General features: G+C 48.0%; 6 protein-coding genes across 6 annotated transcripts; 2 read left to right on the top strand and 4 right to left on the bottom strand.

Moving 5' to 3' along the window:
• Positions 1-975: 975 nt before the first annotated feature.
• On the bottom strand, positions 976-1,699 carry LOC128729108 (BTB/POZ domain-containing protein KCTD5). The gene is made up of 2 exons (XM_053822758.1): positions 1,484-1,699; positions 976-1,425 (listed from the first exon to the last, which is right to left on the bottom strand). Exons 1-2 carry the CDS (start codon positions 1,697-1,699, stop codon positions 976-978), a joined length of 666 nt encoding a protein of 221 aa, XP_053678733.1.
• A 2,792-nt stretch (positions 1,700-4,491) lies between these two features.
• Positions 4,492-5,386, top strand: LOC128729059 (glucose-induced degradation protein 4 homolog). The gene is made up of 5 exons (XM_053822708.1): positions 4,492-4,650; positions 4,728-4,895; positions 4,960-5,073; positions 5,137-5,255; positions 5,323-5,386. Exons 1-5 carry the CDS (start codon positions 4,504-4,506, stop codon positions 5,384-5,386), a joined length of 612 nt encoding a protein of 203 aa, XP_053678683.1. The 5' UTR covers positions 4,492-4,503.
• A 3,914-nt stretch (positions 5,387-9,300) lies between these two features.
• LOC128728667 (alanine--glyoxylate aminotransferase 2-like) lies at positions 9,301-13,624 on the bottom strand. Its single transcript, XM_053822300.1, has 7 exons — positions 13,515-13,624; positions 12,171-12,289; positions 11,403-11,637; positions 11,246-11,339; positions 10,970-11,172; positions 10,664-10,883; positions 9,301-10,312 (listed from the first exon to the last, which is right to left on the bottom strand). Exons 1-7 carry the CDS (start codon positions 13,574-13,576, stop codon positions 9,767-9,769), a joined length of 1,479 nt encoding a protein of 492 aa, XP_053678275.1. The 5' UTR covers positions 13,577-13,624; the 3' UTR covers positions 9,301-9,766.
• Positions 13,625-19,826: 6,202 nt separating this feature from the next.
• Positions 19,827-22,259, bottom strand: LOC128728902 (histone-lysine N-methyltransferase 2D-like). Its single transcript, XM_053822552.1, has 3 exons — positions 21,259-22,259; positions 20,439-21,060; positions 19,827-20,144 (listed from the first exon to the last, which is right to left on the bottom strand). The coding sequence occupies exons 1-3, from the start codon at positions 22,257-22,259 to the stop codon at positions 19,827-19,829; spliced, it is 1,941 nt and encodes a 646-aa protein (XP_053678527.1).
• Positions 22,260-22,292: 33 nt separating this feature from the next.
• Positions 22,293-30,607, bottom strand: LOC128728901 (zinc finger SWIM domain-containing protein 8 homolog). Its single transcript, XM_053822551.1, has 7 exons — positions 30,031-30,607; positions 29,028-29,434; positions 27,327-28,932; positions 26,614-27,284; positions 23,030-26,574; positions 22,435-22,584; positions 22,293-22,353 (listed from the first exon to the last, which is right to left on the bottom strand). The coding sequence occupies exons 1-7, from the start codon at positions 30,605-30,607 to the stop codon at positions 22,293-22,295; spliced, it is 7,017 nt and encodes a 2,338-aa protein (XP_053678526.1).
• A 15,687-nt stretch (positions 30,608-46,294) lies between these two features.
• On the top strand, positions 46,295-47,362 carry LOC128729191 (uncharacterized). The gene is made up of 2 exons (XM_053822847.1): positions 46,295-46,415; positions 46,594-47,362. The coding sequence occupies exon 2, from the start codon at positions 46,653-46,655 to the stop codon at positions 47,334-47,336; it is 684 nt and encodes a 227-aa protein (XP_053678822.1). The 5' UTR covers positions 46,295-46,415; positions 46,594-46,652; the 3' UTR covers positions 47,337-47,362.
• The last annotated feature ends 13,586 nt before the right edge of the window (positions 47,363-60,948 follow it).

Here is a 60,948-nt window from a genome sequence, read left to right as displayed (position 1 = left end):
CGCACCAAAATCGGTCTTCCAATCTCTCCTCACCTTTCCACGTTCAACGAAGCGCTATTTTCGTCATTGTCTTTGCGTCGGTTTCAATCTTGCAGATGAAAAAAAAATACGTTAGTTCTACGGGAGGAGTGTCGGTTGCACGTGGAACCAGTTGTACTGGCCACATGGCAGGAACACCTATGACTATTATGCTGTTCGAACGAGGAGCGTTGTGCGGCATGCTTATCGGGCTAGATTCTATGCTAACGAGGCGCAATAACTCACCCTACGCGAGGGCACCGACCCTTTTTTTGTCTTTTTTGTGCGTTAGTTCTGCGACCGCCCGACGGTGGGATCGGTGTTCGCCTAAGCCTGCTAAATAGCGTAGAAGGCGCTACTCTGTGCCAAATTCCCCCCTCGAGTGGTGCGTACAAAATTTATTGCCTTGGTATAAAATCTATCAAGTTCTCGTGAGATCAAACATGGGCAAAAGTTTGATACGTTCGGTGTTCTTTTTGCGCGCGGTTTTGCGACGTAGCGGTGACGCATCGGAGACAGGATCGGGACGGGGATCGTTCTTAAGGGCTACGAACTTAAAGCTAAATTCGACTGCTAGCCGGGAACCGCGTGATAAGGTTCCACGCAAAAGGCGCCACTTTGGGACCAGGGTAGCCTGATGCAGCCGGCATGGGAAAAGCGGTACGAGTGCCAGTAAGCTAAATCGAATTCCATACCCCAGTCCGATTCCCAGGGTCTGTCGCATCTACTTCCGCGTTCGAGGATCGCTACGGTGCGATTGATACTGTTGCTCCTACTGGGTGCATAAATTCTATCTATCTCCTGTCCGAAAGCCTGGATCGTTAGCCATCGCGAGTCTGGTGGTTTTGGGCAATGGGCGAGAAAAAAAAATTGCCCATTGCACCCATCTTACCAATGGCAGGTGACAGAGAGACCTTCTAACCCCTTTTTCACCTTCCCACCCCACAGAACGGTCTCTTACATGCGCGAGCCCTTCTGTTGTAGCACCTTAGCGCGATCATTCGATTCCACCTCGCGGCCAATGAGCGTATTGGCGCATTCCTTCGACACGACACACAGAAACTCGGCGTTCTCCTCCGTGCCGTAGTTGTACTGCGTGCCAATGTTGATTAACTGCTCAAATCGCCACCCATCGGACATGGTCGAAACCATCTGCGTTAGCTCGTTCTCCTGGCACTGCAACACCCGGTAGACGCGCTTTTTGTCCGCCGCCGGGCGCTGCTCACGCCGCGCAATGTTGTCCTTCAGCAAACCGATCAGGTGCGTGACGTTGTAGAACTCGGCCTCCTCCAGCACGCCCTCCTCAGAGAGGCCATCATCCAGGACGAGCTTGCCGTGGCGCAGGTAGTTCAGAACCGGAGCGAAATAGCGCGGATCTCGATCGATGAGGTACGCGCCCGTTTCGTCCTGCAAAAGGGTGCGGGTTATGAAAACCATTTGTACGCCGGTGGTAAGCCGTACTTACCCGATCGGAAATGAGATCGCTGTCCTCCTGAATGAGTCGGGATAGGAATGAGTTTGGATCGCGGGAAAGCGTGGTTTTGGTCGTCAGAAAACAGGTCCCGCCAACATTTAGTTTAACCCATTGGTCTTTGCCCTGTATCGAGTGGATGGACGCGCTAGATCCGACGACCGTTGCGGGAACTGAGCACCCGTTTGGATTGAGATTGACGGTGGCCATGTTTAAGGATGCAGTTGATTGTTGTCGCGTTCGCTGGGAAGAGCGTTGGGAGCGTGTTATTCGGTACTTTTCACTGACCAACCCGTCGGTGCTCCTTCGACGTCTCCTCCGCGTGCTCTTTCAGCGTGAATGCTATGCGTGAAACACTCCCTCGGTTGCACTTTCGTACAGCTAAAAGCACAATCCCACCGCAAAAGGGCGCAACCACCGCGAGTTAGTGGCGTATTTCCTCGCAAATTGCACTTTTATTATCAGCGGCTAACGGGCAGGTTTGCAACAAACTGACCCAGGCGAATGGGAATCGGTTAGTTTTCTTTTACTTTTGACACAACGCGTACACAATACACACAAGCCCACGCTATTTTCGTGTTACCTTCTGCCGAATGTTGGATTGCGGTTCGGGTTTTCTGCTGAATATCACGCGCTTTGTTTCTTCATCGATCCGTGGTTTTCCGATTTTCTTACGCTTCACGGAGCACCGCTGCGAGTCGCTGATAGGAGCTATTTCAACCCGAGGTCGTTCAGTGGGGTTTTATGGAACGAAATACAAACAATGTTTAACCACTGTACATGCTTTGTCAAGATTGTGATTGACGATGGTGCGGCAAGTTTACAACGTAGCGCTCAAGATTAGAATGCGTGCGACGTTGGGCAAAAGGGAAGGGAAAGGAGCGTCAAACAGTGGAAGAGCTTTGCGATATAAATATATACAAAAATAGCCACACTTCTAGGGTAAACGTTACTGAAGGATCCAAATTTAACAGTTCAAGAACCCATCCAATCCCTGAACCTTGCCGATTCGATTCGAAATCCTTTGAATTGTTTTCTGCGTTTTTGAATAGGTCCAATTAATGAGCTAACCATTTGAAATGATGAGTTTTTTTTACATTCGATAAAGCCCACTTCCTTACACAGTAATATATCGTTTGAACCAGGGCATTCCTGAAGGGACACCTCTAAATCACACAGTATAAACACTTTGCACCGTACAAAATGTAGAGTTTTGTTGCAGGCCCCGCGAACACGGCGCACACGGACAAACCGTTTGACATTTCAGTACCTCGAAACCAAATCACAGTGTGCGCTTCGCTGTGAACGAAAATAGTGGAAAATCGTCTTGAGGAAATCGAAGCTTCGAGTACGACGCACTGCAGTCGCTAATAACGGGCCAGTTTGCAGCTGATTGAATAATTCCACGTGCTGGGCAGCGAAAAGCACCGTGTGAGCGAAAAGGTAATTGGGCGAGTGAATGTTGCGAAAGTGCTGCTATTTCGTCGTGTTGTTTCTCACCATTCCGCTGGTGGCATTTCCTGTCGGATGGTTAAGGGATGGAGGGAGGGGGGAGGGAGCGGGGCATTTCCTGAGATCGGTGCCCCAACTAGCTGGCCAAAGCGTTTAACTGCTTCTCCTTGCGGGTGTCAAAAAGGATTTCGTTATACCGATCGCCCATCGAGAGATGTACGATCAAAGGCCCGTATTACAGCACAGCTGTGCGAACGTTAGCTTATATTTTCACCCACCGCAGGTCGAACGCGGATGAACGAACACTCTGGTACGGTAGCAGTAAAACGGGAAAATCCGTTGCATCGCACATCGCTCATCTGCAAAATTGGTTATTGCCCTGCTTATTGCGTTGCCGAAACGGGTCAGCTCCCGCACGTCGAGGTGGCGTTTGATTTGCATAACCCGCTTATCGCTTGTTCAGGCTGTACCGATTGCAAACCCACCGATTCGTTGTTCGTCTTTCCAGGACGACGCTTGCACGGAACATCCGCGTAGCTAGAAGCTGATGCGAAACGTTGCTGCGTCGTAATCAATTGGCAGCGAGGAGCGAAAAGACGGCCAGAGGTAGCAGATCGTTTTTCTCGTCACCTTCGACGCTGTCGTCCTTGTCACCGGCATCCACTTCCTCCTCAGAGAGACTCACGTTGGACGCTTCATCAATTGATCCTTCGAGCCCTCAACCATCAACTTTGTACGCATCATTCAGCTCAGCAATCGACCATCAGCCTCGAGAAGACACAGCAGCAACCAGTATCAACCAGCTAACGACGCAGCTCTCACCGGTCGCGGCAATCGGAGAGAGCAAAGGTCACGAATCTGGTGAGCAGCGCGATAAAACGACCGCCGACGGTAGGGGTGGCGGTGCGGGTGGTAGCATCGCACTAAACGAAACCAACCAACAAACCCAACCACACCCGACCACAAGCATACCAAGGACCGCCGCCGTGTCGGGGAAAACCAGACGCAACCGAAGCCGCCAGCGCCGGACTGCGACGGACGACCGGTCGGGGACCGGCGGGCGGTCGGCTAGCACGAGTTCGGACGGGACCGAGCAAGGACCGGAGCTGGGGAGTGGAGTGGGAGAGACAACTGCCGGCAGCTCGTCACTTCCGGAGCAACCGCCTGCCGGTGTAGACAGCAGCAACGACGCACCGGTACCATTAGCGAGCGTTCCGGGGAAAGCTGACGATCCGGGTGCCGTTTGTGACCCGCCCAAAGACGCCACCGACGTTGCGGAGGACGAAACGCGGCCGAACAGGGACGCAGCCAGCGATACTAGCCCCGACGGCAACAGCACGTGCGGATCGGATAGCAGTGGTCGGGCGGATTACGAATCCGCCGGTGGCGTTGCAGCTGGTGTAGCGGCAGCAGCAGCGGCGGCAGCGGCAGCGGCTGCAGCAGCTGCAGCAGCGGCGGCAGCTCAGCGACCAGACCGACCCGGACAGGACGAGGAGAACCAACCGGCGGCAGCGGCACAACGGGAGCAGGCGCAGGTTCACACCCAAGACACCGCGGACACGATGCCTGTACGCGTTGATATTGTGCCTCCGCCGCCAAACAACTCGAAGCAGCTGGGTGTCACCAAATCGCTGCTTTACAATGGCTCCAAGTTCCGTGGTTCACAAAAATCGAAAGGGAATGCGTACGAGGTGGAGGTTGTGCTGCAGGTAGGAGGGTTTGGTGCTGGATTTTGCACGCACACACACACACACACACCACGTGACGGGAGAACTCTCTTTTTCAGCACGTGGACGAAGCGAACTCGTACCTTTGCGGGTATCTGAAAATCACCGGCCTCACGTTCGAGTTTCCCACACTGACCACCTTCTTCGATGGGGAAATCATATCGAAAAAGTATCCTTTTCTCACGCGCAAATGGGATGCGGACGAGGATGTAGATAGAAAGCATTTCGTAAGCATCCTGCTCGATGAAAATATACCTCAAATCATGCGCTAATCACTCCCATTTATTGCAGGGAAAATTTGCTGCCTTCAGTGAGTATCAGAAGACGTTCAACTCGGACGATTTTGACTACGACGCGCTAGCCAAAAGCGATTACGTTTTTATGCGCTGGAAGGAACACTTTCTGGTAAGGCAAAGCCATCGCTTTCCCACATGATCCGACTGACTCCTGTTTTTCCATTCTCCGTAGGTACCTGATCACAAGATAAAAAACATTAACGGAGCGTCCTTTGCCGGGTTTTACTACATTTGCTTCCAAAAATCGCAGGCCGTTATGGAGGGTTACTACTACCATCGCTCTTCAGAATGGTTCGTGTCCCTTATTCGCGTTCACGTTCGTTTCGCATCTACTAACCTGTGTGCCGATCCATTACAGGTACCAATCGTTAACCCTCCAGCATGTGGCCGAATCCTGCATTCAAATTTACGAATTTAGATAATTCAGCTGCCAGTCTGGCTTCCCAGTAACGTTGGCGATGGTCATGGAGATTGGCAACGGATTTTCTATTTTCTTTTATTAACACCGACTACAATTGATCGTTTTGACATTATTTTGTTACGCTCGAACGCTCCTGGTACATCTGCAAAGATGTATTTCAAATCAGTTTAACTAACGACAACGAATATCGACGGATGAGGTACGCCAACGGATACGGAACAATTGAGAGAAAAAAAAGCCCTCTCGACTTCGACTGCACAGGAAGCAGGAAGCATATCCTTTTTGCAACGCAGCTTTAGTTGGTAGCTACTCAATCAACGTTACATCACCCGTAACAACGGCGCATCAATCAACCCCATCGGACAATGCGATGTTCTGCTCAGGATCCCGGAATTTGGGGTAAGCTGCGCGTATTAGCGTTGCGAAGCGGCACTGTCCACTATTATTCATAAGTTACTGAATATGAACACGGAAGCAGAAACCGTGTGCTCGCTGGCCGACAGTAGGATTGAAACCATCTTTTAAGTTGGCATATGATACATTATTTACTTTATTTATGGGTGTAGTAGCCATAAATTTGATAACATCTTTTGCCTACTGTCATAAAATCATTTGGTGAATATTTTTGCCTCGAAGAATAAAATTTCTTTACCTTTCTGCAACAATTTATAATTGATTCGGACAGATCTTAGATGGCGCAGCAACAGCTTCAGTCCTTTCATTTTTGCGCATATTTAAAATTCAGATACAACAGCCTTGCTCGATAAACACATTTACCGGCGCTGTAGGTGTATAAAAGTTATATTTTTAATAATATCCCTTTAATACTTCCTTCTTTACGTGCTGCTCTGGCTTGTGCGGTAATTAAACTTTGTGCCAGATAATCGCCTGCTCGGACGAACCTTTGTACAGTTTTAGTTTGTAAAAAGCACGGGTGTATGCTCCGTACGTTCAGACTTTTGCGTACTCATAAATACGTGCAGGGGACGCATCCCTGGCCCATTACAAGTTGCACCAGCAACATCCGCCACGAAAGGTAGCTTGGATAGGTTTGGCTCTCTGCGTTGTAAATTCGGTCGGTAGAAATTACCGCCGCTGGGTGGCGTTTAAAATGGGTATCCAGTTCGTATGGCAGGTTGAGTAATTTAAATTGAACATGAAGCGATTTTAAACACATATGTCACCATATCCGACGTGCCCCACTCTTAGTAGCTTCGTTATCGAAAATAATGTGCAGCATTATGGACACTGACAGGCCCATTTTAACAACCCCTGTTGTTGGTTGGCTCGAGCAGCTCGTAACGCCAGGGCATTAATTGGTCTTTTGCCATGGTTTCTAATTAAAAAAAAATACACACACGCAATAATGATAGTAATTATAAAAGACTGTATTGTGGAGCGAATGCAGGACGTGCTAGAGAACGTGTAGTACCTGGGAAAAGGACAATTTCAACCTGCATGATGCTCACGGTGACATGCGTTCTGCGATGTTGAGTTAGCATTAGACGTACCGCTCAGTAGCAATAACACAAAGCGTGCCGCTCGTAGACACCAACCAAGATAAACGTTAGCTCTCAGCTGTTGTCGAGCAAAATTATCGCGCCGCTTCTGAATGTTCATCTGCGCACCATCTTCAAATGCGGCGGCATCCGTTTTGTCCGTTGGATCGCAAAAGAAACCACTTATCAATAGAATGTCTTTGAAAAAAAAACCATTCGGTTTTATAAGGACGCCTCGTAGTGGCATTAATGACTGAGTAGACATTGGCACAGAACGATTGATAAGTAAGGCATTGGTACAGAACCGTTTACCTAAATGTTATCTTCTAAAGGAACGTAAGCAGAAAAGGAATAGAACGCGAAATCCTCCGCACTGGAAGCTCTACATTCAAAATCGCTTATCACCTAGACCAGGTTTGGCCCTCATGACTTTGATTGCAGGTTGTTCATATTTTTTTTAAACAAATGACTAAGATAGCTTTATGCGTTGAAACAATATTTTTGGAAAAGTAACCTTAGCTGAGCTCGAAAGCCGAAAACGTTACCATGCGACACAATGATGATTTCCGGTTTATTTCTCAATTGAACCTCTCCCCGGAAGCAGGACGCCTTATGCTAGATTGTACAACGGATGTGGCTCCTTTAAAGAAGAAGATAGAGAAGAAACGAATAAGCCAAATGTGTTTATGGCATGGCTCGATCCCAGAATGAATTAACATGGAAGTGAGCGGAAGATTCCTGGAACTAGAATACTTAGGCATAGGAATATTCATCTGATTACAAGAAAAATGCAAGTTAAAGAAAGTGCTAAAAAGGCTGGAAAGAAGAAGTAAAATAGCTGAGATTAATAAGGAATAGCATGGATAAGAGATGTCTTATAAATCGAGACTAGTTTTGAAGAGTAGACCAAGCGAACATCTTACATTTTTGACTGGCGGTCAGTACCATGTGAAAATACTATGTACTATGTGTACTATAGTGCTATGTGAAAATAATACTATAGTACTATACGAAAATTGCTTGTCATAGAAAGCCTTAGGAAGGCCAGGCCGGTTGTTGAGCCATTTAAACAGAAAGGTTCCTCTTGTTCTGTACCAGTTCCATGTTACCAATGTCTACCCAGCCAATCGGCGCAAATTGAACTTACGGGAAAAGGTCAGCCCGTTTAAAAGGTGCCAGAATTTACGAGCGTTACTGATATTACTCAAGAAGCACGCGAGAAGGTCTACGTGCTGTTGGAGGTTGCAATTGCCTCTTTGTGGCTCCTAAAATTCGTTGTGAGGAAGTCGCACCAGCATATCGGTACTAGCAAGCAGTTGCACCATAGCCTGCACAGTAGGACTCGCTCGACTTCATCCTCAAAGTTGAAGGTGTTGCAAGCGTTTGCCAACGGCATCGTCTTCTGTATCGATAAGAAGGGAATTCCCTTCTTAGACTCTGGACCATCAGCGAAGGTTTTTTTTTTAAATTTTTTGTTACCTTGCCATCCTAGCTGATTAATCTATAGTTTGCCTTATTTGCTGTTACATTTAAGAACAACCTCTTCCGGCGTGTATGTGTGTACGAGAGTGAGTGCGTTCCCATCTCCCCCCCCTCCCCCTCTCCCCCTTTTCCCCCTAAATACTAATCAAGGCTATGGGTAGAAATAAGGATAAACCTCCAGAACCCGCGTCGGTTCGTACGTTTGAGCAACTGCTCTACTAACCCCCTTAGCAAAGATGGCAGCTTCGTGCCACAACTCGCGAGCTGGTCGTTGGTAGGGAACGGGTTGCTTACTTCACTAGACAGGCATCTTTGAGGATGCGAGTTACATATTAGAGCGAGAAAAGAACAACACACACACACACACTAATGTTATCACGTAAATTAGTGAGCATACAAGCGAACAGCAAGGGTTACGCGAAAGGAGGCGGAAGGAATGAAATAGTGACCCACAGCGAAGGCGCAGGATGCGGCCAACTTTGGATAAAAAGGCTAATGTAAAACGAACCCAGTAACCCACTATGGTCTTACGGAGTTGCGAACGAACTGTCGAAGGTGATCAATGTGACGAAATATACAGCGATAAGATTGAAGAGCATGACGTGTTTTTTGTGGTTCGTTAAAATATGCTTTACATATAAATAATCTTGTCATGTAATTATCTTTTTAAGCAAGCATGTTTTCAAATTTATCTGAAAAATAAATGACAAATAAATGCAACTATTTTTGTGCCGCTCACCTTTGTGTCCGTGAACGAATTGCAGAGTTTAGGCTGTTGTTTCAAAGCTTTGATTCCTCCTTTTGTTTCGAATATGTGCGTTTTTTTTAATTAAAGGCCTGATTTTCACGGAAATACTAATAAAAAAGGAATCCAATTAAATCCTCCTCACTAGCAGAGGAATGTGCAGTTAAAAAATGAAGAAACCGTTTTTATATGTTTTTGAACAAAACGTTTATTCTAAAGTGTGCTAATTATGGAAACGATAGTAGATTCTTTTTTTTATATAAGACTAAACAAAAAATACACACAAATCAAAGACGTGTGGGTCCTTCGCGCGAGCAGCAGCCCTTTTTAGGGCACTTTCCGCCCGGCTCAGGAGCACCTGCACCGTCCACCTGCTTATACATAAACGCCTCCGACGAGCTTCCTTTACATTATACGTTACAACTAACGCTACAGATTAAAATTCATCCACGTGAAGGGGCGATGGCGATTAGGAAGGAGTCTGATGAGTAGTACTGGAATACCCCGTTTGTGCCAGACAGTAGTAAAATGCTTATTTTTAAAACAAATAAGTGTACGCAGTATGGTTTAAAGAGGGGAAAAGTTTGATGCAGCTTGGGAAGTGGATGAAGAAGGCATTCGAACTGCGTCCGGTGGGTTGAAGCCCTCTGCAGGCTTAGACAGATTTGATGAGTGTTGAAGGATCTCGCTGGCCACAGGACAATGGGCTAGGCGGCAGAATACCACCCGTTGCCAGTGGATGTGTCACTCGAACAGGTGTAATAGCGATCACCTCCGACGAAGCGACCTGCTGCTGCTGTTGCTGCTGTTGCTGCTCCAGGTAGGTGAGACACTCGCGAAACCCGTACAGGAACTCGTCCGCGTTTTCTGCGGTGAACACCATCGGCGGCTTCAGCTTGACGACGTTATCATCCGGTCCGTCACTGCTGACCAGGATGCGGTGGACCGTCTTCATGCGTTCGACGACGGCTTTAGCGGCTCGAGTAGCCGGCAGGCGGCGCTGTCGATCCGTCACTAGCTCAATGCCGACGAAGAGACCTGTCCCGCGGACATCACCCACCAGCTGGTACTCGTACGCGAGGGCTTTTGACTGCTCGAGCAGATAGCGACCTACGCGCAGAGCGTGCTCCTGCAGGTGTTCTTCGTCGATGACACGCATCACTGCATTGGCGATCGCACATGACACTGGATTGCCACCGTACTGTTGGTGTTAGAAGATAGCATGAGTATGTGAGAGTTTGCTCACGGATAGAGTGACAAAAAACATGTTCAGAACTAGGAACTAGGCATTACTACATATACATCTGCTGTCTAAATCATCGGTTCCGATTTAGTGTAGGAATCAATCCCAATAATTGACAATATGATAAGTTATAGAGCAGCCGGATTCGATAGATGTATACGTAGTTATTCAGTTGGTTCTTGCTAGGTTATGACTGTGAATGGCAGAACCCATTGAAACCCAATGTATTTTTGAGTGATAGCACATCGTTTTGCGCAGGTTCCTTATCACCAAGTGATACTCAGCTAAACCGGGAAGTCATCCACTCACCGTGTTGAAGTAGCAGACTCCAGTGGAGGCGAAGCTCTCAGCAATCTCGGGTGTAGTCACGACCGCTCCAACTGGATGTCCATTACCCATCGGTTTCGCCACCGTCACAATATCCGGCACAACCTCATGCGGTTCAAACGCCCAGTAGTGCGTCCCAATCCGTCCAAAGCCAACCTGCACCTCATCAGCGATCGTCACACCACCTGCCTTGCGTACCGCGCTGTAAAAACCGCAGAAGAAAACACACCAACCTCAGTGACGAGTGGCAGAGACACGAGCGGTGCGGAAGAAGAAAAAAAAACTCACTCGTACACCTTCTGGAAGTACCCCGCAGGTGGGATGATCTGCCCACCGCAACTCTGCAGACTCTCAGCGATGAAGGCCGCCACACCGTTCGAGCTGCGCTCGATGATGTGCTGCACCTCATCTGCGTACAGCTGCCCCAAATCGGTACCCTCGGGGTAGTCGCAGTCGCGGTACTTGCCCCGATAGACGTCCGGACAGGGAGCCTACGAACAGGGCGTGGGGAAGACAAGCAACTCAGCAAGAGCTCCCGACGACTACCCATCCATCCCTACCTACCACATGCACAAAGTTCGGCTTGGGGTCACCACCGGGCTGGTTGAACTTGTACGGCGAGATGTCCATCACCGCCGAGACGTGACCGTGGTACGCACTGTCGGGGGTTAGAAGTTGGGGATTCATTGGACGTGCTTGTCAGGTCGACGACTCTACTTACTGATCGAGCGTGATCACCTCGTGACGACCGGTGTGCTGACGTGCAAGGCGTAACGCAAGATCATTCGCTTCCGAGCCAGAGTTAACGAAGTAACAGACGGACAGGTTACCGGGCATCTTCTGTGCGAGTGTCTGAGCACACCGGACCAGCTCATCATGCAGGAAGCGGTTGTTGGTCGACAACGTCGCAAGCTGACGCGTTCCCGCCTCGACCACCTTCGGGTGGCAGTGTCCCACTGTGAAGAGAAGTCACTCGTCAGCATGGGCGCGCAACAACGCGCCAGAAACGAGCCCTTATTATCGGCCCCATCGAGGTCTTCTTTGATAAGACGCCCAAGCGCTCTATCATGCGCGGTTAATCGGGGTCAAGCCACCACCGATGAGGCAATCGCCCAACCAGCGGGGGGGAGGCTAATTTTGGACCCGACTTTACTGAGCAAACCATCACTGACGGCATCTTTCCACGTGACCAGCGAGACTTTGATTAGGTCGCCTCATTAGCCAGCCTCAATCCCGATAACCCACGCGTGGCCTCGATCGACCAGCAGGTGCCGCTTAGTCTGACCGATAAGAAAACCCGCCTCGCTGACGTCAAAGGATCGGCGCTGAAGTAGCAGACGTTCGTTGCCGTTGGTCTCACGCGATTACCCACAGGACGGCATGGGCAGCACGTGCCCAAACCGTGCGGATCCTTGGGATGGGGCACGCGCGCACCATCTAAACCCACATTTCAGCCCTACACATCTGATTCGCGGCGTGTTCCACTCACCATGTGCGACGTTGTTGATGCAATCGAGGTACCGGGCACCCTGCTCATCGAACATGTACTGCGCCTGCCCGCGCACTATCTTCAGCGGGTCGGTGCGGTAGAACAGCTGGCAGGATTTGCTGTCGGGTAGAAACGGAAGCGTCTGTCTGTTAGTGGGGTTTTGAATCAAGCGAATCAATAAATGCAGGTGTTGGTTTGCACGTTGAGCCGCTGCCACACACTCCGTCCTTGATCGCTTGCCAAAAAAACCGCGCGTAAAGTTTCGAGCGGTGAACCCACGAGCAAGAACGCGCAGCAGCGAACGGAGCCAGGAAGGTGACAGGTGACAGGCTTCGGCTAGTAGTTGCTTGTTTTTGTTGTTGCTATCGTCAGGATTAAGGTCGCATATTTGCCACCAACTGATCCCAACCACCATGATGGAGGCGCGTGCCAAACCACCGGTGTTGGCTTGGTTGGGGTTTGCACAGCAAAAAAAAAAAAGCAGTAACAAAAGCTAAACAAAAACAACATAATCTGCCGCATCATCACCGTCATCGTCGCCATTTTGCTCGGTGACGGGACAGAATAATAATCACGCGCCGCCATCGTTATTTATCGTGATCCCTAAAGCGGGAGGGAAGCGTAATGATCCCCCCCCCCTCCCCCCGTCTAGCGCAAACAAACAAATAAATAAAGCCATGCCGCACACACACACGCGCGCGCGCGCGAGTACACACTCATGCAGGGCCGTTGGACGTGTCAGGCGAAATATAAATAAGTTCGGTTGAGGTTCGTTCTCGCGTGCGCGCGTGCAACCAAATCGAAGGATGGTGGCGTTTCTGTTTGGCGGCTTCTTCTCGCGAATGACTCTCACTTGTGACCTTGGCTTTGGCCGCGAAACGCCGCCAATACGACCAATTAAGGGTGGCCTCCTCCCCATCACGAAGGGCGTCGATTTGGCAAAATCAAAACAAACAAAAAAAAACCACGCACGTGCTCGAGCAAGGAAGCGAGAGAACAAAAGGAAAAAAAAGGGTGGCTCCAATCCGGTGGGGGGGGGGGATGACATTTGGGTTTCGGAGGTGCACGATGCAAAATGGGGTTAATTATTGTGCCGTGTCCTTTCGGCTGGTTTTCGTTTTGCGTTGCCTTTTCGCAACACGTGATCGATTGGCGCGCTCGACCGGATTCGACCTCGTTTGACCTTTGCGAAGGGCACTCATCTTGACGTGTGGCAGGCTTTTTGTTTTCTGACAGGTGTGACAGGTGTGGTGGTGGTGGTGGTGGTGGTGGTGGTGGTGGTACCGGCAGGTCCTTCCTTCCCCTCCCCCCCCCCCCCCCCCCCCGCAGACCTACGCTACTCACCCGATGTGCTTGTTGCGGAGTTTGATTGTGTCCGCTTTGGGCATCGCTTCGTGGGCGTCCATCTTGAGACGTTCGTCCTTCCAACGAACCGGCAAGGATACACTGAGGCACAGACACACAGACACACACACACACGCGTCGACACACAAAACAAGGACACTTGCACGTGCACGTTCGGCAGGAACAGCTCCTGACGCACAAAAGTTGCGTGAACTGCTAGTTGACGTTGACACCTGAGCCAAGCAGAATCGGCACACAACCGTCGCAAGGACGCAACGCACGGACGCGTGTGTGGGTGTTTGGTTGTGGTCGGAGATCGGCGGACAGGACACAACACCAAGCACAACGGATGATAACGTCAAACTGAGGCGTCGCAGCCACCGTGCAGCACTATTTGTACTCGCCAAAATGTTCACAACTCACCCCCCTCGCTTCTGGTTTCGGCCTCGCACGGCCCGCTCGGGGTTTTGTTCCCCGCTTCACAATCTCCTCCCGGCCTCTCCCCCCCCCCACACACCCTCATCCCCATGTTATGCCTCTCACTCTCACCTGCGGCCGTGTTTCGATGCTTTCACTCGCTCACACTCATCCCGTGCCACTCCTCTCGTGCCTTATCTCGCTCGCTTCCTACCCCACCGTCCCTTCGCCCTTACACCCCCCTCCCCCTTCGATGTCCCTTTCCCCCTTTTGCATTCCTCATATATCAGGCTCTCCCATTTGCACACCCGAGCCAGGCGGTATAGGGAAGGAGAGTTGGCGGGGGGGTTGCATCTCTTAACCCACGGTGGCCACCGGGTTTAAAAAGGGCCTTGGACGAGCAGGTCCCCCTCAAAGCCCTTCCACTCTTTGACGCTGCAAATCCAGACCAGCAGCAGGAGCACTGCATCGGTGCGAGCATGGCCTAGTCTTGCTTGTTCTAGCCGTTGCTACAGGGAGAAGAGGGAGAAGGGGGGGGGGGGGTGCAAAGGGTGGAGCACAAATGATTGATAGCCGAGTGAGGGGGGTGGTGGTTAGAGGAGAGGGCTGATTATTTGCTCGGTTATCAACATTTACTTGTTGATGTTGTTGTGGTTGCTTGATCAGCGAATGCCCCGAATTCCACCACCAACGGCTGCCACTGTGACCGACCGTTGGTTCCATCCCCTCTTTAGCACCCTCTCATCCACCTCCCTCCCCCCCCCCCCCACCACGCTCATCTCTAGCAGGGGCAAGTGCTGAGCATTGCGCGGGAGACGTCGGCGAACACGTGGCCGAGTCGTAAGTCAGATAAAGCGATGTGATATGGGCAGGTATTTGGAGCGATGTACGCACTGGCATGCACGCAGGATGCTGGGAAAAAAATAACAACAACCCTCTGCCGATGCCGGCCCTGAAGCCTTTTTGCTTGGTGCAGAAGTGTGCGAAAATGTGAGGTTCGCATTTTTGCACGTATTCCACTGCTGGCTAAAATTCCGCGATGCTAGTGATACGAACGGAAGTTTCAAAGGGCATTTCATCGATCTCTGGTTGGTTGATGCATCATTCCCACCGAAGTTTGAGTCAACTGTCTAACTAAAACTACACAGAGTGATTAATGTCGAAGAAGAAATGATCACATTTTGTTTAGCAGCTTTTAAAGTTCTCTATTATTAAGAAGTAACATCCCATAAGCCCTGAGCATCAAATTAGAGAAAGATTTAAAATAACAGAATGCACACGGGATGTTTATTCCGAAGAGTTTCCTTAAAAGACAGCTGAATACCTTTCAAATAGACCGGCATAGAGATGCTCCCCAATAGACTGTTTCTAATCGAAGATCTTCCAAAAACGACACCTTCAGAAGAAAGATGATCAGGTCGCATGACCCCCATAGCTAGACCCCGTCCCATAACGGGCGAAAGTCATCCAAACAAATAAGCTTGTTCCTAGAAACTGACGCACCAAGCAACAGTGCGCATCCAAGCGCCAAGATCTGACCAAAACCGGCCAGATAACTCAGGTGATAAAGTGGCGAGCGAGCGCAAAACACCAAACACCGGAAGCCACCGGCTAAAGCTGCTAAAGATTAAGCGGAATCCACACAAAAAATAAAACAAAAAAAAAGAGCAAACCTTAAAATAGCTCAACCATCCAAGAAACGGCTCAACTGGCCGTCGCTAGCAAAGCGTCAGGTTTCGAGCCAACAAATTCACGCCAAGGCACACAGAGTTTTGCTATCGCCTTCCACTCTGAAATTCCACTATCGCCAAGTCGTCGAACCTCCGCTACGGTGCGATCACGTTGAACACGGTGTTCCGGTTGCAATAAGGGATGAAAAAAGGGGGTTTGCGAGCGCGCGAAAACAAGCCGCACATTCGCAACTCACGGCTCGCCTCACACCGGGAGGTCTAATTTTTCAATCAACACCCATAAATCGTACGATAAATAGGGCAAGTGGTAGAGTACTCACTCGCGTGCCCTGGCCCTAGCTGCATGTTGGTGGGCTAACACGCTTGCGAGGGCGAAACCCGCAAGGAAAGCGAGTAAATATTTTTGCACTTCAAGTGCACCCTTGTCGGGGTTTCCAGCCCGCCAGCTGCAAAGGTTGATCGTGTCCACTTAGTCCTCCGGACTCTGGCAGGTGGTTTTAAATGGTAGATATGCATTTGTGCTACTGGTCCGGTGAGTTCAGTCGTTGGCGAAACTCCAAACGCTAAACGCCAGGTGTGGAGGAGTCGATAAATTGATAACTAATGACTTCCCAATGGCTTGCGCATGTTAATACCGCGCGAAAGGTTTTGCACGTGCGATGGTGACTTGTAACAGCTGTTTTGGATGTTGGAGCAGCATTCGAGCAGCATTGCAGCAGCCGGTTATGTAAAAGAGCTTCTACATGAACAGAATTGCTTCATAACGATGATTTACTTGGCTTACCAGTTGACATTAAATAAGAAATATACGTGATATATACGACTTCCTATACGTGATATAAGATATATACGTCTTCCTATACGTGATATAAATTATACAAGCTGAGAAAGCCAAATGATTACTAACAAGCATAAAGCAATAAATTATTTATATAAGCATAAAGCGAACAAAAGTATGAAAATGAACTACAAAATCTTGCTTAATTTTATACAGTTATAATATTAATTTCGCCTGATTTAGGAATGAAGCGAATAATTTGTGATCTTTCTCTGTGCGATTAAATAGAGTTAAAAAAATGTATACATAAACTTTACTATACCTAAAAAAGGGTTTCGATTAGTATCCATGAAGCTTCATATTAGTGATCATATGTAAAATTTATGCATGGTAAGGATGTGAACGGCATTTCCTTAAAATACCACCTTAAAAACATAGAAAGGCCGTTTTAGAAAGATACCACCTGTATAATCTAGTTCTTTCTCAAATGATCTTTTCTCGGACACCTATAAATGGAAAAGACATACTAATCAATATTATAGTATTAGTGTCAGTTACTGTTAGTATTTGAGCTTTCTCACTAATTTATAAAACAACGCCAACAACAGCACGACATTAAAAAGGCAGTTTCTTGACAGAGGAGTTTAATGTTTGCTTTTTTTTTTGTTGTTCTTCCTATTGCATTAATTTTTATTTGCCTTTCATTACGATTTCTTTGCTTCACATAAGACACATTTCAAATCCACTTTCAACCGGGATACATATGCGCGCGCGCATACACAAACACACACGGGACGCACGGATGCGCCGGCCAGAACCGATGCCGTTAATAGAGGTAGAAAGAAACGTTTATGCGTTCTCAAGAAACCAAACCGAAGCACTAAACCACACACCCGCGTACCCAGCGAAAGGAAGATATTCGAACGGGGATCGCGTCTCCTTGAGGCGATTCCTCAACCTACAGGCTAGAGATATTGGATGTATTGCATTAGCATTAACGTTATGGTTGTATGCGCACGTGTAGTACGTGTGTGTGATGTCTGGCTAAATCGTTTGTGCGCATTAAAATTAGCTTTCTCTCCTGCGTTGAGCTTTCCCGTGGCATAGCATAAAGGATGCGAGTAAATCACCTCCCTCCACGTCGTATCCTTTTAGACGCATACACACGTGCACGCGCGCACACGGACGCACATAGTTGATTTGTTATCATTTCTTCTGTTTTGTCTATTGCTTGTCGCCCTGCAGTTGTGATGCATTCGGAAACCGAAATATGGCCCAAGATCGGGAACGCAAATTATCGCTCTACTGTGTCGCTTCATACTTCTTCCTAACATGTACAGTCGTGCTATAGCTTAAAACGGGCACAAACCGGCACCACTACAACAGCACATCATCCCCGGCACAGCGCCCGCAGCAGACAGGATTCGGAAGCGAGATTGGTAGTACGAGAGGACGTGAAGAGCGGCCCAAACGGAGGTGACACTTTCTTTCGTTTCGCCCTCCAGGATGTGATCCTTGACTGATTCTCTCCTTTCCGCTTCCTGCTACTGATGCCTTCCGCTTCTCGATTCGCTTGCTCCGTTGGTTTAGCTGCAGATTGCTCACATTTCTTCTTTTTTTTCGCTTTCAAGTTAAAAGACACATTTTATTCTGAACGTTTACTCCTTTTCGCTGTTACCTTAATCGCTATCTTTCATCTCCTACTGCGAACGTTTCTTTTCCGTTTAGCTCCCAAGACCCACCCGACCGTCTCACTCCTCTCCACCGGCCGCATGCAAACGAAGAAGGCGGCTGGAGGAGACAGGCAAGAAGGGGATAGTCGTTATAGGCTAAGGATAGAGAGGGAATTCAAGAGTTAAAGGGTGCGCTTTTAATTGGTTTTTATATTTGTTCTTCAGTTCCCGCTTTTCCTAACGTTCTAATATATATTTTTACGCCATCTTTTCATTGAATAGGAGAGCCTATTCTAGTACCTCTACGAAAAAATACATAAGCTTCTTAGCGTGTAAGGACATTTCACAAAGACATATTTCCGGTTTACTAATGATATTAACGCAATTTTTTTTTAACGCAACGCGGTTCTCGCACACAACACTATCACCGATGTTCGTGTGTTTCTTGGCGTGTACGTGTACGGGTGGTGTGTACGTGTACGGGTGATCGTGTGTACGTGTGCTAGCCTGTTGACCCGAACTCGACGTATTTCCATGGTAAATCAAAAATGAGATCTATACATTGTTCGAGTTTGCTTGCACGGCGACGGTTCATCTGCTTTGACGGTTCGCGCTGCTGTTCGCCTTCTGCTCTGCGCACAAACATTGCTAATAATAGTTAATCTTTCGCTCTCAAATACTTTAAAAATTATCCCCACCCACATGGCTTCTCTGTTGTAAAGTCGGAGGTTTAACTCTCAACCATGTTCTCTGGGTAACGTATGCCTGTGCGTGTGGGAGGGCAGAGCGGTGGGAGGAGGGGGGAGTGAAAGGAGGAGAGGTAGGAAGGTTGGAAAAATAGTTAAGATTTTTTTCTCGCCTCCAATGATCTACTATTCCGTTCTACTATTCCGAAATTCTATTATTCCTGCAGCAATGTGCAAAAAAAAGGAAGCTACGCCAGAGCGATGAATCTTTAGGACGCTCAACAGCAGTGGTGTTAATAATGAACGAAGACAGTATTTTTTTGTTGCTTTTTCTAGGAATTAGTGAAGGGACAAGGCGTGTAGAAAATAAGCAGCGTTAAGAAATACTCCGCACCTGCTGCTTGCAACCAACAGCGATAAGTGAGTTGCGTTAGAAAATTAGACTAAACTTATTAAACATGTGAATTAATGCCAGTCCAACGCAACGTTTGCTTAGTGCGTCATATAGGGAGGGAGAGAGAGATAGATAGATAGAAAAGGAGAGAGACAGAGAGAGAGAGAGAGCGCGCATTACGTGCACAGGAGTAAGGGACGATGAAAGGAACGGGACCGCCTATTCCTGCACTCTGGATCACTTTCTTCATGTTAACGACTAAGAGAAAAGGTGAGGAAAACTATAGTACATTTTTACAACGAGGATTTTAAATTTCAAAAATGCGTAACGTATAATTTTTGTTAATGGTAATATAAAAAAAACGTTCCAAATTTCACTGTGGCACATTCGATCCTAATTTGTCTCCACTAGAGTTCGATTGGGTCTTAGCTGTGTTGCGGTTAACACCGCTTTCCCGAGCATTCCCACCACCGCACGTCCGAGGGCAGCAATAGAGTGCAACGATAAATCATGCTAGATCGCTCGGAACGTGCCGGGTTCCAGAAGAAACAGGGAAATGAACATCGAAAAAACGCGTATCCTAAAATCTGCTACATCGCCACACACCTAATCAACCTATGCTTTACATCTGTCCACTTTCGTCAACCTGCGTCGACAACTGCTAGTGCATCAACTACTTAGCCCCCTGGCGGCTGCTGATGGCGGCCGGAACCGAGGCAGCAGCAGCAGCAGCAGCTCCGTATCCTGCCGCCATCGCAGCAGCCGCCGCCGCGATCGGATTGGGATGCTGAGCCTCCTGCAACTGGACGCAGTTGACTGTCATGTTGGAGAAATCCACCACGATCGGTGTCGAGATGACGTGATGGTTCACGTTCAGGTTGATGCTCTGTTGTTGCGCGTGAGCGCTTGCTGCAGGCGCATTCACGGCAACCGTCGCCACCGCAGTCGGTGCGGCTGCTAACGGTTGCTGTTGGGTCGGCTGAGGTTGCAGCTGTGTTGCCGGTGCCACATGTTGCCCCTGATGGTGATGGTACTGCTGCTGCTGGTGCTGGTGGTGTTGCGCCTGCTGCTGCTGTTGCTGCTGGTGTTGCTGTTGCTGCTGCAGCAGATGATGGTGATGGTGCTGGTGCTGATGTTGGTGCTGATGCTGATGCTGATGTTGATGCTGGTGCTGGTGCTGATGCTGGTGCTGATGCTGGTGTTGATGCTGATGATGATGCTGCTGCAGCTGGTGGAACTGGAATATCTGCTGCTGGTGTTGCTGCTGCGCGTGCGGTTGCGTCACCGGTGCCAACTGAGGATGGGGTGGACATGGTGGCGGTGGTTGCTGCTGCTGCTGTTTATGAACGTGATGTGGATGATGCAGATGAGGCAGATGCTGCTGCGGCGGTTGTGCTTGCTGTTGCGTTGAGTGGTGCAGAGCTGTCAACACCGACGCCTGCAACGCACCTGCACCAGGTGGCCCACCAACTGGCAATGTAAGCTGCGATGCGGCATTGGGATGTGGTGGCCCTGGTTGCTGTTGTTGACGCTGCTGCAAGTACTGCTGCTGCCGGTGTTGCTGCAGCTGACCAGCTGTCATTCCGAACCCATTACCAGCCGACAGTGGTACCACGGCATGTTGCTGTGGCTGCTGTTGCTGTTGGTGCGGATGCATGTGTGCGTGTGGATGATGAAGAGCGTGGGGGTGGCTCGGAGGCAGAGCAGCGGCCGAAGCTGCTGCCAGTTGAGTGACAGCCTGTGATGTAACGGCGACAGCAGACGATTGCTGATAATGATGTTGCTGTTGATGCTGCTGCTGTTGCTGCTGGTGGTGTTGCTGAGCTAGCAACGCTGCAGTAGCCACTGCCGCAACTGCTGCTGCCGACGATTGCTGTTGCTGCTGTTGCTGGTGGTTATGAGCTGCACTATTGTGGTGGAACGGTTGTTGCTGTTTCTGTTGGCTTTGCTTTTGCTGCTGCTTTTGCTGTTGTTTAGGTTGATGCTGTTTCTGTTGCTTTTGAGATGGCTGCTGATGTTTCGATCGGTCGGTATGCAACGGTTGCTTCTCTGCTGATTGCTCTGGCGGTTGTTTTGCAGAACGGTTGTGTTGTGCCTGCACCGACAATGACTGTTGCTGCTGCTGCTGCTGTTGGCTCGGTTGCTCCGAATGCTTCGTCTGGCGCTGTTGCTGCTGATGTGGAGGAATATATGCATCATTTGCCACAGCTGCACTACTGCTAGCCGCTGGCGTGTTTGCTTTGCTAGTGTTTGCCATAGCACCACCTGCCACTGGGTTACAAGCGTCGTTTACAGCAGCGGGTTGAGACAAGGTTGCCGGCGATTGCTGATTAGATGACGCTTCCGAGGTCAGAGAAACTGATGCACGCTGATGTTGGGTTGCATTTCGCGACCCGTTCTCCATCTTAGCAGATTCTCTGTAGCTCTGTGACAATGGTGCTCCTTTCCGAGGGCATACGGCGCTAGCTGCACTATCCGTTGTCGGTAAAGCTTTGCCTACTGCTCCCGTTGTTGGTGGAACGGTTTGCGCTGTGTGGAGCTTAACATGCCGCATCTGCTGCTGTTGATGTTGCTGCTGTTTCATAACTTGTGGTGGTGGCAGTGATGGAAGCAAGCTTCCTGCAACAAACGAGGAGGCGGGCGATTGCACCGCCGCAACACCCGGAGATACCGTCGGAGTTTGAACCGTTTCCGGTGTGCTCGGTGCAACCGGTACTGGTGGTTGTGATGGTCCGGCCTCCATAGCACTCCCATTTGCAAGCATACTTGTACCGGGTTTGGGAGCGCCTAAAACGACAGCTTCCGGACCCGCTGGTGGCAGTTGCTTTTCGTCCAGCAATACAACGGAGGATGGTGATGCTATTTGGGGGTTGCAGCTGGTGGTGGCTACCGAACAGGACGACGATGTTGATGCCGGCGGTGAGGCAACAATCGCGCCAACCGACATTGTGTTGTTGGCGGTGAGCGAAACGTCAGCGGAGTAGCCTCCGTTGCAGCTAGTGTTGAGCTTGGTATTGCTGAAGCTTGGTGAGCAATCGTTGCCGATGGTATTGCTGTTGGATGTAGCTGCCGATGCAGCTGCTGCAGCAGCCGCCGCTAGCATCATGTTCAGCTCCGACCCAATCGAATCTAGTCTATGTCATTTAGAGTTGAGCGCGGCGTTTATTTGCGTCCATAGTTCCTTCTTGCAGGACTTCGACCTATGAGCGAGAAGAAACAAAATGTTAGAAGCATGCCAGGCAACGTAAAAATAAATTGACACACTTATCGATTTTGCGTACCTTTTAATAGACTGCAGCCAATCCTTAAACTGAGCATTGCCCTCGGGTGTTATGTGGAACGCATTTCGTGCAGACAGGATAGTGCTGGTAAAATCTTCGTAATCCGACATTGTTAAATGGTATAATTTTTGATGAATACATTGGAAGTACCTGTGGTGAAAAGTAAACCAAACAACAATCAAATGCTTGATTTTGGATTGTATATACCGTAGAATTGACTTTATCAAGAGCAGTTACTTAAAGTGAACATCTAATCCTGTGTAATTCAAGTTTAAGCAATCTAACTTCCTCTTCGATTAGACGCAAAGACGCATAAAAGCACGTTTTTACTGATTGCTTAGTACAGGGGAAGTTCTAGGGCTAGTGGAGATTCGACCGTCAATATCATCTGGACAATTAACGCATTAGTTAACTCACTTAAAACGTTCTATATAGTTAATGAAAAAGCTAAGCCACGTGACTGAAGCTCTTTAACTAGATACACATTACACTAATTCAACAAAACTTCTCTCCAAAAATACTCTCATCATCCTGGAAAAGCCCACTGAAACAAAAGGTTATCGGAAGTGCGCTACAATCGATGTTAAACACTTACATGCTCTGGCATTTGTTCATGAGCGGCGTTAGAGCCGACCGCAGGTGATGCATAACAAGCGCAGGATTATTACGAGCCAGATAGTGGGCCGACTCGATGGCGACCTCATGCAGCACGAACGGGCTAACGATCGAGTTGACGACGCAGATGCAGAACTGGTGCAGATACTGCGTGCCGAGCTTCTTCGAGATACGCAGCAACCACTTCACATCATCTCCGTAAGGCGGATTGCGGGCGTACTTAGCCTGTGGCCGATCGTCGTGCACACGCCGAGCCAACGTCTCGAGAGCCAACATACCGGTGTTGTACGTGGCGAGCAGATAGCGCAGCTGTGTTGGGCTAAACTGATGAGGATGGCGTGCTCGCACCTGCGCACCGGAACTGCCCGAACCGGATTGCGGCGGTGGTGGTGGCAAACCTGTTCCTGAGCCTGCAGTCACAGGTGCTGGCCCGTACACGGAACCATACTGCGGACCACCTCCAACACCTCCGGCATGCTGTGGACGCAAACTGTTGCCACCCGGGCCGATGCCGGGCATGCCACCGGCGGGTCCTTGCTGCGTGGCAGCTAAACCTTGCGGTCCTCCCGGTACCATCGGTGCCCCGACTTGTCCCTGTTGCTGTGCGGCCGCTGCGGCGGCAGCAGCGGCTGCAACACCCGGTGGTAATGGTGGCCCCTGAGGTCCACCGATCTGTACCGGTTGCGCGCCGGACATTTGCTGCTGCTGTTGATGCTGCATTGCGGCGGCTACGGCAGCTTGCGGACCTCCGTAGAACTGCTGCAGGTTTGGCTGCATCTGACCGGGGTTGTTAGGTGGACCGGGAGGTTGCACTGGTACTCCTGGTACGCCCTGGTACTGTGGAGGTGTACCATAGCCCTGTGGAGGAACACCGTGTGGTTGCATGGATTGGTACGCGGCCATGGCTGCCGGATTCATGGGACCAGGTGGTTGTTGTGGCGGTTGTTGCTGCTGCTGTCCATAGCCCACGGCTGGAGGTTGCGGTTGTTGGGGTTGTCCTCCGTGGCTTCCTGGCGGTGGCGGTGGTGGGTATTGGAACTGGGGTGGTGTCGACATATACATCGGGTGTATCGGGTTCGTCGTGTGTCCGTACGGTAGGTTCTGGTGATGATAGATAGATCCGTAGCCATAGCCACCATATGGTGACATTCCGATTGGAGCCAAACCCGACACGGCTTGGTGTTGCAGGGGATAAGGTTGTTGAGGTGTTGCACCACCTCCACCACCACCACCAACTGGAGGTGGTACACCTCCTGCAGGTCCACCAGGGGGTTGTGATGGCACACCACCCGCTCCAGAACCACCAAGCATACCGCCATCACCACCAGGCTCGATCAACTGCATCAAATTGACGACGACGTCGTGCTGTTCATCCGGTTCCATGTCACCACCGAGTGTGTTGCGGAGATACAGCTCATACCAGTAACGCGACACCTGGAACAACACCTCCGGATACACGCCACCACCCTTGGCCGCGGATTCAACGGTGAAGCAGGCCCTCTCCAGCATCCGGTCACTCTGCTCCTTACACTGCAGAATCGCACGCTGTATCTCGTTCGGGTTGAGTGCGGCCGCGTGTGGTAACACCGAAAGTGCGAGCTCAGCAGCCGGGTTTACCATGTTACTGTCCCAACCACGTGATGACGCACGGTCCGCCATACCGGCCGCTTCCGGTGGCGTCAGATGACCCTCCCACGTGTCGATGAGGAACGAAATGGCCGGCGCACCGATGTCCATCGCTTGTCCGATGACCCACGAGACATGTGAGGAGTACGTGCGTGACAACCAGTTCGGACTGACGCAGTTATGGAGACCAAGAGCGTACAGTCCAAGCTGGAAGGCGCACATGTGCAATCCTCGGTGTGGCCCCTGATGGTTCTGTGTGGTTGATGCTTGTGTGAACAACGACGTAGCGGATGTACCGCCTGCCTTTGTTAGGACATTCTTTGCTAGTTCGAACATAAAGTGAGCACTCGCTTCCGACGGTTGATTCGGGATGGATGGATACGCCCGTTTGCCCTTGTATCGGGAGTCTTTCGAGCGGGTTGATGTCACCGAACCCGTCGTTGCTGTGGTGGACGATGTTCCTGCACCACCTGCACCAGTAGTAGCGGTTCCACTGCCACTCGTTGTGGCGTTACTTCCGGTTGTTGTAGTGCTCGTTGAACCCGGCAGCATACCTGGAGTGATGTTAGCCGCTGTGTTGCAGGTGTTCCCAGTTCCACTCGATCCGTTCGCACCGGTATTTGCCGTTCCACTGCCACTACCGAGGTTTAGCGCACCGATACCGAGCTCTATCTCGGCGCTTGTACTGCTCTGTGGTCGACTACCACTAGCCAGCAAGAACTCCGGACCCTGCGTTGTCGTCGGTTGTGCTGCAGAAGCTACGGCACCTGCAGGTGGTTGTGTTTCCGAGTTGCCAGTGCTGCTGCTGCTACGACCTCCACCATATGCTTGCAAATGCTGTTGGTGCTGATTGTGTCCGCCACCGGTGCTGGCAGCTCCATTATTACCACCAGCCTCGTACTCATCCATGCGCATCTGCGACGTCTGGCTGCGTGTGGGCGGATTGTTGGAATAATACGACGGCAACAGGGGTGTCTTGATCAGGACGTGAATCTCGCGATCAAGCAGCTTCTCCATGATCCGGCAGATCTTGCGTGGTTCGTCCTTATAGTACGATAGCAGCGTCTGCGCGAGATCTCCTCGTTGCCGACGTGTGCCTTCGCACAGTAGCGGATGTTCCGCTTCCGACACGTTCGCTTTCAGCCCGAGAGCGGCCACGGCCGCCTCAAATCCAACGTTCTCGTCGGTCGGGAAGCGGAAGCTGCTGCTCATGATCTTGATGCGGTTTTCCCGCCCAACCACGGAAGGCATCACGAGCGCATCGAAGATGAAGCTGGCCAGCATGATCGGCAGCAAGGCCTCACCGCGAGACTTTAGCGTCCCATCGCGTAGTTGTTCCGCTCGATCGCGGATACTCTTCAACTCCTGACTGCCGAGTGGGATGCGCTTTAACAGCGCCAGCAAATCCGACTCCTGGTTGGCGAGCTTCACCTCCAGCGGTTTAGTGCTCGCCGGTGGTCGGGACATCTCCAGCCCGAATAGGCACACCCGGAAGGCCAGATGATAGTGCTCGGAGTTCTCCGCCAACACCGTGCAGAGAAAGGCGCACTTCGACAGTGTGGCAGACGCGAGCACACTCAACTGGTGCGAGATCGGGTTGATGTTGTGCTTTTTGCCCTTCTTCTTCGGCGGTGGTGGCAGATCGATCATCAGATTCGGCGGATTTGCCAGCATTTCGGACGCAAGCCGTACACCCAGCGTGCACGCTTCCCGGCCGTGTCCGTGCGCGTGCAATCCTTCGGCACGCGCGAACAGAATATCCCACGCGTCCTCGGAAGGCTTGATGTTGGAGAACACCTGCTGTTGCTTGGCATCCGCCGACGTCCCACCGGGACCTGTCTGCGATTGTGAACCGGAACCCGACGACTGATGTTGCTGCTTTTGAGCTTTCGTTTGCGGCTGGCCGGATGATGGTGCTGGTTGCTGGGCTGGAGCGACGGTTTGTGACTGCTGCTGTTGCTGCGTGGGAGTCACCTGCGGTTCTTCACGGGTCACCGTCCCAGCTGGAACCGGAGCTGTGAGATTCTCACCTGTGGTCGCAGACTCAACCGCACCAGCCTCGCTCGGTCCGTGTCGTTTGGCACTGTTTTGTTTGGCAGTCTCGGGAACTGGTGCCTGCTGCGGCTTGGGCGTGTCCGGTTCGGTTGTTTTCGCTAGCAGCTGCTCGACGATGTTTAGCACCTCGTACTGCTCGCTGTTATCCGAGATTTCGAAGTTGTTAATATCGTGCAGGATGCTGTTCTCGTAGCTTGATTCACTGGACAACGAACCAGCGCCGCCTTCGGTGACAAGCTTCTTTTTCTGCACCAGATCTGTAGTGGCCGAGCTGGAGGATAGCGACGTCGAGGAGGATGATGAGCTGGAGGAGGAATTGCTCACACTTAGCAGCAGGTTCGGTTCGGCCGTTGTACTGGCAGCGGCACTGTTCCCATCTCCAGCAGTAGCATTCGGCGGTGGTACACTACTTCCGCCGGTGTTCTTCTTCACCACGTCACCCGGAAGAAGGTAGTGCTGATGTTTCTCGTCACCAACACCACCCAGATCGTCCTCATTCTCGCAGAATCCCTCACTACTGACACTCGACCGGTTGCCACCTGCTGCTCGTACTGCTTCACTGCCACCACGAATGCCATCCGATACATCCAGAGAACCGACAGCTACTGCTGTTGCTGCTGAACCTACCGAGCCGTGGCCTTCTTCACCAGCTCCACCAGTGACGCTTTGACCCAAGCGCTCCGGTACGCTATCACTACTGCTGTTGTTGCTAGAGGAACAATACGTTAACCGGTCTCGGTGAGCTCGGCTACGATGGTGGTGGTTTTTATTGCCTACATCTCCTGCTGCCGCTCGTTTACTATTGCTATTGTTCGAGTCATCCCCACGCGCGGGATCGTACTCCGTGCTACCGCTTCCGGTTGCAATCGCTGACGGTTCCGAGGAGCTTTGCGCTCTGTCAGCACTCTGATACAGGCTGCTCGATGTGACCACTATCGCGGTTGTCGTTGCCACCGGTGTATTTGTGCTTCCTGAACTGCTGGCTTCCATCGTTCGCATACCACTCGTCCCGGCGATGACGTTCCGATACGGATCCGTGTTGCTACCGATTCCACCGACGCTCGAGGACACGTTCGTGCTCGAGTGCTGCTGCTGATGCTCGCTGTGGTAACTGTGGTGATGGTGGTGATGATGCGGCATCAGCTGGAACTGCTTCACACCACCCTGCAACACGGTCGAACCGGTCGTCGTGGACGGTCCCGGACCGGTCGCATCCGTGCGGATGTCACTGTTCTGCTTGAAGCACGTAAACGGACAGTGATACATCGGGTTCGTGTCCTGCGTGTGCGTAACACCCTCGATCGGGTAGTCCTCCCAGTCGAGATAGCACGCCTCAATCGCGGGCTTGAACCCAGCGAACAGTTCCGCATCGTTGCGCAGGTTTTGCTGCTGTTTGCTACTGTGCGAGGACGACGCGACCATGTTCTTCGCGACCCGGTCAAGGATTTTCAGGTGCCAAGAGGTGAACTGCGCGTGCAGCATGTCCCGCTCATCCGGCGCTAGGCCCGGATTGAGTGCAGCCAACCGCCAAAGGACGACGATTTCATCACACAGCGAGGCACACGCGTGCTGGGTCGCGTTCATGTTACTGTGCGTGTTGCCGTGCTTTCCACCACCGCCACCACCTCCTCCACCACCGTGCCCGTTCGATCCTACCAGCAAGGCGAGCTTAATGTTAAACCACCACACCAGGATCTGATCGCACGCCATCACCTCCTCCGTGATGATTTCGAGCAACCGAACCGCGTTCCGATCGCACCGGCGGTACATCTCCCGCACGATCGACAGCAGATTCCACATGCCCTCGGGTTCGCGGCCACGCAACGGTCGCAACAGTGAGCTCCACTCGGCGGCCGCTGGTGGTGCCGAGTTGGTCAGATAGTTGACGTCACTGAACACCATCGGGGTGGGCTGGCAGAACTTGAACAGGATCTTCTTGATGTTGTCGTGCAGCGTTTTCTCGTCTAGGTACCAGTTGGTCTGGTCGTTGGCGGACGCACCCGCTGTCGGATCCGGTGCCCCGTACACCGTGTTGATGGTGGTAGGTTGAGCACTCAGCAGCTCGTCCAGCAGCCGCTGTGCGATCGGCAGTATCTGCTGTGATTGCTCGCTGATGAGATATTGGGCGAACTTTTGCAGCTGTTCGCGCTGCAAGCGCGACAGCGACTCCGATACGGGCGCACGAAGGCTTACTTTGGTAGGCTGTAAATGGAAGTGAGCAGAAAAACAACATGAGCACGAGACAATCAGCACACCGAGGAAAGTCAGGAAGGTGTGCCTAGTGACAAGGAACTTACACAGTGAATCCGGTAGAGGCAAACGGCAACAACGTGCGAACACCAGTAGGTGGTCGGGAGACAGGTGCAGCTGCAGGACGAGATTTTCCGACGATCAAACGTCACCGCAACGTTGAACTGATTGCGCGGTTGCGTCTGCGTCACCGTCGCTGACAGGTGGAAGCCGATCTGCAGCGGATCCTTGACGGCGCGGTTCTTAAACAGCTGCTCTCCGCGATGGAACTCGTCGGCGGAGCTGTTCGCTAGGCACGAGTACAGCCGGATGTCTTCCTCGTTGTCGGGAAAGCTCCAGAAGGCGATGCGCAACATGATCGGCTCCGGAACCGGCGGATACATCTGCTCGACCAGCTCGAATGGGATGTAGAACGCGACACAGCGTGCGGACAGTTCGGTCAGCGATGTTGGATCTGTCAAGAGAGCATGATAGGCATGAATTTGTGAAAAGGAAGGCACAGTCTCAGTGAGACCACGAGGATACGATCATCCTTAAGCTCCTTAGACGAAAGAAACATGGCCTCCTACACTGCAATCAGAGGATTAAACTCTCTAGTATTCCAGTAGTAGTTCTAGTAGGTTCAGCTCTGATGTTTGAATCAGACTGATCATGGTTAAGCCATCCTGCTAACACAGTGGGCTGTGAAATATCATTTAAATCTATTTGCATACATCTTTCTACGTTGAACGGCGTCGTCGTAAAATGAAATTGAACTAAAACTCTGTCAGGTATATAAATAGCATTTGGTCGTAAAAAAACAAATTAATTTAATACTTTTTGTTACATTTTCTCTAGCTAGAGACGTATCTTTTCTAAACGTTAGAATTACTTTAAATACCAAAGCAACCTGTTGACCTCTCGCACAGGATAAAAAAGAACGAAGTTATCTAATTTGCTTAATAATAATGAGGAATTGAAGCGCTACTTCAAATAAACTCATATAGCTTCCCCTGAACGATCGATCTCGTCTGGTCCTGTATCCCTATTCCTAAACAATCCACAACTTACCAGCATCCGACGAACGACGGTTAGATCCGCCACCGAAGGAATTGATTATACCAGCCGGTTTCTTCCAGCCTCGCCAGTTGTTGCACACGCTTTCCGGTTCCGAACTCCAGCTACATAGTGAGTCCTCCTCGAACCGGTCCGAATCCTCGAAGCTGAACCGATCGATCTCCTCCTGATTGTTGCCCTGATTCGGCACATTGTTGTTGCCGGCGTTGTTGTTCTCCCGACCTCCCGCGCCCGTTGCTGGCGAATTGTGCTGGTGGTTGTGATTGTTGCCACCACCTCCGCCATTACCACCACCACCGCCGCCTCCTCCTCCTCCTCCACCACTTCCTCCTGTACCTGCTCCACCACCAGAGGGTCCCGCGTGTTCGACCGGATTCCACTCGCCAATACCACCATCCGGTTCGTTATTGCTATTGCCATGGTTCTGTTGCTGCTGTTGATGGGGAAGGTGATGATGGTGGTGTTGCTGGTGGCCTCCTCCCACGTGCTGCTGTTGATTGCTGTTTCCGCTACCAACGGCTGACCCAGACGTGGAGCACGAAGGACCTGCACCACCTGTCGAGGCAACCATCTCGGTCTCTGTGGTTGGCCTAACTCCACTAGCCCCACCTGCAGTCGGTACCACCCCAGAGGGCGCTAGTGACGCATCACGACTTCCGGTGACCACCGCCGGTTCCCCGGCACTCACTACGACACCCCTACTGCCGCTACTACTTCCGGTGGCCGAACCGGCGGGTGAATGCGACGATGATGACGTTGAGGTGTGCTGGCTGCTGGTGATGACGTCAGCAGGTGGGGACGGCCTGTCCGGGCCGCCACCGACACTGTTCGGAGTGTACGCCAGGGCTAGCGGTCGGACGTCTTAGCCGACCGTAAGGAGGACGACAAAACCCCTACCACAGGTGTTCGTAAGCAGGCCGCCTCCGGACGAGATTGCGATCGCACCGGTACCGAGACGCGGTCCTAGTCGTCCGGAGCGCACCGGAAGTTGCCTCCTCTCCCCGCGCAGCACGCGCGCCACAGAGGAGGACACCTGGCTCGAGTCCCGCCGATACGTTCGTCTTTTGTTTTTCTTCTTTTTGTTTTCGCACGTAAACCTAGATCTCCACTGCTGCTGGTTGAGAGCTACACACGACTTTGAACTGCTGGAATGAAGAAAAAGAAACACGCGTAAACCGGGAGATTAGTGAATGGGAGGTGGGTTTGAGATTGCAGTGCTCCTGCTAGACTCTGACAGTCACTGTATCCTGCTGAGCTCTGACGCAGCCAAAATGACAGATCGAGGTTGATCGGCGAAATGGCTGCGTACTTATCGGGAGCAACAAATAACAGCCCGGGCGCTCTTTTAATTCGCGCTGAGGCAATGCTCTATTCAGGTGACATAATGCGTGCCGTTTATAGGTGGTTCACTGCGCTGCAACAATGGTCTATATGTGCTTTTGAGCGTCACTGTCACCGACAAAACTCATCTCCCCTAAAAAGCACTTTGTTCCAGGTAGCTTTGATAGGACAATATATATCTAAACATTTACCCTATGTGTGGGTCACTTCGAGCGCTCGCGTGTGTCCTGTTAAATCCTTGCGAGCTAGCACACTTTTCTGCTACTGTCAAACACACACACACACCACTCTCTAGCAACTGCAGTGTCCCGTCGTTTGTGAGATGTTTTGTTTCGCTCCTTTCGACGGCACTGGCGTTGACCCCTTGGCAAGGCAGGCCAACGCAAAAGGTTACACCTTCTTCGCTTTCTCGCCAGTCACACGGTAAATTAGCGACTGCCTTTTGCCCGTGCGCGCTCGGTGTGAAGCAGTCCGTCGGAAGTCACCAGCTCACCGGAAGTGATTTTTTGTCCCCTCGTGGCCTGTGGGTGGCGGGAATGGGGATTGGGGGAGGAAATTGGGAGGAAAATGCCGCCCACCTACACACTCACCAGCACGCGCACGCGCGCCCACACACACACACACACACTCGCTCGAACACCCGCAAATAGCGCCCCAGGCACTATGTTGCGTGCGCGCGTGTGCGTGTATGGGGCTGTGTGTAGGCAGAGAAAGAGCACTGGAATGCTGCAAGAGAACGGGAGAGAGAGAGAGAGAGAGAGAGAGAAAGAGAGGTGAGAAAGAACAGAAAAGAATCGTTAACGTCAAGAACAAACGGGCAAAATGTCACCACACTCGTCAGCTTCGCACATGTGTCTGTGTGTCTGTGTGTGTGGATGTTTGTGTATATAAGCGATGGTGTGGAGCACTGTTGTTTGTTATGCCGATACATGTGCAGGTTTTTTATGTGCAAACACCATCCGGCATGCTGGGGTTATGCTGAGTACTGGCCGAGCTATGCTCCATGTGTTTGTGCGTGTGTGTGTGTGGATAAAAAAGAACACAAATGCATGGCGGAAAGAAAAGTAAAGGAATAAAATATGGGCACGGAAAGCGAAACCCAACCATATCCGGGGGCCGATGAACGAACATCTTGAATCAACCTTCGTGAAGTTGAGGACAGGGAGGAAGGTTAAAGGCCTCGCTCCCCCTCCCCCCCTGAAGGGGATGAAATCGGTCACAGCACCCCACCGAAAGAGGGTGGCAAACATGTGATCACCAACTCCCCCCGGGGGCGCGAATTAGCCGGAATGGAAAACTCAAAAGAAAACTCGGAAGAAGACGCGACGTGTGGCTTGGGATGGAGTCAACACCCCGCCCCTGAATGCACGATTCAAGACGGAAGAAGAAGCACACAACGTGAAAGAGTACATTGAACCACCCTGTGGTGGAATCGTCGCTCAGAAAAAGGGTACCGGAAGTGGAGAATCGAAGCACTTCCCTTTTTTCGCTGGACCTGCAAGGGAGATAGGGGCTGCTGACCAAAACAATCACCCCCAGAGGTTGGAGTAGTCTTGCTGCGTGTGTGTGTGTGTGTGGGTGCGTAAAAATAGCAGCATGCAAATGACGCACCAACTCGAGAGAGAGAGAGTCAGCTTTTATGACAGGATGGTGATTTCGATGGGCAATCAGCGAGACAGAAAGGGGAAGGGTGAAATGACGGATTGAGCGGAAATGGTCTGCCGAAGGAAGGAACCGAGTGCATCAGCGGAAATGGGGTCTCTTCAAGTGCGGCTAATCGTGTTTTGCTGGAATATAGTACAATGCAATCGTTGCCCTATTCATCCTGTGGATCATCTTCTTCATTTAGCAATGATAAGGCGCTAGTTGTTTTAGTGTACTTTGAATAACAACTGCCACAACTCGGTCGCACCACAAGGTTCGCGAGTGATTGTTGCAAATAGAAAAAGTTGCTTTACTGCTTTAGGTAATATAATACCTCAATATAAACACGTCATCGCAGCACAGTGATAAATGCTAGATTAAAGAAACCCATGATTAATGTACGCCTGACGAAAGCTATGCGTCATATTAGCTAACAAGAATTTCGTGTCCAGAATTCATGACAGCTCCCGATGTTTCACCCGTAATTCCCACAGTCCTTTATCTTTGCGTTTGGCACATTTATCGGGGGGCTTGGCTTCTTGACAGTTGATGTTGGTTGACTATTTAACAGTAGCAATAACAGCAGCAGTTTATCGAACCAAATGTCCTTAATAGGTGTTCGAATTTCTACCAAAGGTGTTCTTCTAAACACTGTCTGCTTTCTCCTGGTCATTGTTAAGCTTTAAAATGTCAGCTCCTATCACCAACACACTCGCAAAAAAAAACTCCTTACACCAGCCGATTGGTTTCGAGCTTGTTATCTTCTCTTCTTCTTCACCCGTTCCCGTTAGACATCGGTCGACGATATCGGAACGGAAGGACACACAACGCATCGTCAACATACTCACCCCTGCTGCTCATCTCGTCCTTGTCGCAGGACGAAGGACAAACACAAAGCCAAACCGCCGTGTCGGGGAGTTCACCATCTTCGAAATAGGGAAAAAGCAACAACAAAAAAAAAAGAAGAAAGACAGCTGAACAAGATGTTGACGTGTGACGAAGCAATGAACTTTTGCCATCTTGGATCCTTGCTACTGCATGTGTTAGTGTGGTGAAATATCAAACGCACGCACAAAAGGGGAGACCTTCTCTGTCTCGCTCCTGCCGAGGGGCACCTGTGCTCTGTTTGCACAATTTACCGCTTTTTTTGCTGTTGTTCTGCTCTCAACACCCCTGTTGTCGACAACATGGCCTTGCGGGACAACCGATCAGACGAGAAGAAGGATGCGAACTGCGACCAAAGAAGCACACGCAGACACGACGGAGACATTGATCATAAAACAAATGTCTGCCACCGTTCGCGCGCGCCACGCCGTGATGTCCTTCGCGAGCGTGAAAGGACACCCGACGCGAAGGATGGCCCAGAAGTACGAGAGAAATGGAGCAAAATAACGAGAGACCGTTAAAAGGGGGGGCCCGTTTGTTTTTATTGCTTCCCCTTTTTTATTTTACTGTTTCCCTTTCCGAGATGCAACCCAACAGTGCAATGTCCTTTTGCACACACCTACCCTTTTCTTTTCCCACCACCACCAGCTCTCTCGCTCTCTTTCGGTCTCTCAAACAGTTTATTGTTTGGGTGCTTTTCTTTGGTCAATTTTCGCCACACTATTCTTCCACGCGAAAGTGACCTTTGCCTGTGCTCACTTGCCCTTCACATGCATGCACAGGCACACACATACACACACACACACACACACACTAACATGCACTAAGAGACGCATCCCACACCAGCGGACGAGAGGCAATCCGGTTTTTCCAGCGAAAAACGTGCAGATATTTTACGATTCCAAGATTTGTTTCGAAAGCCTCCGCGCACGAGCCCCCCCCCCCCCCCAACCCTCGTCCTTCTTCTGCTGTCCTTATCGCTCTCGCATCAAACCGCATCACGCACACACACACTCTCTCTCACTCTCTCGTTCTTCCGCTATCTGTGTCATGCGTACAATGGACTGCTGGGTTCAAATCCATTCCGAAATTGAACGCAAGAATATCAATGATCCCGTCCTTTGTCTTTGATGCACAAACACACTGAGCACACACACACATACCAGTAGACTTCCCACAAAAGACCACACGAATGCTTCTATTATTTTATGAATGTAACAAATCGAACGATCGAATCGAAGAGAGGATTTATACAATTATCAGACACATACACACAAATAAAAATGGTATGCACACAAGATGCATGTGTGAAATGCAACAAACATAACACAGGACCTTTATGCTCGTCGTTTAACACCGTCAGCGGTAACTTTAATGACCTAATGGATTCGATTAACTATCAGCACAATGAAGGGCATTCCATACCTTCGCTCAAAAAAACAAAAAAAAAGGAAATTGAAAACAGAGGAAAACCCGCAACATTTATCGAAGCCGACCGTGTGTGTCGCAAACAAAATTCGCAATAATTAAATTGCACCAATGGCCATGATTTTCACTTTCATGCACTTTATCTCATTAGTAACGCGATATGGCTTCTCTCCTCTCCCCCCCCCCCCTCCCTCTCCCCCAACGAGGCCAGCATCCCGTGGCCTGGGTGTCGTATTTTTTTCCCTTTCGTAAGCGACCATTCCCTGCGTTTTCGCATCGTAACAGTTTTCCCTTTAATCTCATAAATCGATAAAACGCGATAGCCAATCATAGGTGATGTGCGTTCAAAATTATTATTAGGTTTTAATGAATAAACCTGCTGCAGCTGGGAAAATCCCCTCCCAGGATGCAAAGCCGTGGCAAGAAAATTGGTCATCTGTCGCGTGACCAGCTGCCGGGAAATGGAGAGTTTTTTATTCGTGCGTGTGTATTGCGATGGAAGCTTATTGGAAAAGACTGGCGCCATAAACCGGTCCACCCCCCTGACGGAATGTCCTGTGCACGCTACATCTGTGAAGAGGACTGCAACGACTCATTCAACTGCTCATTCCCCTTGGATTCGTTTTTATAGCGCTGGCGCACTTTCGTTTTCGCCAGATGCTGCCATTAATCGGGATCCTTTGGCTTAAAAGCGAATTCTGTGCACTTTTAGCTTGTTTATGTCTTTGGTTTTCGCAAGCTTTTTCGGGTGGGGATATTTAAGTTATCATAAAATGCAGCCTCTACTGGGAAAAGCCAACGGCGATCAAATATTAGAAAAGAGCGTTTTGTGGGGGCAAGCGAAGGTTCGCGAATGCGCGGGAATCAATGACGAAGAGCCCAAAAACGCCAGAGAGAAAGAGAGAGAAAGAGAAAAAGCGATGCTGTGTTTTGGGATGTATTACATGTGCATGCTTTGTGCAGCTTCGTGTGGTAGTGCATTTTCTTTGTTCAATTTCCCGCCTTTCACGGTACGCGAAAAGAAGCCACCTCAAGATAAACGTTTTGTTAAAAAAAACAGTATAAAATAAAGTGCACTTATGAGGCACTTTGGTTTTTTGGACTCTTTCTCAGGTCAGTCGAATGGTGAGTCAAATTAATTTTTGAAAATTATTTACTCAAATCAGTAATTTGTAAAAATCTCAAAACGCCTCAAAATTGACAAAGAGAGCCTCAACAAAAAGATTATGTTTCCAAATATTGCTCGCTTTTTACTAGAATTATAATCTTTTTAAATCCTTTAGATTTCGCAGATCATAAAGATATTCATTTCTGTTTGTATCGTTCTTTAGCCCTTTGTAATTCATGTCAAAAATTATAATATACCACATCCCTTGTTGTTGAGTGCAATAAAAATTAATCTTAACATAAACGAATATATTAGCTAAACCTTAACGAAGACCTAGCTTTCAGCTTTTGTCAAGTAATACTTTGGGGGACTTTAACAGTAGTTAGTCATGAGGTACTTTTAGAATTATATATAAAAAACCCTGGAAGAACCGAAAACTTAAAATAAAAATAATAATCCTTATCCAAGCAAGGGCCATCTTCCTTCTGAAAGAGTACGTCCATTTTTGGAACATCAAAGACCCAACCGTGAAATTAGAGACCGCAAGAGAAGCGCTTTAACCTTCATGTAACGAACATTAGCCCCAAAAATTTGCACCCTTTCGCGGCACTTTTGAGCTTCCATTCATTCTGACAAAGTATCGAACTTTCCTCCACATCAGACACCTGTAGCAGGAGTTACATGCACTCCAAAATTGGCAGGAAATTGGCATCGTGTACGCGAAGTGGAAGCCTGTTCATCTCCAGCACACCCAAACAAATGGCAAAATGAAAAAAAAGGGCCAACAACAGCTTCAAGAGTTTGAAGGAGGCCGAAATGAGGCGACATTCGACGATCGCTTGAGACGTTTTGGAAGGAAAAGCGCAATGGTGTGTGCAATTTGTGTGATCCTTTTGGCAAGCAGAATCAAGTACACACACACACGGCGAATGAGACGAGAATGTGAAGCCACACCGTGGATGAAAATCGCGACACAAAAAGCCAACCGAAAGAGGATGCAAAACAATAAACGACCGAAAACGAGTTGTGCAGCCGCAGGAAGCTGGGAAGAGGCTGAGTTTAAGAAGAACGTTGGGCTTCAGAAGAATACATTGTTGCCGTAAAGGGCTCCCTCATGGGTCAGGTGGGGTTTCTTTTTTTGTTGTTTAAAATATATAAGCACCGAGGTAGCAAAAAAAAGTACCCAACAGCCCCCGAACTCGGTTTGCTCTTTAATGTTTCCGTATTTTTTGTTTTTGTAGTTTATTTCGGTCACATAAAAGGAAGCATTTTCCGGGTGCATTTCCTAAAGGCCCAAAATAACCGCTGCCAAAGCATAATACGCCGATACGCCCCAGATAGCCCGCAGATGAGCGCATCCTGTGAAGGAAAAACAAAAGCATTCGACGCTCTCCTGGCCGCTGCTGTTGATTCTGAGTCATAACCGCCTCACTCGGCTAGAAACATGCGAATACCGTCAGAGGACACGCTTGCTTGGGGTGCATTTTGGAGGGTGCACCACATCTGGATTGGTGCAAAAATAACCGAACGAAAGGCGCGGATATCAAAAGCATGGAAAAAGGCAATGGCCGCGCCGAGCGATGGGAAAAATCAAAATAACAAACACAGCAGCTCGCGGTTTCCGCGCTCCGTGCCCGAGACAACACATCTGGAGTTGTTACAACATGCAGAAATAGGGCAGACACACATGGGGCATTGGGCATGCAAAAAAAAAAGGAAAAAAGGGCGTGCTGGGCCCCCTCGTGTGTGTGTGTCTGTGTTGGTTTGTGTGTTTGACCGGTGTCGGAATGGAATTCTCGGCAACTCGCGGGTTGCGTGTTGCTGAGGCGATGCATCGATTTGGGTTAATAATAGCGAACCCTTCACCCCCCCCCCCCCCACCATCTCCCGGAATGCAACACCCCCCCGTATTATTTGCATTGCTGGCGGTTTCCTGTCGAAGACGTCTCGCGATTCGGTTTTCCCGGGACCGGATGTGGCACACGTTGTAACTTATGGAGCTGGTAACGTTTGGCCCGCCATGAAGAAGAAGAAGAAGAAGAGGACACAAGAAGAAGAGCCAAAAAAAACATGCACCATGTGTGTGAGAGGAGAAAGAACAAGAATGTCCAGCGCAAAGGGCTCGAGGGCAACAGCTCACAAAAGCAGCTCGGAGAAGTCTAGGCAGGTTACAGGCGGGGTAAGGAGGAAGAGGGGGTGTTAGAAGGGTTTTGCTTGCGTGTTTCTTTGTGTGTTCGCGGCATCTTCCTACCTGTTCGCCTTTGGCTCGTAGAACGCTCTTTGTAAAAGGAACGTTCAAAGGAACGAAGGAGAACGAAAGCGATGGGTGAATTTGTTTGAAAGCAGGAGTTGGTGGAGAATGAGGAAAGGGGAAATTTTACGAAATCTCGGTACAAAAACGATACGACAACAATTGACTTTGGGTTCGCGGGAGGGAAAAAAATAGGGAAGAAGACGACACTTGGTTTAATCCTTCGTGCAGTTGAGATGGTTGAGAAAAGGAAAGCAACCACATTTGGCAACCGGAGCACGTACAAGGCACACAAACACACTCTCAGACACACAAGCCCGTATGTGGGTGTCGAGAGAGAGAGAGAGAGAGAGAGAGAGAGAGAGAGAAGGGAAGAAACTTGCATTATCACCGCAAGATAGCGAGCGAAGAACAAGAAGGTGAGAGAGAAAGCAAAGCAAACAACAAAAAAGAACAAGAGCGAGACAGCTGTAGCCAAAGGAAGACAGCCTGACGGGCGCATCGCGCGCACACTTGCACGCACACGTACGCACGAGCGACACGCAGCTCCGCACACACACACACACACACACATGCGCGCGCGCACAGCTGCACGTGCAAAGGGCCCTCCTTCGCTACCTTCCCTCCCCTATCCAGCAACTGACAGCAGCGGGAGAGAGAGAAAAGAAAAAGAAAACAGAAAAGGGCGAACAATTTCACACCCTTTCCCTCGTTTCGTCCTCCTTTGACCCCTTTCCAGGAGGAGCGCACACACAAACACACGCGGGCTAATCGATCGAATCGAAACAAAACCTTCGTGCACACACACATACACACGCACAGGAGCGCGCCTGTTTGTGCACGCACGCACGCGGTGCAATGTTTGTGGTTTGTGTGCGGCACGGGGAATCCTGGAACGGGGCAAGAGCGAAGCGAGCGGGGAAGGAAAAAGTAGAAGACGCAAAGAAACAACAACAACAACAACACCAAGCAAAAAATCGCCCCTTCACCCCTTCGCGCTGGAGCGCCTCCTCACACGGAAGGTGTCCTTTTGTCACGTTGGTACGCCTGCGGGTGTGCGTGCGTGCGTGTGCAATGGACGGCTATGCGTGTGTGTGGTGTCGAGAATTGTCTCCCGAGCGCCGTCTTCATTTGCAACTTCCCCTTGCCCGCAGGCCCTCACACCCCAGTTGCCAGTTTCCGGGGCGATGGTTGTTACTTAAGCTTGATCACTGCGGGTTGTTGTGGGGTGATGGGAATGGGGAGCGAAAGACCGTACCTGCAATGGGGAGGAGGTCGAGAAGGGCGACGACTGACCGAGAGCGAAAGAGAGAGAGAGAGAGAGAGAGAGAGAGAGAGCGAGCACTCCCAGCCACCGAACTCAACACACGGCGGACGGTGTGTTTTTTTTGTGTGTGCTTCTTTTCTTTTTTCACGTTCCCCAATCGGCGAGTAGTAGTGTGGGTAGAAGAAAATCTGCCTATTCGCTCTTCGGAAACCAACGTGCTTGGAAGGGGGAGTGGGGGGAGCGGCTTTAAGGGCCAGCAAACCCGCCACCCAAGCACCCTTTTGGTCGGTCCTTCCCACGAAAAAAAAAAGAAACCAATCCCTTCGGGAAAAACGGGCCAACCGCGAACCAGAAACTCACCTCGTTTTCCTTCGATTCGGCTTTTCCGGCCCCACACACACACACACACACACGTACACACAAAACGAAAAAAAAAACGCTGCCCTGCTGGTTGAAAGATGCCGCGCGGGCGCCCGCGGTTGCTGCTGCGATGGTGCCTGCCTTTTGCGAAGGGCCAACAACCGAAACGAAAAGTCACCTTTCGCGCGGCCTTTCCGCGGCACCGTCACCGATTTTTCTTTTCGCTTTTTGACTTCGCTTTTCCTTTCTTTATGTTGGTTGAACGCTGGCCCGTTTCGCTTTTACCGAACACTGCGGGTTTTTGCGGGAGCTCGCACCCCGTTTTTTGGCTTCTGCTTCTTCTTCTTCTTCGCTCGTAGCCTACCGTTTTCACATGCACTGAGACGGATGGTTAACTCACCGTTCTAAAACAATCACGAACGTGCGAAAAAGATGCGTTACAATACGGAAGCTGGCCTACGCACTGCCGTCCGTATGGTTGTCTGTATATATGTGGCGTGATATGTGGTTCAACAATCTCGCGGTGTTCGTGAACTGCGCTGCGTTGATGGTCCCGGGGCGAGGGCTTAAACTATCGCGAATACGAAAAGCCCCGAAATGAAACCACCGAGGATGACTTTGCGGTAGCCCTGCACAGCGAGCGTTAAAATGTGAGGCTGCCATGGGCAACAACGTGCTTGCGATGGAACAAATATTTATTAATTTATTTTTTAAACATTTAGATGGGTTAATGAAATTTCAGTAATTGTAATAAAGAGAATTATTGTCACTCGGTTTTAGAAGAGTTGCTGTTACTTGTCCGTGTTACGAAATCCATTGCCGAAAAATGTCAAGAAGGGCTAAGATCGAAAAAGGTCTTTCTGGTCTGTCGATCGAATAATCGAATTTGATGGTTCTTCGATTCTTTTGTTTGATTGGCATTGAAAATTTTTAAGATTCGTAAGTAATTGTCATTTCGTTAATGTTTAACAAAACCAAACGTTTAGAGATTATATAGAAAATACATTTATGATAAATTATTTAATAAATTTTGTTCAGTAAAATACTTGAAAGAATCATAGTTAGCCGGAATGTGATATTCTGGCAGGGTCGCTTCAACGGAACAGGTGAACCTGAAAATGGTATTAAATTCACGCAGCAGAGTTCATTTTTAAACATCTTTGTCAATAAGTAGCATGGCGCACTCGTAATTTTATCTGCAATTATTCAAAACTATAATATTGATTTTTTCATTCATAAAACTCATGATTTGTCTAATTGAAAACGGTTATCATTTTACAATACACATCTAATAGATTGTAATGTCTTAATACTCAAAAATATGTACAATAGCAGCTCTTTCGTAGTATTGAAGAAATATGATGAAGTGTGCAAAGGCTCAATTCATGCGGCGGCCAATAGGTTCACCAAATGTGAAGCGAGGCTACAAAATTGAGTGATTTTGAACGTATGATGCATTTGAGCCATACGTTCACGATAGATTTGAAAACTATGGAGGTTTCACATGGTTTGTTCATTTTAACAGTTTTAAGCGTTTGCATAAAAAATGCTTTTAGTAGCTTGTTACTCAAGCATTACTCAACGTGTTTGGATTATTTGTCCTTATATTCTTTCTAATTATTCACGCAACTCCTTCATCATAAAAAACCGAAACCATAAACGCTTCTTTGCCTTAAATTAATGCCAGCAAGATTAGCAATATTTAGATGGATCTTTGCTTCCTAACACACAATACATTTCTACAAACTTTTTTAGGAATATTACCATCTTAACCGTGCCGTTAATTTTTCTTATCTTGCCAACAAATAAAAAAAACGGAAATATTAATATACTTCGTCTTAGATTAATTGTTTTTGGGACGGTGGTATTTGGTTTTAATATGGAATTTTCAGTTTTTAAGCTTATTTGAAATGAACTCTTTCCATACATATTTCACTGGAATGAACCAAGTGATCGATGAGCGATGAACGTTTTGATCTATTAATTCTTTAACTGCATTACGTTTATTTACTTATCAGGTGCTACAACAGCTAAGCGGTCTTGGGCCTTTTCCAGAGAAACCGGCGTTTTGAATCATCTCGTTTACTAAACAATATAAACATAGACACCTACAACACTATTTGAAATACTAAACAGGGCTTATAAACATAAAAAATATCTCTGTCTCTGTCTAGTTTTATCTAAGGTGTGAATGAAGACGATCATCATAGGATCATGGAAGGCTTCATCGATAGCAAAGCGCAGAGATGGTATCAGAAACGTTTGAATGTTCCTACTGTTCACTTGTGAAAAAATTGAGTTGTTCGGTTTCAATCGCAAATCTTCAAACAATCAGTCAGTGCTATTTCAATTGGTGTAAATTCTCAAACAATCATCTTTTAGGTAAGTCTAGGAAATAAAAAAAATCTCAACCCAAGGTGACTTCGTACATTAAAATTTACCACTGCATTTGCTTTTTGAAATTCCAATTTGAAATTTATTTAAATTATGTCTCTACATAAACGTTATCAACAAAAAAACTGCTTGAAATTAAGAATGCGCTGCGCCCTTGATTTTTTCAACACGTGTAGCAAAACGTGAGAATTTAAATGCAACTAGTGAGGGCTAGAGGCAAATTTCTTGCTTTTGATTGCAACTTTCTTTTATTTTTGTTGAAATGAAACTAGTGAAGGCTAGAAGCAGATCTCTTGCTGTTGATCATAACGTTTTTTAGATTTTGTTGAAACGGTTTTGGCAAAGTGAAAAATTTGGAAAACTATAGTATATTCGAAGAGCATCAACGATCGTGCCAACAATCATTCAATGTAACAATCAGTGCATGTATATCTCTTCGTTTTCGGCGAAACGTGCGAGGTTATATTCCAAATCCAACTAGCGAAGGCTAGAAGCAGATCTCTTGCTGTTGATCGTAACGTTTTTTAGATTTTGTTGAAACGGTTTTGGCAAAGTGAAAAATTTGGAAAACTATAGTATATTCGAAGAGCATCAACGATCGTGCCAACAATCATTCAATGTAACAATCAGTGCATGTATTTCTCTTCGTTTTCGGCGAAACGTGCGAGGTTATATTCCAAATCCAACTAGCGAAGGCTAGAAGCAGATCTCTTGCTGTTGATCGTAACGTTTTTTAGATTTTGTTGAAACGGTTTTGGCAAAGTGAAAAATTTGGAAAACTATAGTATATTCGAAGAACATCAACGATCGTGCCAACAATCATTCAATGTAACAATCAGTGCATGTATTTCTCTTCGTTTTCGGCGAAACGTGCAAGGTTATATTCCAAATTCAACTAGCGAAGGCTAGAAGCAGATCTCTTGCTGTTGATCGTAACGTTTTTTAGATTTTGTTGAAACGGTTTTGGCAAAGTGAAAAATTTGGAAAACTATAGTATATTCGAAGAGCATCAACGATCGTGCCAACAATCATTCAATGTAACAATCAGTGCATGTATTTCTCTTCGTTTTCGGCAAAACGTGCGAGGTTATATTCCAAATTCAACTAGCGAAGGCTAGAAGCAGATCTCTTGCTGTTGATCGGAACGTTTTTTAGATTTTGTTGAAACGGTTTTGGCAAAGTGAAAAATTTGGAAAACTATAGTATATTCGAAGAGCATCAACGATCGTGCTAACAATCATTCAATGTAACAATCAGTGCTTGTATTTCTCTTCGTTTTCGGCGAAACGTGCGAGGTTATATTCCAAATTCAACTAGCGAAGGCTAGAAGCAGATCTCTTGCTGTTGATCGTAACGTTTTTTAGATTTTGTTGAAACGGTTTTGGCAAAGTGAAAAATTTGGAAAACTATAGTATATTCGAAGAGCATCAACGATCGTGCCAACAATCATTCAATGTAACAATCAGTGCATGTATTTCTCTTCGTTTTCGGCGAAACGTGCGAGGTTATATTCCAAATTCAACTAGCGAAGGCTAGAAGCAGATCTCTTGCTGTTGATCGGAACGTTTTTTAGATTTTGTTGAAACGGTTTTGGCAAAGTGAAAAATTTGGAAAACTATAGTATTTTCGAAGAGCATCAACGATCGTGCCAACAATCATTCAATGTAACAATCAGTGCATGTATTTCTCTTCGTTTTCGGCAAAACGTGCGAAGTTGAAACGTTTTTGGCAAAGTGAAAAACTTGGAAAATTATATTATAGTCGAAGAGCATCAACGATCGTGCCAACAATGAGTCAATGTTACAATCAGTGCATGTATTTCTCTTCGTTTTCGGCAAAACGTTCAAAGTCATATTCCAAATTCAACTAGTGAGGGCTAGAAGCAGATCTCTTGCTGTTGATCGCAACGTTTTTTGTTTTTGTTAAAACGTTTTTGGCAAAGTGAAAAATTTGGAAAACTGTATTATATTTGAAGAGCATCAACGATCGTGCCAACAATTAGTCAGTGTTTAAAATCATTGCAAGTTTTCGATTTTGGCAAAACGTGTGAATTTATATTCAAAACTCACGTAATGTAAAAATCATTCATTATTCATTCATTCAATGTAAAAATCATTGCACGTATTTTTCTTTGTGTTCGAGCAAATACGTTGTGGTTCTTTACCATTAACAGTAAAGTATATTATTTTCTTTTCATTCAGAACGCCGTCAATTTTAAAATTTCTATTCCAACACGAACTAGCCTGTAGACACATTTAAAGCAAAGTTAACGGCTTTTTTCCCATGAGCGAAGCATTTATTACATTAAATAGAGATGATAACTATGGTTTGATTATGTTTTCCATGAAAAAAAAAATAATAAAACAGTATTTTAATTGTGCTCATGTTTAATGACTGAAGTTATGAATTTCTGAATTAAGAAATAAACTAAAATAAGGTAGTTTCATCAAATGATGATAAAAAACAGAGGTGACAGAGCAGAGGTGACACGCTCAAATATGGAACTTATGTTAAATTTATTTATCGCATTCTTTACGGCAAGAAAGGAAATAATTTTAAAGCATAGTTGGTATAAAACGTTTCCCGCCAAATTAACCGTAAATACATTTAACGTATCCCACGGTTGTCATATTCAAACCATTTTCTAGACGTCTCAACGCAAAAGAAAACCATAGGGGGCGCTGTGTTGTTGCTGTGTGCGTGTGTTAGGGTTCCTGTTATTTCGCGCAGCGAAGGGCACTTGTTGTTTTATATGTTGCATGTTGTTTTGTTGTTTCATGCACCTATCCAGCGGAATATGCCGATTTGTGATGTTGATTCAGTGTGTCTAACGTGAGCGGAGGCATTATTTTTAGCTACTTGCCTCAGTCAATTCCAGCTCGGTGCAACGCAGCTTTTGTTATTGTGCCATGTGTACCGATGCACGTTCGTAACATTTGGCAAAACAGTCGTTCAACATGCTGGTGACCAGGAATTCGCAGCTAAATTTACCACCGCACCCACGCGCGCTTGGTGCACGTGCGGAATTTTGAGTTTTTAGTTTTTTTGCTCTCTCGTGTGGCACACAATCGGCCGGCAAAGCGCGACGAATTAAAAACGGGAAACCAACACTCGCAGCTCGCATCGGTATTACGCGGCCCTTTTTGGCTCTCGCGATGCGAAACGCGCCCGGGCCAGTAAATAATAATGCCGCCAACACCAATCACCTTGAAATCGCATGCCATCACTCAACCATCGGCCAATAATCCAGCACCGGTGCACGGTACAAGGACCAACGAGCCAGTCTAAGTGTTGCCCCAAACCCACGCCGTACCGAAGCTGTGGAAAAACAAAAGGCCGCCAGCACCGCGCGATGGTACGGCGATCGCGCGCAATGCTGGCCTGCGTTGGGTATTTTCGTCCCGTCTAGCTGGACCCGGCGCCAGGCGGCTGCCGGTGCATATGTGTGGCTTGCAAGCGAAATTTTTACGACCCAGCCCGCGAGCTGTGTCCTAGTTGCACCGTTGGATGCAAGCCGTTCCGTTTCTGCCGATATGTGATAGTTTGTGCATTCCGTAGTTTGTTTTATTTTTGTACCTTTGCGTTATTGCTTCTCCAAACTGCCGGCGTTCGTTTTGCAGCCTTTGCTTCCCACCCCACCTTCGGCTTTTGGCCGGTTTTGGTGAGAGCAGGATAATAAACCGCACAACCCGCTTCCGAACGTAAGTGTTTTCAGCGACACGTCATTTGCCGGTCGTCACGCCGGTTGGGTGTTGCTGATTCGAGGGGTTTCGCAGCAAAAAACCATGGGTGAAACAACACACCATGAGCACGATGACGACGACGATGATGATGATGATGATGATGATGATGATGGTAATATTTTGCTTTCCATTACAGCGTGTTACAGCGTTCGATCCTCATCGCTGCTTTGCATTCACCGCTGCCTTTCACAACACATGTATACCATGGACGGAGACTACGCCCCATTGGCCGCGACGGGCATCGCCCACATGATCCTGGCAGCCATGACAGGCTGGTCGTTGAAGCATTTGGGCCGTCCGCAAATGTACGACTCCTCGCTGATATACACCATGATGTGGTGCCTGATGCTGTACAGCCTGCTCGGGATGATACGGTTCAGCCATCCTTATCCGCATCAAATGCTGCGCGCCATGTACGACCGGGCTGCCCTTATTGCTCGGGTGTGCCCACTACCGATACTGACCGCCCAGCTGTACCTTACGCCTCACCCGTCCGCCTACATCTTCTCGAACGATCAGTCCCTGTATGTGTACTACAACAGCCTCGCGTACACCTTCTTCATGTCGGCGATTGTGGCCTACATCGCGTACTCCTTCTTCACCGAGCTGAATCAGCGCCACATCGCAAACCGCATCCTGACCGGCGTGCTGATGCTGAACGCTATGGGACTTAGCTTGATCGGGTGCCAAACCGGCAACTACTGGGCTTCCGGGTTGGTGGTGTCCTTCATGTCCAAGCATTTCATGCTGCCGATACTCGCTGAACGCTATCGTTTGCCGTACGCTCTGCTGTACACGTATGGGTTGATTTTTTACGAGGTTTTCGCCGTCAACGCCATGCTTGATGCTCATGCATCCTACTCGAAGGTGATCATATAACGTGGTGAAACGATGAAATTTTTTTTTGACCCTTTGTAAAGCTGTTACGTTTCCCGTACCATTTAAATACCGCTTTTCGCCATTGCACAACCATTGCAAATTGTTAATTGCAACTGCAATCAATTCCATTTTCCATTATACGGCCCAAGGAAGCCTACAGATTATGTGTTGTGTTTTACAACACCGTAAAATTTTATAATCCATGTTGCAATCAGTTACAGTACGTACTAGCTCAATATTATTAACCAACAGGCGCATAAAAGGTTGCCAAACAGATTTTAATTTTCAAAAACTTATTATTGCCCTCGTGAAACGTAACATGCAAACAACTTTTATATACAAACTATATTTTTTATAACCAACCTAAAAACGATTTGCTACACGCTCCACGGTTTGTGGACGTGAATATACACGAAAACTAATATTATATTCATATACAACTTAGTGTAGGTTGACCGGCACGAATGTGTGACTGAGCAGGTGAACCTACAAGATGCTCAAATCGAGTCGGATAATAGGGATCATACGTAACAAAATTGCTTTTCGGCTTTTAGCTTGCTTCTCTTTTCTTTTCCATCGTTAAGGTATAGTTCAAAGGAAAAATCGACTTTAGAAAGACTAAATGCAACGATATATGACATCGCGGTGGCATGACGTTTCTCTATTTTCAACTTAAACATTTTTTTGTCTTTTAGATTGTTAGCCCAAGAAATTTGGGAAAACACTAGTTTATTTAGTAAGTTTAGCAGTTTGCTTATATCGCGTGTATAAGCTTACTGCTATAAGTATATTCATTTGCCGTATCATTTGCGGATATCGTTATTTTCTTCTATGTAAACAAATTATTCCTTACATTACGTAAACTATTTGAAAACGCCCAATGGCAAATTATTTCGCACCATTTGGTTAGTAGATATGCTGCATCGCGCACATCAGTTTTGTTCGTAATTTATTAGAAAAAAAATTAGCCCCATATTGCTACATCACGATGTATTGCTAGTGAAATTCGACATACTTAAAGTGTGAATTCTTATATATGAATTGTAATCAGGAAATGTTCACCGTTTCGTTAAATTCGGTAAATATGAAAATTATGTGCAATCTGTAATATCTATCTTATTGGAATTTTCCATGTCAACTATGTTAATGATAGTAATTTTCTGTTTTGTTTTTGTTTATCTACCATTTATGAAAGGGATAACAATTGTGAACTATTCAGACTTGAATGTCTCATGTCTAGCTTTTAACTGAAACGCACTAAATCATTGACTTGGGATATAAGACAATGTAGACATCTAACGTACAAAATACATCTCTCGGTCTCACCAAGTATATGCCAGAAAGGCAGTGCCGAGGAAAAAAATTAAATACTTTCCAGCGTTAACAAAATACAGGAATTTCGATCGCTCTGTACGATTCCCTAATATCCGGCGTTAACGCCATGTGTCTTAATATTAATATTAACATTCAGTTTTTCTTGTCATCGATGTGTTTGTGAACAAAATAAATTTAACAAAATGTTATTGAGCCTTTTATTTCTGTTGGTTGAACATACCAGGATGAGAAAATGGTTGGGATATAAATTATCACAACTTATAGATATAGATGGCTGATCTAGAAAAAAAAAGATACTATACCAACTATTGGTATTTTTTGTCAATTGTTTTAAATACATGATTTACAGCTCCTTGTAAATTTTGGACTGACTAGTAACGGGTAAATAATTAAAATTAGCACGAGCTTATTATGGAGTGTCGCTGAATGAATGGTGGTAAGATTTTGAAACATTTCCGCTTTTGAAACATTTCACAGTCAAGCTTTGAAACATTTCACAGCAAAGCTTTAAACAGTCACGCTAAGCGTTTCATGAAGCGTTACTGGAAGGATATTACGAAAGCTTTTATTTGTGATGTAGCTTTCAAACCAGTTACCAAACTATAAAATCGTTTATTACTAGTACACTTACTAGTCGTCCTTTTCGATTTTATATGTCACTGTCGCAGTAAACGTGCACTATTTCCTGATCAATGCAATTGCACTTATTTTTGAGGGGCATTTTGTTTACCAGATGTTTGCTCACCTTTCAGCCATTTCTCTGAACACGTGCTACAAAATCGCTTCTGCTGGCACGTGAGAACTTAGGTAGGTAGTAAACCAATCACACAATACGTCCAGAAAGCAGAAAATACGGATAGTAGAAGACACTGTGCCGATAAACCCCCGAGATTCTTCCGTACATTTCGGGACTTAGCAGGTGTTAAATGTGACTACACCACTATCTGAGTCCTACCAGAGTCCGTGAATGCCGCACAAGCGAATGCTACCGCTCTGACTGGTAGCTCTATTTCCGTTCCGCCCTTTTGTCAATTAGTGTGAATTGGCAGGCCAGCAAAACCGGTGCGGGTAAGGTTTGCCGCGGGCGTTAGAAGAGCCCTTAATTTCGACTACGCGCTACTACGGCAGGCTACTCCCCGGGTTGGGTGGTTCAGGTTCTAGCCTACGATAGATTGCGCCTGGTAGAAGTGAACTATCGAAGCCCAACAGCTACCAGCGTGGGTTAGCGTTCACCGTTTGCATGTCGCTGCAAAATCCGAACACGCCAAAACCCCCCCGGAATGGAGGCTCTGTGAGGCTTTTTTTCTCTCTCTCTCTATTCAGCCCCCCAGCTTTCGATTGGCAATTTTAAGTGCCACTGGCCCTTTCGCCACAGCACCTAATGCTGGGCTGCTAATGACAGCGGATGTCAAAACTAACCACTGGCGGGTATAAATTTGTGGTTTACTTCACTGTAGCTGTAGCTATCGCGTTTTGATTGCGCGTTTTGGCAGGCCCGTTTTGCAGTGGCGGGTTTTGTATTTTTATCCATCACGAGCTCGCGATCCCGCTCACCTGGGCCCATATTTTGGATGCCAGTCTGACGTCCGAGTGGGCGAAGAATAGAACGTCTCGTGGGCTACTGGGAAATGGATGTACCTTCCTCAGTAGAGCGTTCTACATCCCACGCAGGAGCTGCCGTGTCCGAGAGGATAATCCTAACACCCCCCTTTTTTGGCCAGCAGCTCGCAGCAGCTTATGTGTTTATTAAGAGAAATTAAAGCGCTCGGACTTCATGAGATCGTGTGCCCGGTGACAACTTCGGTGGCACGTCCGGCAGCAGACAGTCAGCAGAAGTGTCGCCCGTTTCGTCATTAGCTCCGTCCGGTGCGCTCAGTTCATTATAAACTTTCCATCAGCATCACGGGAAGCCGGTTCCGGGCATCGGTGGCAGGCACGTGGCTATATACTACCCTGGTACATAGATGCGGAGGTGGATCCGCCAGGACACCAGCTAGATAGGCTTGCCCTTGCTCGGCTGCCGGTTATTTATCCACGTCCAAAGTCCGGATGGGAGAGCCGAGTTGTAGACACAACATATCCTTATCTGCTTATCGGGCCAGGATTCACCACCCGCACGCGCGGGGAAGCGGTAAAGGGCGAAGGTTAGGCGGCACACCGTTATTGAATTCACTTCCCGAACAAAAAACCCGAGCGGGAGGGCCACAGCACAATTGGTCGCCCGGCGTTGAGTCGCTTGAAATTGAATTTAAAGTCGGAATGAATTTAAATCAATTTCACATCACAAGGGGTAAATAAACGACGACAGGGGGTAAAGATGGCAGACCTCGAGGGGTGAGGAAGGTGGGGGGGGGGAGAATGGGGGAGGTGTGTCAGACGACCTTCCCCGGGTGGGCTACACATGGGAAAGGATGCACGACACGCCCGGCTCCTGAATCCTGGCACGCATATGAATCTAATTTTGTCAGTCCTGCTAGCGATGTTGGCTCGCTGTCGAAAGGCTAGCCCTGAGCCGGACGTTTACTGGACGCTCTCTCGGACATAGCGGGACCTGACGTTAAGCCGGCACGCACACATGCGCCCGGTCGGGATTTTAAACAACAGATCCCAACGCGACCCTGGGGCTGTCAAACTCGCCGACCAGAAGCGCTCGAGGCGTACGTCAATAGGTGGACGTATTGATGACGAAAGGCTGCAGCGGAACGTTAGACAGTGGGTGATGGGTGGCTGCACGTCCGGCAAATATAATAACGCACTGTCCGGCGACCGGAACAGGATTGGGCCAGCGATGGGGTCCTTTTTATTTGCAGCAGCGTGGCTGATGGGCTGATGGGAGAACATCGACTACACGCAACGAGGTTACACGATGAGAAAGCGTAATTGTCTAACGTCGTTATGGTGTAAATCGGATTAATATAGCTGAGCTTTTTTTTTTGTATGACCTGATACACTTAGAGGTGGCGTTTACTGATTTCATTACTTTAGATGCTTGATGTGGCTTGTAGATGTGGAAGCTTTTATCGCTCGTATTGTTGAACAATTCTTCGATCCGTCAATGTCAAGTATATGAGAGCTTATTTCTCTGAAGTCTGTAGTAGAGGAAATTGTAAGCTCCACTGAACTGGGAAGTGGAGCATACGATTTCCAAGGATTTTTTCCCGGTTTTTTGAATCGAACATGTCACGGATTTGTGATTCTTGACGTAATACAAGACAAGTGATACAAGAGTACAACAAAAAAAAAATCTCCACCAGTCGTCGGTTGAATTCTACTGCGACAAAGCACTCTCGTAATGGCGCACGTTCATGCAGGATGCCTGCAGTCTAACAGCGCATCAGCAAAGAGCACTAACCGTACGACAAGAACCGCTCAAGAAGGGTTTTGCAGCAGGACATTTCTGGCATGGTACGTTCATGCAAACATGGAACAAAAAAAAAAACGATTCCCTGGCAAGGATTCAGTCGGTTAGCTTGACCGTGGACGGTGGAGTGTTATTTTTCATTTGCCTTCCTTCAGCACCGCGACCGAATGCAGCGCAAATCCCTCTTCAGTCCACGCTGGAGGACATTGTCGTTGCAATGCTGTGAAATACATATTTGATGAGATCCAAAAAGGTTTTTCGGAGTTGGTGGAGACACCGCACTCGTGAAGACCCGTTGTCGTTTGCATGGTTGTCGGTTGTCACTAGCGTTGTTCCGGGAAGCTGTTTCCTAGCGTGAAAGCTTCCCGGAATACGCTGTCTGATTCTTGGACGCAAGTTTTGTTCCTCTGATATTGGTGTGAGGAAACGCTAGATTAGCGTTTTTGCTGTGGATCATTGGCACAAGAACGAGAAGCATCAACAAAGAACAGATAAAAATTCCTTTTGAATGTATCCTGAACCTGGTTGACTGTTGCTGTTAGTACCATTGAAGCTTCTCGTGTTTCGTGGGATCTGTCAAGTCACTGACTGACCTCCAGTAGCATGATAGATTTTCACAGTATTACACCTGTATCCGGAGCTATTTTTGTTAGCTCGTCAAATCATTAGCTCACAAAATTTACGTGTACATCTATGAAATGCTGGACGTACAATAAACCGTACAGCTAATTGCTATTCCCGCGACCGTGGCAGCTTCTGAGCAGAGTCCAAACCAAACTCAGAGCAAAACGGACACATTCTTCTTTTCAATTCCTTCCACACCGTAACGGTGTTGGTTTAAGCAGGGCGGAGGAAAAATCACATCTAACTTGAGCCCGGTGATCAATCGGGGCAATCAGTGTCACCCCCCTTTGGGACCAGACCAACATCGCTATATATATACATACGTGCAGCACCAGCACGCTCATATGTCGCACCGGCTGCTCCTGTACCGAGCGGCGAAATTCGCAAACCGCCGCAACCGGAATCCATTTCATGGTTCACCGCGTGAGCAACTGCCAACTGGCATCCCAGCTCCCGTCTGGTGGCCCTTTTCGCACCGAAAGCACCGTAAAGGGGTCGGCCTAGGGCCCGCCAGCCCCGGAATGGGCCATTGAAAAATCTCGGTCCCAATTTATGGAGCCTGTCGAATTAGAGCCAATTTTTTTGTTTCCTCCTTTACCCACTGCAGGAGACTGTGGCACACACGAGAGATTCTGAGGGCCCCACCCCTGTGGTTGTGCGATTCGGCCCTTCGTATCGATTGCTCTTAGTTCTCGGTGTTTGCGTGTTTTGTTTCGCCGAAAACTCCGCCGGAACGTTGAGCATGGCCGAAAGGGGTTACGGTATCGTGTGTATATTATGCTTATGGTCCGATTTCTGCTGACGGTGGATTGTAGAGGAGGACATCAGGACAACTCAGGGCAAGATCTTGCCTCTTTAAGGTCCCGTGCTTGCGTAGGCGCGTTATCAGTTCGCGTCGGGTTAGGATCTGCCCAAAAAAAAGGTATCTCTTCCACATATCGCAGTAGGGCGTTGATGATGTCGTCTAAAATTGCCCATCACCGATGCGACTCCGATACGCGAACGGAAGTCCGTGTCGTGGCGGTAATTGAAGTCCGTTCAGACGTACTGAAGGTAGAAATCCACAAACGTATGTGATACCCCTTTCAGGAACCGAAAAAAATCAAAAAAAAATCGCAAAAAGGGTTCCAGCCCTAGACAGACCTCAGTTGAGGTGAACCGGAACGAAAACAGAGCTGGCCATGGTGAAATAAAATTACCCAAAACTGTCGCGAGCAAGCGGAACGGTTCGCGCGCGTACACCGTGCTAGAATTCTGCAACAACCACGAGTGATTCTGCGTGCGCTTTATTTTCGCCTTCCTTGGTTTTGGGCGTGCGAATTCTTGGAGTCCCTCGGCGGGAACGCTCCACGGGCGTCGTGGGATTTTCTTGTTAGTTATTGGCAGAACTAATCGATAAATCGGAACGAATTTTATTGCTTTTCGAACGATAGCGGCAGAGCGTAATGGAGCAGGCTTGTGGAAAATGAGAAAGAGCGAGAAAACACGGAGGAAAATAAAAAACAATTCGCCAGCCAGGAATGATTGCTTCATCGGAGGTCGGGTGCTTTCGCGCTTCAATTTCGGCCGGCATTATCTGTAATCCTTCCTTATGCCTTCCTTCGCGGAATTAGCTTGTAGCTGCTTGAGCACGCGCGTATTGCAACATTCGCGAAAGAAACGATCTGAATTGGCGTTACCAAGATTTGCTGTAGTGATGACTAGAAAAGCAAAGGATCTTTAAAGCTATACATAGCGTTCAAGAGTGAAGAACTTATAGAGGTTCATGAGGGAGATATTGTAAGTAAAAAAACACCAAAAACTGTATCCAAAACTCGTCAAAATGCCACCAGATCACTAGACAGCAGAATTCATGAACCGGCATCGACTACCCCGACGGGATAGAATCCGCTCATTGCAAGGAGCTTTTGCTGACATCTTAATCGTGCAGCAAAAACTCCACCAAATTAAAGCGCCCCGGCACCGCTTGTGGCACAAACCCGTTGACAATGGCGCCATTGCAACCCCGTTTTACGCTGTTTCCAGTGTTGAAGACAGCCAACCCTACCCTTTTGCGGGAAGACACCACGCTAGCTCGCTGATTAATGGATGCTACTGCTATGATTAATATTCGTTAGCTCCGGCAAACAAGCCGGCGCTCCTTGCAGGCTTCGCGTTTCCTTGGCAGCGGTGTGTAAGCCCTTTGGAGGACGTTCCCCTTGGACGTTGCCAAGCCAAACAACCCCAGCCTCGAGGGCGTGGGTGACGATTAATTGTCGCCACTTTACAGGCAGCTGGCGGGCGTGCGGCTCACAATCCGTGTTTTGGGGCTGGGCCCTGCAAACGCCTGCTAACGATGTGTGCCGATTGTTGATTGGATTTTGGGATTGAACCTTCCCGCTATGCAAGACACTACCTTTACGAAAGGGCCGCCTGCTCTGTTGGGACGTTCGAATCGAAACGGAAAATGGCACGGGCTTGGCGAATTGATTAAGATTAACTAAAATGTGGCTGTGTGGCCGGGAAAAACGTGCGGCGAAAATTCCGGGCACATATGATGGCAGTTTTCCGGCATTTTTCCGGTGCCACTGTGAGGCATGCGCCGCTTTGCGGTTGCGCGTTCGTTTTGCCTCACGCCGCTCGGGTTGGGGTTGATTTTTCCAATTTTTCCTCCCATCCACCCTGGGGAGTGCAATGGCAGTGGGGGGGGGCATTTTTTATTTGCTTCCGTGTTACGGTTGTAACCCCCTTTTTCGCTTTATCACTATAGCATTATAAACACCTCCGCTGGAATTAGTCGGCAAAAATGCCAACGCGTGTTGCAAAACTGTAGCCAAGCGGGAGCGAAACAATTTGCGAACGCAGAAATGGAAAATGGGAATCAAACAAACAAAGCGATAAAAAACACACACACACTCACGCCCAGCAGTTCACAATTGCGGGTGATGGGGGTTGGGAAAAAAATGGCAAATAACTCGAATCAAATATCATAAAATAATTTTCGCATACCAGCTGGCCACATAAAACAATACAAAAAAATAGAAACAATTAAAATCTATCGCGCGGGCAAGCGCGAGTTCATGGAAAATCAAAACATGGCGATTGTAAAGGGAAAAAAAGTCCTCCAACGACACCGGATGTGCTCAAGGGATGGGAAAGGAAGAAGAGAAGAGATGGTGGGGAAGGCGGGGGGGGGGGGGTGAGTGAGAGGCCGAATCCAGCCATCACCATCGATATTTGTGGTCGGAAAATCGTTTTTGTTTTACCAACGCACAACCGGCGCTGAAGACCGCACCGATGGTTTTCACTTTTGATTTAACCCCAAACCCATGTAACCGTGATGAAAAATAAAGCAACCTGCCCTCCGCGGGAACATTCGGAGAAGATGCGCGGGGGGGAGGGGGAGTTTGAATTCAATTTAAAAAAAAAATCCCGCACCCATCGGGAAGTGATGGAGCGAACCGGAACCGGATGCAGCCGGGCGAATGATTGGACCTTGTTCCGGTGTAGCTCAAACAAACGCTTGGGACGCGCGCTTCCGTGCGCCTGGGGGAGGGAATTTTCGTACTCCTCAGGGCATTTATGGAGGTTGCAACCCGAGAAGTACCTCGAACTCTACCGAATGGATGATGGCAAAAATTATGTAACTATCGTAGAAAAACGTTCCTGCTAACTGATCCGGTTTGCTATTCCATTTGTGTTTTCGCGTCCATTTTGAGAAACCCTCCGCAAAGTGAAACAAAATGTCGCACTTTGTATGCTTGAAGATGTTCACGGAGCACTAAATAGAGTGCTTTATCTGAGCTGTGTGATGAAAAGAACGAGAAGAACTAAAAAAAAACATACACCAAACATCCGAGAAACCAGATCGATTATTTCCACCGGATCTTAGGGCCGGCTATTTTAGTAGTCCCCGAGGGCTTCATCTCCATTCCGGGGCAAGTTAATAGCCCCTACCAGGCCAACTAGCGCCGCCTCTAGCTGACCAGGGACGTGCTCGAGCTGCGGAATAAGTTGGGAGTATCTTAAACGGGAAGAATAGAAAAAAATCAAAGGTAGCAAAGAACAAACATAAAAAACCTGTGACAATCGCAGTCCCTCCTTGGGAGCGTCTAATCGCAACCGTAGATCCTTGCCGGACGAGGGTTCGTTTGCTTGCCTTTTTTTTGGTGTTGTTCGGCCGAGCTGGGTCGATTATTGCCCTTGATGAGCTCACCGAAAGGACGGTACAAAAAACTGGACTTGATGATTATAGCCGCTCAAATGAGCAGGGAACGCAATGTTTATGATGGTGAAGGGATGCAGTACTCAGTGGGGTTTTGCTATACATGTGCCTGTTTACCAGACTTACTGAGCTGTTACTGAGCTGCTGGAACTAACGTCTAGAAAGTGTTTTCTATTCTGTTATCAATACCTTAGAGGGACATCTTGATGCTTTAGTTGTAAGGATACGCGAAAAAATACTACGAGTTAAAGAAGTTCACAGTTCTTCAGATGCTCTTTATTCCAATGAAGGGTGTCTAAATAGCTGACATATCCTATGCAATTTGTCTTAAAACATAAATAAGTCTAATGAGTCCGTATATTATGACCCAAGAAAAAGGAGAAATACCAAGGACAAAAAGGTGTACTTAACAATCACAGAATATGCTGCTTACAGAAGTGTAAGCTACTGAAAAGTTCCACAATATTTTACATTTACGTCGATGCCACGGACTTTACATCGTTCAGTTCTAATTACTTCTTGTTAGCGACTTATACGGCTGCTGACTAACAACATGGGCCTAATGAGACAAGGAAAATGACATCGTCTGCCACACGGAAAATGTTTCGCACGTTAAATGCACCCTCGAAGCGACCCAAAAACCTCGCGCTCTCGCAGTCCATATATCACAGACCCTAAAATCCGTTCCACCATCGAATCCGTGGCGGAAGAAATTGAGTAATCATGTCACACAAGAAGCCACAGTACGGGTGAAAGGAAACAAGCGAAATATAAAAAAAAGGCACACTCACGATCACACAACACATCCAGAGCCGCTCTAACCCCTTTTGGTCGGGGTTTTGCAATTAGATGTGGTCCCATCCGAAGCCGGGCTGCGATGCGCTTTGGTGTTGCATATTGCACTTCCGTATGCTGCCGTTGTCCACGGAATAATACAAATAAAAAAAAACGCTACGCGAAAAATAACGACAGCTAAAAAAGATACGCCTCGGGCCTGGGGTCCCCAAGGCTCATACAGCCGAAATTTACATGCCCAAAACCGTTGAAGATTCGCGGACGCGCTTGTGTGCACAAGTAATTACGACTGGGTACACGCAGGCTCGTGGGCTATGGGACAAAAAGGGGCAGATTTATCGGCACACCATCGTTCGCCTGCGCTTGGGCTCGAGGAGGCACAAAAAATGAATATATATGTTTAAAAAAATTACACACCAAGTTCGTTCCGGTGCCGCCGGGATGCGACGCAAATGATGTTTGCCTAAAGTATTATCCGTGAGGTCGTCGACGGCCGCCGCCGGTTGATATGCATACGTGTGGCGCGGACCATGAAATTCCCACATCGTTGGTTGGAGTGAAAAACTCTCACTATAAACTGACGGCTTTGATACTGCGAACCCGCTGCTGGGTTTCGGGTTGTGTAATGAATGATTTTTGATGGGGCTTTTTTACTTTTATAACCGTTTTTAGATCTTCTTTTCATTTTTAATAAAATAATTCCCAGAAAACGCCGGATATTAAGATTTAAAAGTTAAATTATCATGTGATTGGTTTTTTCATTATTAGGATTGATAGAATACGATTGTCTTAATTTGATAAAACAATCAGGGACTCATATAACAAACACTCGAACAATGATATCTTTAGAATTCGTGCAATTGCTTCATTTTTAACTATCGATGAACTTTTGAAATTAAAATTTTATACAAAAAAAGTTGTAAAGCAAATTGTTACTCAATAACAATTATCATAAATTATAAACACAACAGTGTGTTTAATAAAAACAAATTTATATTATTAAAAATAGCAGGTATTATTTGAGGTTGAAATATATCTTACCGAAAAAGGTAATAAATGCATTGCATTAAGCCCGAAATTGCGGCATTCTTCTTGCGGCCTCGATTTGGACCCAAAATTTACTGTAAGCACGTTCCGTATCACGCCCGGATGTCGAAGCGTCGCGAGACACAGCCACGATTTCGCGGCGACCCGCGAAAATGTCGAATCATAGCCAACGGCGCGACCGGAACTGGGGGAGGGATCATTTAACAAGGAATTAAAAAAAAAACAGAAAAGAAAGGAACCAGGCAGCGCCAACAATAAAAAAATCGTACAATAAGGCCAAAACCAAGCATAAAATGTGCGAGCCCTAATGACAGCAAAAGGGTTGTTAACATCTCTATAAATGTTGCACACACGTGCAAGCCGTCGTCGAGCGGATTGTGTGTGTGTATGTATATATATGCGCGAGACCGCCGCTCGATTTGGATGATTTTTTTCCGCCCTATCGCCCTGATTGTTGTCGCCATGCGCCTGGGAAGTGGATAGCCATCGGATAAACTAGAACAGCAGAGAAAAAGGATAAAGGAGAAAGAGAGAGAGAGAGAGAGAGAGAGAGAGAGAGAGAGAGAGAATAAAAAAAACCACGGTCGCATCAATAAGGATCGCGATGAGTAACGCAAAAATCGCAATCGTGTGACTGGCAAATAAAAATGAAAATAAAAAAACGGATACACGTGATGCATCAACCAATGCAAAAGAGTGAGAGAGAAAGAGAAGCAAAAAGAAGAAAGAGAAAAAAGGAAAAAAAAGGGAAAAAGGACTAGGAGAACCGAGAGGACAAACAACATAGCAACGGAGTGGTAGAGTGAAGAGGTGATAACAAAGGGTGCAGAACCTAAGAGAATAGGAAGTGAACATAACAAGGATGAAATGAATAATAAGGGGGGCAAAAAAAAGGCACGAACATGAATATGACATAACAGAAGAGACAAAAGTTAAATACGAAACAATCCGTCACACGTAACACGGCTCGCCGACAGTGTCGAACATGCAAACGAGGCGATAGCTCAACAAACAAAGGGAGAAAGCGCTGGACTTGGATGCAGAGTAAAAGAGAGAGACAGAGAGAGAGAGAGTGAGATAAAGAGAGACATAGCGAAATGACTAGAAGGGCGATAAAAAATGTAGCTGATAGTTGCCGATGTTGGAACGCGCCAGGATGCCGAGGTGAAGATTAATTTGCCTGCTGAAACGTACACCCTTCCGCTCGCAACCCCTAGAGCGTCAGGAGGTCCCTTGAAGGATACGGTGAGCAGGATTTTTTTGTCGTTTCATTATTTGCCACGCAATTTTTCCCCATCGCTGGGCTTTTCACGGCTGGATACGATAAAACGATGGTCCAGTGTACATGCTAAAGTGCGCAAGAGAGATAGAGCACGTGTGTGTGTTTATATGTGCATCGAAACAAGGATTAGAGAGAGATAGAGCGAAGGACGACGTCGGTTTTCGATGTCATTCGGGTCGATCAAATCGCCCTTATCCTGGCATGTCCTAGCGAAAAGCGTCCTGTTGCTGAGCAAGCAGCAAGAAGCGAAAAGAGCCTTTCTTTTTTTTCATCCTGACAGTTTCATCCATGGCAGTTAGTACGTCTATGACACCGGCTGGTTGACTAGTCCACCGATCGTCATCGCGTCCATCTTCACCATCGCTCCGGTGGACCATGGGAGGAGTCTAATTTTAATTTCCAGCTACCATTTATAACGGTCGGCAACATGGCACCAGTGGAGTCCTGGTGTCCCGATTGCAGGCATCGCATTCCTTCGGGTGAAACAATCTGCCTTGATGATCCTTGTTTTGGGGGGATTTTTTGATGGAACGCAAAGCTTGACGAGATGCAACTAGATTAATTTGTCGCCGTTGAGCTTTCGAGGGAATGTGGACAGTTTTTTGAGCGTACAGCTGCAAATCCAATTTGGAATCTAATCGTCACAAAAGCTTGTAGATGTTGACGAATTTCATGCGTCATGTTATAGTTTAGCTAGTTAGATCATGAAGTCTGATTCTTACTAATTCAAGTCCATCTATTCTGAGAAGCTTGGGAAACTCAAACATAGCAAATGATTAACAAAATCGCTCAAATTGCAAGTTTAAAACCAAGTGACATTTCTAAATCACTCGTAATTCAATCGTTCTGGCTCAATTAAAATAAGTCTTTGGAAGGTATTAAGCGTATCCTAACCTAATATGTCAGCTAAACGATGAGTAACTTACCTGAAAACGTTTGTCTGCCAGATTTCTCAACTTTTGTC

The sequence above is a fragment of the Anopheles nili genome, chromosome X (genome assembly GCF_943737925.1).
Source record: "Anopheles nili chromosome X, idAnoNiliSN_F5_01, whole genome shotgun sequence".
Classification (NCBI taxonomy): Eukaryota; Metazoa; Arthropoda; class Insecta; order Diptera; family Culicidae; genus Anopheles; species Anopheles nili.
Note: the sequence above shows the minus strand (reverse complement) of the source record. Positions and strands in the feature narration are given on the sequence as shown.

What these genes read in the sequence shown, in the direction of transcription:
- LOC128728901 (XM_053822551.1), bottom strand. Translation starts at nt 30,607, where the DNA reads ATGGTTGCCTCGACAGGTGGTGCAGGTCCTTCGTGCTCCACGTCTGGG. An exon ending in GCCTCTACCGGATTCACTGT is followed by an intron (nt 28,933 to 29,027) that starts GTAAGTTCCTTG and finishes TTCCATTTACAG; the next exon opens with CCTACCAAAGTAAGCCTTCG. An exon ending in AACAGCAGCAGTCACAAACC is followed by an intron (nt 26,575 to 26,613) that starts GTCGCTCCAGCC and finishes TCATCCGGCCAG; the next exon opens with CCGCAAACGAAAGCTCAAAA.
- LOC128728902 (XM_053822552.1), bottom strand. Translation starts at nt 22,259, where the DNA reads ATGATGCTAGCGGCGGCTGCTGCAGCAGCTGCATCGGCAGCTACATCC. An exon ending in CAGCAGCAGCAACAGTCATT is followed by an intron (nt 21,061 to 21,258) that starts GTCGGTGCAGGC and finishes CCACCACAATAG; the next exon opens with TGCAGCTCATAACCACCAGC. An exon ending in CCCATCCTCAGTTGGCACCG is followed by an intron (nt 20,145 to 20,438) that starts GTGACGCAACCG and finishes CCGGCAACACAG; the next exon opens with CTGCAACCTCAGCCGACCCA.
- LOC128728667 (XM_053822300.1), bottom strand. Translation starts at nt 13,576, where the DNA reads ATGGACGCCCACGAAGCGATGCCCAAAGCGGACACAATCAAACTCCGC. An exon ending in CTCCGCAACAAGCACATCGG is followed by an intron (nt 12,290 to 13,514) that starts GTGAGTAGCGTA and finishes TCTACCCGACAG; the next exon opens with CAAATCCTGCCAGCTGTTCT. An exon ending in GAGTCTGCTACTTCAACACG is followed by an intron (nt 10,313 to 10,663) that starts GTGAGTGGATGA and finishes TAACACCAACAG; the next exon opens with TACGGTGGCAATCCAGTGTC.
- LOC128729108 (XM_053822758.1), bottom strand. Translation starts at nt 1,699, where the DNA reads ATGGCCACCGTCAATCTCAATCCAAACGGGTGCTCAGTTCCCGCAACG. An exon ending in GCGATCTCATTTCCGATCGG is followed by an intron (nt 1,426 to 1,483) that starts GTAAGTACGGCT and finishes ACCCTTTTGCAG; the next exon opens with GACGAAACGGGCGCGTACCT.
- LOC128729191 (XM_053822847.1), top strand. Translation starts at nt 46,653, where the DNA reads ATGTATACCATGGACGGAGACTACGCCCCATTGGCCGCGACGGGCATC.
- LOC128729059 (XM_053822708.1), top strand. Translation starts at nt 4,504, where the DNA reads ATGCCTGTACGCGTTGATATTGTGCCTCCGCCGCCAAACAACTCGAAG. An exon ending in AGGTGGAGGTTGTGCTGCAG is followed by an intron (nt 4,651 to 4,727) that starts GTAGGAGGGTTT and finishes TCTCTTTTTCAG; the next exon opens with CACGTGGACGAAGCGAACTC. An exon ending in ATGTAGATAGAAAGCATTTC is followed by an intron (nt 4,896 to 4,959) that starts GTAAGCATCCTG and finishes CATTTATTGCAG; the next exon opens with GGAAAATTTGCTGCCTTCAG.